General features: G+C 39.6%; 1 protein-coding gene across 1 annotated transcript; it reads left to right on the top strand.

Moving 5' to 3' along the window:
• Positions 1-227: 227 nt before the first annotated feature.
• Positions 228-44138, top strand: aacs (acetoacetyl-CoA synthetase). Its single transcript, XM_069706550.1, has 18 exons — positions 228-574; positions 1938-2041; positions 4953-5073; positions 6648-6761; positions 11456-11553; positions 12186-12300; positions 12847-12928; positions 13073-13226; positions 15769-15849; positions 19578-19702; positions 30102-30166; positions 32086-32208; positions 38654-38767; positions 39626-39751; positions 40408-40477; positions 40964-41022; positions 41438-41640; positions 41759-44138. The coding sequence occupies exons 1-18, from the start codon at positions 436-438 to the stop codon at positions 41894-41896; spliced, it is 2031 nt and encodes a 676-aa protein (XP_069562651.1). The 5' UTR covers positions 228-435; the 3' UTR covers positions 41897-44138.
• The last annotated feature ends 16810 nt before the right edge of the window (positions 44139-60948 follow it).

Genomic DNA, 60948 nt, shown 5'->3' with positions numbered 1-60948 from the left:
TAGTTACATATACTGAAGATTAACCTTACATCACTTTTATTATACATCATTAATACGACCCCTTTTGGGAGTCTTTGAAAGCAGACTTTGGTTCTTAGTTCGCGAGGTTTTGAGTATTTTCTATTCTGTGTAACATCATTGAACAATGTCCGGTCTTGAACCAAACTCACGTCTTACGTCATGACGCCGGGGCGTGGCCTGCCAGTTTCCCTAAGCAGCCCCACGCTTGCCTTTGACAGTGAGTCCTTTGCTAGCTGTCGGGCATTTGTAGTCTCCAGCCATTGAAACGAAGCAGCTGGCCGGTGATCTCGTTCAACACGAGCCCTCAGCTCCAGAACCGCTAGCTTTAGTTAAGGCGCTTGGGACTCGTCCTAACTGGTGTTTGGCAGCCGAACAACAACAACAACAACAAAAAAAAAAAGGGACGCAGCAAAGATGTCCAAAGACACGGAAGGAAAGAACGAGAAAATCATGGATATGGGGAGCAAGGTGCTGTGGTACCCGGACTCCAAGAGGAACACACAGATGGACAAGTTCAGGATACAGATCAACGGGGACTACGGACTTAATCTGGGTGAGTCGAGAGGAGGGAGACAGACAGACATGGAGACAGACATGGAGACAGACATGGAGAGGAGGTGTGTTGGAGAGACTTTACAAGCAGGCTTTTATTGAGCCCACGGAGCTGCACGGAAACGCAGAAATAGGCAGTGTCTCTCCTCCTGCTGTCTGTCACCATATCGCCTTGTGATATTTTATTGTCTTTAAATTACTCCAACCCGCTGCTTCCCAAGACGGCGTCTCAAACTAGCTGCCGTGTGTCCATTTGACGTCCTTTAGAGACGGCGCACAGACAGTGTATCAGCACAAACGCACCTCTGCATTCATAAACTGATAAGAATATTAATAAGGATGGCCCTCCAACCTCTTCACCGTCTTTTCCCGCGTTACTAATGAGCTGTTTTCTTTTTTTTTTTTTTTTTTTTTTTTAACACAGGGTGCCTGCAGGCCATGAAAGAGAGCAGCCTTCAATTATGTTTTTCAAACCTTGTCAGATCGGTCCAACAGGGAATGCTGAAAAACTTGGGCCATCCGGGGAGAGAGAGGGTTACGTAACCGGGGAGTGTAGACAATCATAGTGTAGTACATGTTTGAAGTGATGAAATCATTTTTGAAAGAATGATATTGTGTAGTTATGTTGCACATTTGTGGTCATTTTCAAAACTGCATTGCTTCAAATGCACTGAAAAAAAACCCAACAACAACAACGTGGTGTGGTACATTTTTGCAGTGCAGAATTCTTGGTTTGCTTTCAATGTGTCCAACAGGGAGGACAACTTCTCCTTTAAAACAAGGTCTCCAAATTTGGTGGTTGCAAGATCACTAGTAAGTTAGGAAAGAAGAGAATTAAATGTCACATTACCTCATAACATTATGTCTCAGACATGTTGGAAATCTTGCATCCTTGCTCCAAAAAACTGTAAAATTGAAAAAAAACAAAAAACAGAGAAGTGAATATCAGTCTGGACACATGCAAACTGATTAGAGATTGAGAGTAAGCATTACTTTACCAAGAAGGGTTGTAAACCAAAAGACTTTGGGAACATCTGCTTTAAAATACGCTCAGAAATCAGCATCAGGTCACTTCAGGTGGATGAATCTTGGTAAATATTTTACAATATTCATGTAAATACAGATCTTATGGAGAGAAAACGTATCCACTGAATGACAGGAACTGCTTTTTATTTAAGATTGTAATCATGAATTATTAAGTCAGGTGTGGAGATTATCAGTGACTTTAATTGCAAGGTTGCAGAACAGTGTTGTAGGATTCTTCTTTCATTTCTGGTTTCATTGATGGCTCTTAACAAGTCATCAAATTTGTCCTGCTAATTTCTGATTACTAGAAGTTCATATTTTTGTTTTCGGTCCTCCAGCCAACTACAGTGATCTGTACCAGTGGTCGGTGGACAGCTACTCGGAGTTCTGGGCGGAGGTGTGGCGCTTCTGTGGAGTCGTCAGCTCCAAACCATACAAAGAGGTAAGGGGTTCATCGCATTGTGAAATCTGACAATTAAAAGTAAAGTTTAAAAAAAAAAAAAAATAATTTAAGGTTCTGAAATGGCTTGCAATGTAGAGATCAATCAAGACCAAATACATGACCATATGGAAGTTTTCTTATTTTTATGGTGGTAATAATTCTCAGTCTGCTGCAATCTTTTTTTTTTTTTTTTTTTTTTTTTTTTTTTTAAGTAGAATATTAACTTCCTTTACTGTCGCACCTCAAAGACTTGTAGCACGGGAAAACAGCTCCACAGAAATGTGGCCATGGCATGAAATTATTGGGCCACATTCATTTAAGATTAAATCTATGTGTATTGTGGGATTCTTCAGGTTTTTTTTTTTTTTTTTCCTTTTTTCCAAAAAGGTTAGTATGTAAGAACATAACTTGGATGTGCACATGTTTTTATTTTTGCTTATTGTGGCCCCTTTGATGCCATGAGAGGTGGAATACAAAATAGCAAATGTGAGATATTCCACTTTAATGTATTTGGCTAATTTAGACTATTTTTGTTTATAAATGAGTTTCTTCTAACCAAAATCAAAATACCATAATTGATATTTGATGGTGGCACATGGCATACAACATTTAACGTTTTTAGTACTACAGATATCAATTGTATTGAGACCCACTCATCATTGACCTATGTGGAAAGAAGTGTTCTCGAGAGCTGGAAGTCATACGAAAGACAACCATCTCAGCCAGTTGTGTATCGACTGTGTTATTGTTGTGTCCCATTGTCCCGCTGCTGTGTCCTGACAGTAAAGACATGTTTTTGGTTTCAAAGCACCTCTAATTTCTCTGCAACATGTGCTAAAATATAGACAAAAAAACCATCAAAATAATATGAGTGAAGCCCAATGTTTCCCACCTGTTTAAGGTGCCAGCTTCCATGATTTGTTCAGACGTAAGTGAACTGTCGTCATTGGTCATTATTTTCAGTGTAAAGACAAGAATCTGATTGGATTTACACGTTATATGAGCAGATTCTTGAACCGCTGTAACTAATCCAAAAACATATTTTAGAATAATCTCCAATTCATGATGAATGTCAAAGAAAAGAGAAAAAGTGATGCTAAACTGTGTATAATTGAACATCTCTTTCCCCCAGTCAGAAATGTTGTTTTGTTGCCTGAGGGCAACGTTGTGCGACAATGCTACCAAATCCAAAATACATTTATAAATTTATAGATCATAAAATAATGCTCAGGGGGCACAACAAAATCACAACATCTTTACAAACTGACAACATATCATAAAACAAAAGAAGTAAAATCACTTTTTTCTCACTGGATTTCATACAGACATGTGTCTGTATCACAGAGCGGGTCATGTCATATAATATACTTCATTGAAATGAGACTCCATGTGAAATATGAAAAAAGGCAGTTCTCAGACATTACACTTTTTGCACATCACTTATGGTGCTCCTGTGCAGGAACTGTCTATAAAAACGTGCACAAAGTAAGTTTCCAAAGAATAACTACAGTTCAATAAAGGAGAGATTATTAAGAGTGAAGAAGAATGTATTTAAGTCATGATAGTTTCACTTTTATATTTTGGTGGTTGAACTAAAGGCCACCACCTGCAGCGATGTCCGAAATCGATGTAGGAGTTCAAAAAACATGACCCCGCAGCCGCGACGCTGCAGGGGTGGAGCAGAGTTCGCAGATTACATTCTTTTTGTTTATGCAGCAACAAATCACAACATAAAGCATCTCGGGGCACCTTAGACTGGACCATAACAATTTAACAATTCCCACATGAACAACAGCTGGAAGGCAAAAACTCCCTTTTAACAGCAAGAAACCTCAGACATGAAGAGGCTCAGAGCAGCAGGAGAAAGCTCACACAGAGACACCAAGATGAAACGTGAGGGAAGAGATCTTCCATATTGAATTCAATAAACTTGTATAAATAAATATAACGTTAACGTATGAGCCTGGTTTTGATATTTCAACCATAATTTGAGTGCAGTCTGTTGTATGAAATGAAAACCCTGTTTTTTCACTTCTGCTCACTTTTTTCTCTTTTCCGATCCTCAACTGTCATTGCTGTCGATCCCACTGTCCTCATTTTGTGATGGTTTTTGCCTAGCATGGCGATCTTGCTCTTTTTTTCATAGAACAATCTTGCATACATTTTTCTGACAAAATGTGGTAAAAGAAGTTAATTCAAATGAATATAGATAATCGAAAATATATTTCGTGCATGTATTCCGTACAAACACATGTATTTGATAACATCCAAACACATTGTCAGCAAACCCTCTGTTAAATAAGTACCATTATGGCACAACGTTGCTCTGGGCAACGAAAAGAAAAACTGGATTTCCGAACATGCTAAATGAATAAAACTTCACAAAACCTGACGAAAGGCTTCTTTACACCTTTATACAAACAAATATATTTTTTATTTGGAGCTCATGTCATTTTTTAAAATTAGATTACAAAAGCCCCGGATGTTACCTTCTTCTCACCGTGTGCTCCTGTGACCATGTGTCAGAAAAGGATGCCCCGCCTTCATTATTTAGTTACATAGTAACATGTTGTTACTGTGGGCTGAGCTATTATCTCCCCAGGTTTTTTTTTTTGCATTTTTGCAACAAATTATTTTTTTGTCTTTTTTTTTTTTTTCAAAAATGTTGTGGCAAGTACAGTAAAACGCATCCATCCGTTAGATACAAGAAAAGAGGAGACCATAGTGTTTGATGACACTGAAAAACAACGTTACTGTCAAGGTTATTCAATGAGAAAAAACAACAACAACACAAAGAAAAAGTAGAACAGCGAGATCTTTAAAACGTGCTTTTCTTTGCTTCCCTGTGTATTCTTGGTGTGTGTGTGTGTGTTCTTGGTGTGTGTGTGTGTGTTTTATGGGTGTGTACCAGGTGGTGAATGTCTCCAAACGGATCTCAGATGTTCCAGAGTGGTTTAAAGGGGCTCGTCTCAACTACGCCGAGAACCTGCTCAAACACGCAGACCAGGACAAAGTGGCTCTCTACGCTGCGAGTAAGTGAATAAATACACTGCCGGGTGTACGAGGCTGATTAAAGCCACAGTGTGTCAACTACATCTAGATGTCAGACCGGGTGGAGCTTTCACTGTTTTTGCTTGATCTCGCCAGCAGGACTCTCCTGGAGCAAACGGCACACATGCCGATTTAAAAAAAAAAAAAAAACACAACGCAGCTCTCATTTTGTTTTATTATCCCTCTTAAACACACCTGTGCACACTGTAATCCTGCAGGGTCAATTCAGTTTCAATTTTGTTTTAGTTTTTTTTGTTTGGCCAAACTTACTCTTTGTGCATTATAATATATTGTGCTTCTCCCCATGCTCAATTTTAACAAGCGTTGGTTCCCCTCTCATTTTCCTTTTGCGTTAGTCATTGGGAGTTGGGCTTTTCTTCCATGTGTCACACAGGTTGTCTTTTACTTGCCGTTTCATTTCAGCTTCATATTTAGTTCTTTGCAAATGATGTAAACGAAAGGGAAGAAGTGCAAGAACAGAGGTGATGTTGTGATTCAGAGTGCAGCGGTGTGTGCGGGGCTTCGTATTACGCTTTATTATTAGATTAACTGCTGCTCCTTCCTCTACCTCTTCGAACGGTCACACACTAATGGATAGGTCCTTCTTTATTGCTGCGTACGTGCACATATGAAGGAGTGGAGGATCTTGCACATGCACACAACCTCCCTCTGGAGCTATAATGTAATTATGAGATTCATTGGCCCGAGTGCTGTTGAGCCTCCAGCGAATGTCAGTAACCTATTACTTAGAGAGATAAGAGGACTTTACCTGTGTGGCTCTGTTCCACTGCATCATCTCTCTCAGTTTGTGTCTCCATCTTTTCTTATTTTAGATCGCTCTTTGCTGAGAATTTCAAAGACTTCTCTGGCATCTTTCATACCCATAAATCCATATTTTTTCCACACAGTTCACAAAGCGATACACAAAAGAGAAAACTTCAGTCAAATCTGGTGGAGTGGATTTTTGGAAAAACTTTTTGCACTGCACATTTATGTAAAGGACGGGGTACAAAACTTTAATACTTTTATGGGACCCACTGACTTGCTTTGATGCGGTCCACTGTCAAACAGTGTCATGTCATTCAGTACCAAATTTCAATAACTAAGCTACAACTAATCAACATGTTTTCGCTTTAAAGCGCCAAACTTGCCCATTTAGATTCAATTTCTCTGCAGCAACTGGAGACATCTCTGTGGGCTGCTAGCTAACTAGCGACTACTGATTGCATGTGAGGCGTTTAAGGAACATCAGCAAATTGTAGCATTTAGCATAACTTCCATGTGAGACGCTAATGTTACATCTGTTGATTGAAGCTACACAAAACAATCCGAGTTACGCTCTCCCCTTCTAAACTGCATGAAAACAAAAGACGTGTACCATTACTGTGTAATGTATTTTTCCTTTTCTTGAAATTAATTTGATAAAATTGGCATAAAAAAAATAAATAAATAAATAAAAAGATTTAATCTGGAAACGGTATCGGTATCAGAAGCTCTATTCTTCTCTTTTTCTCTGTATGTGTCTTAATTTTGCTCGGTTTTGTTCGTCCACCAGCGGAGGCGAATGAGGAGATTGTGAAGGTGACGTTCGGGGAGCTGAGGCGTGATGTGTCTCTGTTTGCTGCAGCCATGAGGAAGATGGGCGTCCAGACTGGAGACAGGGTCGTAGGTGAGTCTCAGATTTATTGCTCTCTGTCTGTCTCACTTAGAAAAACAAAGAGTATGGAATTGGAGTTAGCATTTTATATAACTAGCCAGGTATGTATGTTTGTTTGTTTGTTTATATGTTTGTTTGTTTGTATTTATTTATTTTTATATATATATATATATTTTAATATATTTATTTCTTTATAGACACATATATGGTGTGTGTACTCTGTACTCACTAGTAGAGGGCTGGTTGTCCAGGCACAAGTCACAGCTTTTTGAATGCCACCATTTAGTTTTTCAAAGTTCATATTTGTGCAGGGAGGTATAGCTGAGGGCGTTATTTTTTCGTCTTCGTCAGTGCCCCACTAAAAAGCACATTCATTTAGATTCACACATTCATACCAGAGAACTGAACCATACAAACTGTCTCTAGTAGAGTAGTGTCCTTTCAGCAACCTTAACAACTTTAATGCATGTTATATGCATTTCCCCACCAAGGCTTGTATGCTAGCTTTACCTGCACGGTATGCACCTAGTCTTTATTTATGTTTTGAAAGAGTTCGACACAGAACTTTCTGACAGCTGTAGTTGTCTTTGCGTGTTCGCACCGGGACATCTAATACCGGGATATCTCAGGACCTCTGAAAGCAGCTGTTATTCTTCTGCCCATGTTATTTAATGTGGCTGGCAGGCAGCTTTTAGGCACATTACCGCCACCTTCTGACGGGAGTAATGCATTAAACTAGGCGCCTGTAAAAACAGGGCTAATAAGGTTGAATGGAAGTCGCAAGTACTAATGTATTTTGGAGATTAAAACAACTATTCGAATATTCTAAATTTGTGCCCCATCGCTAGTAGTATCATGGCCTGTTTTCCAGCATCTGGACCAGAACGGCTCGCCATCATTAAAGGAACAATGGATCCAGAATTATACCAGAAAATTCTAAAGGAAAATTTCAGGACACCTATTAATGACCTGAATCTCAAGAGAAACTGAGTCTTGCATCAACACAGCGACCTGAAAAACACAGGTTGTTTGACCAAATAATGGTTCAAGACAAATTAAGTTACTGTTTTGGAATGGCCAAGTCAAAGTCCTGACCTTAATCCAGTGTTGTGGGAGGACCAGAGGTTAGTAGTTCATGTGAGGAAACTTACCACCATCCCAGAGTTAAAGTTTGTCTGTACAGAGGAATGGGCTAGAATTACCTCCATGTCAAGTAGTAAGTGACCAAGTATAATATTTTGGTCTCATCTAGTTCATTGGATTCTCTTTATCTACTTTGAGGACTTGTGTGAAAATCTGATGATGTTTTAGGTCATTTTTATGCAGAATATAGAAAATTCAAAAAGTTTCACAAACCTTAAAGCACCTCTGTACTACGAGTCTTATTTATCGCTGTCACAGTTTAATTCGCTGTTCTGTGTCACATTTCAAGCCACGACACTGCATCGAGTATTGAGCTGTTTATGCTCTCATTATTAGGGGCTTTGGTTCCACAGGTTTGGTCAATATGTAGCATCTGAGATGTCTGAACCTTTTGTTGTTTGAAACAACTTCTTTTTCTTTTCAAATAGACTGACCTTGGTAAGCCTTTTGGTTGCAAACTTTTTGTGTGAGGACAAAGAGGGCAGAGAACAACAAGCACAGTAGTTCAATGTTCACAGAAAATGCACCAAACTGGAAAGAATATAGAATATAATGGGCAGCTTCCTGATATAAGGATGTGGTAGTACATTTGAGTTTTTAGAAAAAGAAACCTGCATTCCCTGGCTCATTTCATGAGCTCATCGTTATTGACATACTCTGCAGGGAATGACCAGGATGTGTGTGTGTGTGTGTGCCTATTTATTTAAGGGAAAGATGGATATTGCGGTAGGGGAATCCATTAGCTAAACGACTTAAGCTCGGTGGGAATCTCATTAAAAGAGATGGGAAGGATGGAGGGAGGCAGACGGGCCCTCGAGAAACAGGAGGGATAAAGAGAGAGAGAGAGAGAGAGAGAGAGAGAGAGAGAGAGCTACTCCATACCTCCTCTCAAATACTATCCTCACATATCTTAAAGCAAATCTGTGTGTGCGTGTGTGTGCGTTAGAGATGTCTTTGTCTCCAAGTTGTTTCTAAAAATGTCTTGTCAGTGTCTTTTAATCAAGCACTTAGCTAATGAAGCCCGCCATGCTTTATAGCAGAGCATGAGCCAACTCTACACACACACACACACACACACACACACACACACACACACACACACACACACACACACACACACACACACACACACACGCAGTACACGCAGTACATGCAGTACACGCATATGTATTCTCCCATTCATGCACCTTTTAGTTTCATTGCTCTTCTCCTTGGCCCTATCACCCTCCACCCTGTTAAGAAGCCTGTGTCCATGGTAGCCTATGGAGAGTCAATAATATAAAATACAGCAGCCCTATAAAGTAAAATAATATGAGCAGGAACATATAAAACTGGTTGAAGTTACGGTTTATTACGCTGCTGGAATTTCAAAACAGAATTTAGCTCGTGAATCTCAGCAAAAGGAAAAGAAATGTAACAAAAGTGTTCTCTTATCAGGATACACTTTACTCTCACTGTAAATGGGCGTGTAATGACATACTAGTCACACACTGCTCTACAAATGCGACAATGCTAGAAATATAAAACTTGGGGTCAGAGCATGAAAGTAACTTTAGTTCATATCATTATTTTCACTGTTTGAATTCATGAAAGAAATGTTGTTTAAATGAGTAACACTGAATGTAGACGCAGTTTTTTTGTTTTGTTCACAACAAAACTCTATAAGAAACTATTAAACAGCTTTTGCTTGATGTTATTAATCTCCTAACTCTTTAAACTGCCTGCTAGTCCTAGTTTTACTGCACATTATCTTCACATTGGTCCACAGCCTTCCCTCGGGGTTCATTACCAAACGTTGGCCGGGAAGGATTCACTTCACTGAAGCTAATTTAAAACCAGCGCTCCACGTTTCTATAACATTATCCAATTACTGCTCAACTCTCAGAGACAGAACTTCAATTCTAAATGAATTGCATCATTGAGTCCTCAAAATAACTATCTGTTTCATAAATATGTACAATAAGAAAACAGTATCCAGTTAGAGCATCTATTATCACACCAAAGTTTCCATTAACACCCTAGAGGTCAGTGATTACCAACATGCATGTAGGCCTACAATTTTTTATAGTGGTCTGCATGAATCAGCAGCGACATCATCGTCAGACAATGATTCATAGCAGCAGCCACAGTGGCAGTCCCAACAGGTTGTCATCGTAAGATTACGATCCATGACGCAAACTGTCCCGGACCAGTCAGTGGAGGAAAACAACGAGGCAGGGTGGTGATCTGTCAACCCAAGGTGTCATCTAGCCAGGATGAGCTTCCTGGTTACGGCGGGAGTCAACATAGCAACCAAAAGAAATAGCCAGATTAGTTATGATTGATAGGAAGTGACAATACGGCTGCCGTTTGCCTTTGACCAGTCAGATTGCTCGGCTAGACCTACCGGCTGTGTTCTCATTTTATTAGGTTAGATTAGATGCTTGTTATCAACCAGACAGCCCTCCGTGTAAAAGCGGCAGCATAGCTCCCGTGTTGAGCCCGGCCGGTCGATATTTTGTTACTTCATGCCATATATTTCAGCCAGAATTAGCTTTTTTCTCTTTTCCAATGAAATAAAATATTTATTAATCAATAACTAAATAATTAATTAACGAATAACTTTCTTAATTTTTGGAACTTTATGTATTAGAGACATGATAGTGTAGCAATGAGATGTAAATTGTACTTCAAATGACTGAATTTTACACCACACCGGTAAATTGCAAGAATTTGTACGTCGTCCATCCCGATCCAATGTTCCCTATTTTCCAGGCCGTAGTTGTCAATATCTCTCTCTGAGTTTTGTGTCTTCATCTCTGATGGTCCATCCAGAGAAAAGACTTGTCGTGCCCTTGGACACCGTTTCCTTTATTGATCAAGGAATATATCACGGCAAAACAGCAGTCATGATCTCAGCTCTGCTCGTTAGGAATGAAATATTTTCACCGGCCTCGTCGACGGTCGTAACTCCTCTTCTCCTCTTTTACTGTCTCATATTTTCCCTTACATCTTTTTATCCTGATTATTATTCATCATCATCTTTCTCTCTCTGTGTGTGTGTGTGTGTGTGTGTGTGTGTGTGTGTGTGTGTGTGTGTGTGTGTGTGTTGTGTTCTCCTTTATCTCGAACATGTCCATTCATTGATGTGACTGCTCGATGTCACATCAGCTGGATGGTTGAAAAGCTAAAAAACACTCATTTCTGATCTTGCCCATTTATTACTTCCACTGTAATATAATTTATTTCATGACACAGGGAATAAATAGCATTTGTCTATGTTAGATTTAGCCTCAGTTTTCTTGTATCATATGAGGGGAAACAGCAAGACACAACACATTTATAGAAATTAGACAAGTTGATGATTGTTAAGCAGTGTTTGTAAATGTACTAGTACATATTACACTCATCTAAAATTATATGTGTATCAAAGGCCCTCATACTTGATAAGACTCAAACACTCGATTTTCAATATCCACATAGATAGTACATCTATAGTATACGGACATATTGATTTTAAACAATGAAATTTGTGAATTTTGTATTTAAACTTTGTGTTTTCCTTCCCTCTCCTCTCTGTGTAGGCTACCTGCCCAATGGTATCCATGCAGTGGAGGCCATGTTAGCAGCAGCCAGCATCGGCGCCATTTGGAGCTCCACGTCTGTCGACTTTGGAGTTAATGTAGGGACTCTGCTGTGTTTCCTCATCTGCTTGTGCTTGATTTGTAGTTTAACGTGTCCCATGTCTGCTGGTGCATAATGCATCTCAACACGTAAAGCCAGCAGTTTCCCAGGAGAGTATTCATCTCAAGGTTATTTTACAAGTCCAAATGAACTAAACTAAGCCTGTTTGATCAGCTGGTTTCGACACAGCAGATGTTTCTTGTTTTAGACACGAAAGCAGCTTTCAGCAGTAGTATTCCTTCTGCTGCATCTGGCCACAGTTGTTGTTATTTGTTTATTTTTTTTTTTTTTTTTTTTTTTTTATCAATTCTATATATGAAGTGACTTCATTCTACAGCAGCATTTTTCCCAGTGACACTTTTGTCATCTTGGTCGTTGCTTTTTGTTTCTGATGTTCTACTGCCCTCTGCTGGCAGATCAGAGAACTACAAATACTATCCTGATGTAACTTAAGGTTTTCATTCTGCTGTACCTTACTATCTACTCATCATTGTTTAAACAAAACAAAACAAAAAAAACTTCATTTATTCCTTCCATTAATTTTTGCCATATTTCTTTAAATCAAAGATGATTATTCCAGGTTTAACATGTTCACATTATTTGTTTTTTTATGTTCCTTTTTTGTCTCAGGGTGTCCTTGACAGGTTTTCTCAAATCCAGCCCAAACTGATCTTCTCTGTTGCTGCTGTCGTTTACAACGGCAAAACACATGACCACATTGAGAAGCTGACCAGTGTTGTGAAAGGTTAGCAACTACAGTTACTTGTGTACTGATTTCTCTCGCTCCATGCACGCTTGATTTAGTTTTTTCTCCAAGATAACCATCACTTTATTGATCAACGTTTGCCAACATACATAACATTTGATATGTTTAGTTGATTTTATAGAATTAAAACCTAAAAGGATTTTCTTTTCCTACTAACTACAATATAACATACATGAGGGAAAGATCAGAGGACTAGAATAAAGTGACTCTACTGGGTTTGCAAGTGTTCAGTATTAAACAGCATGAAGAAATAAAGCAGAACAGATGCAGGATGTGTGTGCAGAATGAAGTAAGATGTACGTGACTGTACCTCAGGAATATACACAGAATTACTGAAAATCATCACTCCCTACCAAAATATCTTCTAAGGGATTTGAATGAGAGACCAAAATGTGTTACATGATCATGAAAATAACACTAGCATATCTTTGGAGAGCCCTCTTTGATTCTTCTTGGCTCGCACATGAGGTTTTAGTGTGGAGAGAACATAAAAGCATCAGCCTATCTCTCTTGTGTCTCCTCTAGGGCTGCCTGACCTGAAGAAAGTCGTTGTGATTCCCTACGCTCGGGCCAAACACGGGACTGACCTCTCCAAGATCCCCAACAGGTGTGTGTCTCCAAATGCAATCACATGGACGTATTTAACAAATCAAAACGGATATTTTTCTACGACGGCAAGCAGGTCAGAGATGTATTCTCCCCTCTATATATTTCTCTCTCTCTCTTTTTTTTTTTTTTTTTATCTCTACAGTGTATTTATAGACGACTTCTTGGCATCCGGGCGAGGTGAAGGCGACCAGTTCCCTCAGCTGGAGTTTGAGCAGCTTCCTTTCAGCCATCCTCTGTTCATCATGTACTCTTCTGGAACCACAGGAGCTCCTAAATGTATGGTCCACTCTGCCGGGGTAAGAAGGACACAGGTTTCCATCATCCCTGAACTAAAATCTATAGATCACTCTCTCATTGTAGTTATTGGATGAGTTGGCACGAACACAATACTTTACACACACGCACGCACACACTCACACACACACACACACACACACACACACACACACACACACACACACACACACACACACACACACACACACACACACACACACACACACACTGCTGGTCATTTTATATAATCAAACTAAATCACTGACTAGCTTCTGGTGGGACATATAACATAATTGCTGTTTTTCTTTTTGTATCTGATGTGTTGTTGCTGCTCTACGAGGGTTCGACACAGCTGCCACATGTACAGAAATAAGCACATTGGTCACATCTGTTTGCAGAGCTCTCCTGGGCTGCACACTTTCATTTTCTGACTAGTGCACACCATTTACTTTGGTGCTTGAAAGTTTGTGAACCCTTTAGAATGATCTATATTTCTCAGTTTTGTCCAGAGCATTTTCACACAAAGCACAAATATTACACACCCAAAAAAGACGTTATATTTTTCCGATATAAGGAGGTCGACTTTTCTGGGCTTTTGCTTCACAAATAAAGGCATCCTCCAATCACATTATACATTTAAAGTATTGTGACATCCCTAGTTTCCACTCAACTGACTGTTGTGCATTACAATACATCATGTTAAAGCCACTCTGTGTCAGTTTCAAAGAAACTTTTTTACTGAAGAATAAGTTACATCCCCAGGGTGTAAAGATCTTTAGGAGCTGTCAACAATGTTAAAAGAAGGTGACGATCTGTAAAAAAGGCCAGAGTAATGTTTTGAAGAAGAAAGTAGTGAAATAATTTGTTTCATCACAAAGTCTGGAGCTTGTAACATCAAGTGGAGTTTGTCTAGTTGCCATGGCATTATGAATTGCCAAATTTCCATTTTGTGAACATTTGAAGCTTTTCTCATTCACGTTAGCTTCAGAGCTGAGGCTTGAAGCTCATTCGCTTAGAAACAGGAGCCAAGAACAAGTCTCTCCACAAAGTCTATTTTGTAGATCTTCTGGAGCTTTCCATCATATCACGTAATAGAGTATGTGATATGGCTGACAATATTATCCCAAATTCAAATGGCTGACGGAAGGAAAGCTCTCACTTACTCAGTATTACAGCGGTCAAAGAGATCCAGTCATGGTAGCAGTCATTTCTGTTTAAGGCCTTTTTTCGGGGAGGTTTTTTCTTATTTGAATGAAGGGTCAAAGGATGAGGAGTGTTGTACTCTGTTAATCCTCTCAAGGCAAATGTTTTTGATAATGGGCTATATAAATGACATTTAATTAACTTGACATGACTACACACATGTTACACGTTAAGAACAACACCTGTTTTATGATCAAAACCTGTTAGTCCTCTTTTATACCTTAACGCAGATTCTGTAATGCTTCTACTACTGAATGTCAGCTGTGTCTGTTCCATTTCCCACCACAAGATGGCAGCAGACCACCACCAGCACATCCCAGAAAGGTTATTTGCTCTCCATAGAGTGTATGAATGACATTTTCCTGCTATACACCACATCTAAGGGAGGCAGTGTCAGAAAAAAAATGTGTGATTTCAAAAGGACCACTGCACTTTGAAAGCAGAAAAATTCACCACTTAAAATGGGTAACCCACTCAAACAAATACTCTCATGTATTTTTACCAAACAGTCGTGGTCTTTCTCTCTAACACCTCCCCCCCCCTTACTCCCCTTTTCTGTTCCTGTCTTGGCTTTTGCTCTCCTGCCCTTTCTTTTACATTATTTTTTTTCCCTTAAACTTGCATGCATTTTGTTTGCATTTGGTTCTCTTTCTCAGACTAACTTCGGTTGCTTCGCTGTTTTACTTTCCCTCTCCTCGAACTGCTTTTTCTTTCTTACCCCTACTGTCTCTCGCTTTGTCCCCATCTCCCATCTCCCTCCTTTGTGTCCCCTCCTTCTCCCCACGCCGCCGATAATTGGACAGTAATGCGTTGGTGAAAACATTTCGTATTGTGACGCTCACAGTCCTCTCTGGCTCGGCCAATTAGCCCTGGTGCTGCTGTGCTCTCTGCTTTTGTTACGGCTCCGCTAACACGCTGTCAGCATCGAGATGGCACGCACCAAAGGACGGGTATGGCAGCTGAGTCCTGCCAAAGATTATACGCACACACACATACATGGAGCACCTGTTTATACGAAAAGGGAAGTACACACTGGCTCAGGAAGAAAACACGCAGTCACACAGACTCGTTCAGTTCATATTCTCCACCAGCAATAATTACCTACCCAGCTGTGATGGGTTGGAGACAGTGGGAGAATTTACACTTAACACAAATTGCCCTTTTTGTAAAAAGAAGTGCTGCATGTGGAAGCATCGGTCTGAAGCACTTGGAAGTGTAGCTATGGAAGAGCATAATATTTGAATACAGGTGTCTCTGAATTTCCGACTTCACTGACAGAGGTGATACGATAACTGACAGTCATTACATGTTAATGTCACAGTCAAAGAAAAATGGTCTTTGTGTCTCTTTTCTCTTTAGGGCACCCTCATCCAGCACCTGAAAGAACACATCCTCCATGGCAATATGAACACCAGTGATGTCATCATTTACTACACTACGGTAGGTCCACAACTTTTTATCCTAAAAATGACAAACGTTTTTAAGATATTTATTTTAGGAGCTTTCCACCGCGCTCATGCTGTTTCATCTCCCATCCAAAAGGCTGAGACCGCCAGTGAAGATGGTTTCATTTTGTATTTCAATTCAAATTCACAGTTATCAGGCAGCTGAGAAGTGATGAAAGTTCCCGTTTTGGAACATCTGACTTCCAAGTTGGGAGCGTTGACAAACAGGCAACGTGACCGATCGCAAACATTGCGCTTGGGTTCTCCAGTCAGAACACTAAAGAGAGTCAAATGACCTTGTCAGCATCCTTATAAACTAACACAGAGAGCAAATGGAGCTCAGGAAGTCAATATTTTATATTTTGTACATGTTTTTATGTACTGCCGAGTTTAAGAGGTAACACAGCTGGTACATAAGGTCGGTTCGGCTAACCCTCTGGCTATTTTAGAAGCAGGTAGCCAACATTTCTTTCAAACATTACCATGTCAAGTGATGTCGGTCCTACTTCTGGGAGCTCTCAAAAACCTGCCGACTGCCATATTCCCAGTTCGACGGGCATTCATGTTTTTTCCCACTCGAAGGCCGGAACTTTCCCAGTTACTCATGGACACACCATTATTTACGGCGTACGATCACCATTTCACATGGTCCCAATACAATTCACACAACACAAAGAGCAACTCTGTTAATTAAAACAGAAAGTGCAAGAAACAAAAATACATTAAAATATCACAACAACTGAAAATATTACAATTAACTGTGTTCAATAAAATCTCAATGTTCGATAATGTCAATATTAAAGGGAGCATTAAAACAACATATCGGAGGTGGAGATTGTGTGCAGAGCGACGGGAGGTTCAAAGTCATGTTGGCCTTCCCTGATCTTAACTTTTAAAACTGGGAGAGTGTCTGCCTGCCAGACCTCAACTGGGAGCTGGTTCCAGGGGAGGGGTCTGATAATTAAAGGTCAGGTGGCTGTGGAGGAAAGTCCATGGCAGTCAGCACTCCTTGTTACTCTTCGGTCATCAAGTAGTTCTTGCAAAGCTTTTAGGTGTGTTTTGGCGTCAGCTATGTCATAAATCGTAGGCGAGATAGTGCCTCTTGAGTTTCCGTCCCAAAATGTCAAAAGCCAAGTTGATTCACACGAGAAGAACATCGAGAGCAGAGTTAAACTCAGTCTCTGTGTGTGTGTGTGTGTGTGTGTGTGTGTGTGTGTGTGTGTGTGTGTGTGTGTGTGTGTGTGTGTGTGTGTGTGTGTGCCAAGCAGAAACTCTGGCTGCTTTGTGCACTGACTTCTATACACGCAGGTGCCACTCTTTACCTCTTCCTATGTTTTTTTTGTCTCGCTCTGAGCTGCCTGTACAGCTCTCGGTTGGAGAGTTTACGTGTGAGGAATTATAGAGTGCGAGTGGCAGTTTATACCTGCACATTTTTTTTTTTTTTTTTAATCACACTTGTGACATACGACATAAATCTAACACCGTATTTTCTCCAGAAAGATGGGAAGGTGAGGATGGAGCGCTGCTTCTCCTCGGTGAGGGTGGAGTCGACCCTGTGGAGGTGTCAAGACACACCCTCAGACTTAAATGTTGCCGTCACCATGTTTCACATCAGGTTCACTGTAGTATCACTCTCTCCTGATCCACTACATCCACTACTTGCGACTACTTCTGTTACCGTCACAAACCTCACACTGGTGGTTTTAGTGTTTCTCCTTGTTTCTCCTCCTGAGAAGCTCTTCAGAGACCGCTGCTCTTCCTCTGAGGCCACGACCAGACAGCCTTCTTTTGACACCATTTTGCTGCATCTGTGATAAAGTTGCTGTCCTGTCTCCTGTTGAACAAAGCTTCATTTATTGATCCTCTGATGGTGTGCTCACTTGTGGTCTGCCTGATTTCGCTTTGTATAAAACGGATTGAGTTTCCGTGAAGTGTTTTAGAGTGCCATGCTCTGCCCCCTAAGAAACCTTCAGTCTGGCCATGATGTGATGCTGAGAAAGCCCCTCTTTACTTAGATTAATAATCTGATTTCTGACATTGACACTTAGTTCTGATGCCATGTTTCCCACTATCATAATACCAATTAAGTTTTGTTCAAACCGCAGACAAATCAAATTACTTTCTCAAATCAGATCTATAGGACAGACTGTCGACACTGTTATCTGAGAGTGGGTTGGTTTTGGTGTGTGCAGACATCACCAACCTATTTGAATGGGTTGCTTGTGGTAATGATGTAGCGTAGCGTAGCTACGCTGGTGACACGCTTTCAATGCGCTAGCACGACAAGCCATCCAAACAATAGAGCTGGTACGTCTTGGTGCAGTAATTCCTCCATAGCTCCAAAATCTCCACTCTCTGATAGCGCTCTGCTAGCGGAAACGTCGATTCTGCTCACTCTGTCACTCTGAAAGGATGTTGTGTTTCTGTGTCGCGTTGCGTGTGATGCAAAAAATCCGATCTGAGCCACCAGAGCGTCCGGACTGAGACGCATCTGTAGAAATACGAATGGAATCACATTTCAAATACTCTCCAAATGTGGTTTGGATCGGGTTTGCAAAAATCAAATTCCATGTGTTTTTTTATTTTTATTTTTTCCAGATACTTTAAAAAAAAACACATTTGGGCTGGCAGTCTGAACAAGGCCTTCGTTGGCAATGTTTCTCTGGAAACTTGAGGCAAAGCCACATTTCTAACGGGTCAAGAAGGGCTGCAGGTTAATTTTAGTTGAACAAACCTCTGATGAGTCTTATCATCTGCTGACACTCAAGGTCATCAAGGAAATCTGATCATTGTACAAAAGATTTAAGATTGTCACTGCCATTACTTTGCTTATGTTTCATTGTCGACCTAAAATTGGTGAAGAATCTGAAATATTTCTTCATTTTACATGTTGGAACTTCTTGTTTTATTCCTTTTAAATGTTTCTAAATCCTCAAACGTTCTGATTATTTATCCATGTGAGCCCACATAACTGGTTCAAGTACATGTGGGCTCATGTTTCCTTAATTTAGAAGGTGATTCTGTTAAGCACTGGCAACATGAAGGGGAGTTTTCAGATTGTACATGGAGTATCTTCCATCCAAAAAGGTATTTTGGCATACATTTTCCCTATTTAGACCCAACCTGTCTAAATCAGCATGTGCCTGTGTATTTACAGCCAGGGAGATCAATTCATTTGTTGATATACCCATAACACGTTCTCATAGGTTAGGTGTGACATCTTTGAAAAGGCCATAAACCCCAAAGTATTGAATTTATAATCGTATAACATTTTTCAAAAAAGAGAAAAGCAGTAGATAGCCACATCGGACAAGGTCAAACTACAGAGTGTTTGACTTTTGTTTTTTGTTTTTGCTTAAACTTAACCAAACCTCTTGGTTGATCTTGTGTCAATTAAGTAATCAGTTTGCTTACTAAACGTGTCACCACTACTCGGTAATGTATTAGCATAGCAGACAGTTTTCATGCAGTAGAACCAAAACACATTATTAACAAGGGATGCTGCCAAAGCAGTAAATCAGCATGCAGTAAAATGAGAAACGTAATCATGTGAAGCTCAGTCTGCAGGAGTTGTCTGTCCTGCTTCATCCGTGTTGATGACAAAGGAGTGTTTGTATCAGATGAACTGACGTGTGTGTGTGTGTGTGTGTGTGTGTGTGTGTGTGTGTGTGTGTGTGTGTGTGTGTGTGTGTGTGTGTGTGTGTGTGTGTGTGTGTGTGTTAGACTGGCTGGATGATGTGGAACTGGCTGGTGTCTTCTCTGGCAGTGGGAGCCTCGGTGGTTTTATATGACGGTTCACCACTAATGCCGACGCCCAGTGTGCTGTGGAACCTGACGGACCAGCTGGGGTGAGTTAGACGCACACACACACACACACACACACACACACACACACACACACACACACACACACACACACACACACACACACACACACACACACACACACACACACACACACACACACACACACACACACACACACACACACACACAGAGAGAGAGAAGAGGCTGATAACAGGAAATGAAAATGACTGGGTTGCTTGCTTTCTGTTGGAATATGATTTTTATTTTAAATCTGCCCAAAAACGACCCTTTGAAAACATGCTCTTTTTGTGAAGGGTGTTTATCACCTTTTGTATTTACATTTGCTCTCAGGGTATAAACCTACAGTCAATCAGCTTTTATAGCAAAAGAAGCTTCAGCTGTAAGAATCATTAATAATAATCATCAGGTTTTGGCATCATGACATTTTGCCCTAATGGTCAAAAACATTTTCAAGTTAAAAGCCATCTTACAAAGCAGACATACCAAATTCTCGACAGATTTTTACCAATATAGCCTTAATAGAGTGCAGCCCAAGACATGCTGAATGTTCAATGAGGGGTGGAGCTCAACTATAGTAAGACTGCTTTGAGAACATATGAGGATTTTTCCTTTTTATGTATTGGGTTTTAGAAACAAGAATATTTTCAACATTGAGAAAAAAAAACAGATGGAGTCAGAAAGAGCACAAACAAAGAGGAGGAGGGAATTCCTGTGGGACTTTTGGTTTTAACCACAGAATTAATAATGTATTCATCTAACTGACAACCTGTGTACACACACACACACACACACACACACACACTTACTTATGAATAAAGATTTCTGCTGGTTATAATGTGCATTTAGAACAGAAACCCACAAATGATTATTCAATAAACATTTATTTATTACATACTAGGTTAATATGTATTAAAACTGGAGGTAAGGGACAAAGCAGTTAAATAGGATGGATTGTTTTTCAGAATAAAAATATAAAGGAAAGAGAATAAAGTGGCTGAAGGAGATAACTTTTTATGCCACAGAATGAAAAGGGTCTTTGGTGTGTATTTGAAAAAATGGACGGGAAAAAATACAAATAGGCTTTTTCAAACTTGCCAGAATTTGTCATGTCAAGCAACAGTTGTATGATCGGTCATGTACTGGGATTTAGAGTAAACATAATTGTAGTTTCACATACCTTTTAAAATGGGTCTCAAAGTTCAAACATATGAAAGAGACTCCAAACTTCTTTATTGATCGCTACAAATGAGCTGCCTCGCTGTCATTTTGAAAGTGCACTGAAGTGTTGCACTCAGCTGAACAGGCTGCTTTAAGTCAGCAGGGTCAGCCGTCCCTTAAGCCCGGTGTTATGGAGATTGATGGCGCTGGTGTAAATTTAGATGAGCCTGAAAACTCAAGTCAAACGACAAGACAGCCAGAGCAACTGGAAGCTGAAGTTGGGCGTCTCATCCAGAGTTGTTTTTTTTTTATACTTTTCGATAGGTCAATGGACTTCCTCTCCGTCATTTAACAAATATTTTGACAGACATTGAAAGTAACCCAGGGGACATGATAAACCCTGCTCCACCCTTTCATTACCATGAAGGGCTTTTTAACAATCTAAGTGCACGGTCTAAGGCGCACCGCGCAAGTCCATTTAGGGCATGCCCAAAACCACTTTTGAGAGTTCAATAGCAGATAATTCGAGTAGAAACTAACGGGCAAAGTTGAAAGGGGTGATATTTTGTCTATTCATTAATTTTAGGTGTTTTTTGGGAAGAACATGAAATAAACCAAGTGTCATCTCTCTTACCCCAAGAAACTCAGTACCTTGGCAGTGTAACACTGGATTAGCCAAGTAGGAGGAAAGAAGGCAGAGGAAATAGATCTGCTTGTGTTCAGCTTGGGTAAATTAATGTACACAATAATAATTGTTCACATTGTAATGGTTTTATTTTTAGTCTTTTCCATGATGTTCGCTATTGCGTGTGTAAACAGCTGCGTGTATGCGCGTTGTGCACCCACCTGTGGCAGTGCCTATTATTACTATCCTAATAATGCATCCTTAAAATAACAGTAAATTACTGTGTCATTGGCTTATGACCACGGTTTTGTCGGTCGAATGCTTTCAGCTGCCTCAAGATAGAAATGCAGAAACAATGTGCCTGACAACACCTAATTTTAAGACTCACACGCCGTTGGGGGCTCAGATGGGCGCAAGTACATTTGCGATGACTGCTGGACAGGAATGTTTCAACTGCCTCCATCTGAAACTTGTAAAGACACTTTATTTAAGCGTGTGAGTGTGTGTTTGCAGACATGAATTTAAATGGTTCAAACTTGATAGAAAAGATGGTGAGCATGTATTTTTACCTTTTTGTGTATTCTTTATTGTCAACTACATTTTAAATTCCTCAAAAGGTATACACGTTTTGTGTCCTCTGTCCCAGTCCACTCCCAGCACTTCCAATTAAACTTTCAGTTTTGGACACGACATAATGGGCTCTCTGAGACTGGAGTGGATAATTGCCTTCAAAGTATGATATGCCAGTAGTATGAAATGCCAGTTTGACTCGTGGTGTCTTTTTTTATCTGTTTTAAATTAAGCTTATACGCAGTATTCAAGATGGCCTCTGAAGTCAGTCATTCATTTTAAAAATGAACTAATATCATGTGTACATGGTCTGCCAATTCTTTAATAATCTGTAGCTGCAAACCTTTAAGGACACTGATATCTTAGCAATAATATACAATAAGGTGTCAGAATGAAATAATTAACAATAGAATAACGTAAAGGCAAAGTTTTTCAACGTAACCTATAGGAGATGCCCAGTAACAGTTACAGTCCGTTCTTACACCCAAAAATATTTATATATGTATATCGGTGTGTCTTACTCATCAGTCTTTCATTATAAAACAACAAATATTTTGTTTCACTTTTAAGTTAACCCATTTATTTTACAGATTGTAGTCATTCAAAAATCATCTTTGGAACAAAATAAATCTGTGCTTTCTGCAAACTAATGTGATATAACACAAATATAATTTAATAAATGGATGCAGGAGTTCTCCCACCTCTTACAAACTGCAATTGTACAACGACACCAGACAGTTGACTTTGTCACATGGAGTTCCTGGCTGATTGTGCTTTACTTTGTACACTCCTTCAGGCTGTATTTAAATTATGAAGAAGAATGTACTGCAGTCAGCAAAAGTGTGACCATTTTAGGGCGGTTATACCATAGACACATCTTCGCAGATGGCATATTGCCTTCAGCTAGATAACGGGGAGAACATTTTGACATGCATGTAGAGTTGCAAAAGTGCCAAAAAAAAGTCCAGAAACTCTGAACAGGATCTGCATGAAGCTAATGAAATATTTTTTTTTTACTCTTAATAGTCAATTGAATTATAAAATATACCAGGATCTTCAAATGATAATTGGCTATTTGGTAAAAATCGCTGGAAGAGTATGAATTGCATTAGTTTCCTTGTATGGCTGGTCAACGGTATTGTTTGGTGTATTGTTGCTGATGTTATAAAAGTCCTTGTGTTTCAACCACACTGGCTGTTTCACTTCAAAATGAAATAAGTAATGGAAAAATTATGTGAGCGACATTGAAATACTGTTAATAAAAATATCCACATCGAGGAGTTTAGTGAAGGGCTACCTCATATGACAGAATGATGGATCGAACCTTTTAAAGTGTGAGAGGATTTCTGGACCAATTAAATGCTGATGTTGCCACTAGTATCCTGTTCCCAGAGCTATGTGGAGGAAAAAAGCCTCTGGGAGGACTGACAGGAATTTTTTTACAATCTGGTCCTCTGAATTGAGGTTGGACATTTTAATTGGGACTAAATCTGTCAGAGACATAGTTTCCTTGAATTTTACTCGTTAGTTGTGTCCTGATAATAATTTGCAACTGTTGAATTGCACTGCCAAGTCCTGCTGAACTCTTGAATTTTACAGTTTCAAATCTCTTTCTAGAGATTTTGTTGATAGAGGAAATGTCAATAATGGCAAAAGACTGGCACTTTTGCACAACAGACTTTCTGTTTTCTGTCATGGATTATTGCAGATTTACTGTTTTGTGAAAAGGAAAAGCAAAAGGTGAGAGTCTCAGAAGACTGCTGTTTATTTGTATTCAACTCAACATATAAAGCATGAAAGAGACTCTAGATAATGTGAGCTTCTGTTCCAGTTCTTCATGTACAAGCAAAATTACAAGGTCAAATTAACTATCATGATATACTGTATGTTGGGGCTCTTCAAACTTAATTGCAAGAGCCTCGGATAAGAAGATCACTGGTGGCTCAACAGTCACACAGAATATTTAGTTGACTAATGGCTACTAACCTCTTAATGTCACTATATTACTACATGGAATTGCCTAATCACACGCATCCCTTTCATGGTTTCAATTTCAGACCGCAAAATAATCGGAGGAAAGTAGTAAAACAGTTTGGACTCATTTACAATACAATCAAAACATGCAGTCCTGTACTTTCCGTGTTCCTTCCTCCGATCCATCAAGAAAACTGGACAAAACAAGCCATTATTTGACTTGTAGTGCCTCCTTCTCATTGTATTGTTTTATCACAGCAATGTGTTCATGCCACAATGTGCTCATCTGTTTTTTACAAGTTGCAGCCAGCATTGCAAATACATACATCTCAAACCTTTCGCTCTGGAACTGTTGATTTTCACATTTATTTTTAAGTTGTTATGGCCTGAGAGAGGCATTTTGAAGCTTGTTTTGAAGTAGGTATCATATTCTTCAGTTGTGGTGGTAGCTAAGCGTCACTGTTGCTGTCTTTACCCACTGTTATATCATCTCAGATCAGTCTAGAATGATGAGGTATTCACAATGTCGGTACTCAAAATCTTCTATAAGCCTGGAGTTCACGAGTTGTGATGTGTTTTCTGACGTTTATGGAAATGGTAGAGGCCATGGAAAGGATTTTTTTCTTTGAATGTTAAGCTAATATATTGTAATTTTGGTTTTGTACAGTTTCATTCTTTCATTCAGAGTCCTCATAACTGAGATAATAGCCGACATATGAGAAAAATGTTGATCTTTCCAACAGCACTTCCTGCCTTAGCATTTCCTGCAATACGTTATCCCCCTGTTAGCTTGCTTAATTGTTAGCCTCTGTGGACTGTAATCTTGATACGATGTACTCTGTCACCTCTAAATGCTCTGACAACTTTCCCTGAGCATGTCATGTCAGAAAAGTTGATTTGGTGAAACTACCCACCAGGACCACACTGGAAACAGAATCAGCTGTATTCCTGGGTGGAGCAAAGAAAAGGTTAGAACATCACTATGTGTGACATGTTTAGTGTCTGAATGGGACTTTAGAGGCTCCTGTTTTCTCCGAGGATCTCCTTGTCGCTTCCATCTTTTGTCCATTATGTTTTCAGCTGATATGTCTGAGAATATTCCTCCTGTACTCTTGTACCAGCTACTGTGTAATGCTGGACAAAATTATTTTTTTAATTGTTTTTATTATTTGGAAATAGCTACAGTACAGATACAGTTCAACAGATTGCATTTTGCCAGATCAGTTACAGTTTTGAACACGTGGGCTTAACAATTTAAAATATCTTTGCTGCTTCTAACTGTAACTGGAGACTCAAGTCTTCATCAAAGATTATTTGTTCACAGACTTCACAACACCCACAAAGGACACACAAAAGAACATTACAACATTAATTTTGAGACATTTTGACCTGTCTTTTTTTTAACTGTCTGCCACCAAGGTATGTTGGGTTTCACAATTGGAATAGTGATGGAAAAGCCACATTAAGCACGTCTGTCATTTACGTAACACCTGAGAGGAGATAACTGCATTTCAGGGAGGGCGGCTTTGTAAGAGAAAGTCACGTTTGATTTTATAAACCATAGTGCAAACATATACTGTAGCTGGAATGACATGAAAGCTGCCTGTTCTGCGCATTTCTTCTTGTGTACATGGCAATTACACTAACATAGCCTAATCAATTTGTATTGAATTTGAAAAATGAGCAGTGCAGCATGTCAAACCTTTAGTAAATTTACAGATCTGTAATTGCACCATTATACAGCGGTTTCACATTGTTCCTTGTAGCCTCTGACACCTGACAGATGCCGTGGTTCATATTTATGTTCTGACAGCTCACACCGGTGTGGAGAACAAGTGTGAAAAGATGCTCTGACAAGTGGGGCTTCAAGTGCTACATCACGACACGCATAGAGACACATTAACGGAATAATTGCTCGGAGGTGCTCCTGTGTCTGATTGCTTTGGAGTATCTCTTATTGACTAAGTCGCCTCCAGTAACATGTCTCCCTTGAAACAGATTCGGGTACATTTACACATGCTGCGACACACTCGCACAAACAGAGACTCACAGCTTCCCCTTCATCCTCCATCCTAAACGGCCAATTAGCATCCACACCTGGCCACCTGCCTCCAATCAGAACAGAGTGACTGTTTCCATGGCAGCCAGAAACGAACAAATCCAGATGCAGATGGGGGGCCCTGAGATGATGGATAGAATGGAGAGTGACTGTGTGTTGTATGCAGGGTGACAAACGTGGACTTTGTGTTTGCCTTTATGTGTCATCTGCAAAATCAGGTGGCTGTAACGAGCAGGTATAAGAAGTCCAAAATATGCTGTACACATACCAAATCCACACCCTTATTATATAAATGAAGGTGTGTGCACATAGAACACTATCAATTCTCCTTTCATTGTTTTTTTTTTTTTTTTTATGTCTTGGTAGTAACAGCTGTGGCTGAAGGCATTATGTTTTCCAGTTGTCTGTTTGTTCGTACCGTGTACGTATGTCTCCAGAATGTCTCCAGGGAATGTCTTCAAACTTGGCACAAACGTTAACTTGGTTGCAAGGATGAACTGATTGGATTTTGGTGGTTACAGAGAAAAAGGTCAAAGGCCACCGTGACCTCACAAAACGAGTTTGAGACCATAGCTCAGGAATTCATATGCTACTTTAACAAACGATGAAGCCATGGCTGAAGATCAAAGCTATCAGAATCAGTTTTATTGGCCAAATTCCTTCAAAGTTTGAACAGACATGTAACTTGATTGGTTGGCGGAGGCATACAACCGCAAGGCTGTGTTCATGTTTTACTTGTAGGGAATAAAGAAAATGGATTTTATTTTCAAAACTTAAAGCTAACATTAGAGGTAATTTTTAGATTAGAAATAACAACTTTAAAGACTTAAAAATGGAGACTGTGGAGAAATAATTGTTGACATGAGGCTGACAACTGAAAGGAATAGAAGAGTCTATAATTAGACTTGTGCAGATAGGAATTACGTTTAGGGATGTAACATTGAGCAGGAGATGTCATAGACTAAATGTTTGACTAATGGAGTAAATGACTTCGTAGTATGGATAACGAACCAAATTGACAGGTTGGTTATTTCATAAACAGAAGTATTCATTTATTTTTTTCTCTGCGTTAGAAAATAAGCAGTACTTTTCAGCATTTGTTATTTACCACCAAACCAAAAACACCAATATTGTAAGAATGCAAATAGCTATGCAGTGTAAGTCATTGAAAATGTGCTTGTACACTATTACAAGTGTGATGCATGCAGAGGCACTATGGACAAGAGGTGTATACTGTATATGCAGCCTGTGCATGTATCATTCCAAGATATTACTTTTTGGGATCTTTCACCTGCTATAACCCCCACCCCCTTCATTCACCCTGTCAGCAGCATCTATTACCACGAATCGATATCAACCCCAGAGCAAATCACATCCTCCCTCACAATAATTCCTTGTTATTGACCAATCAAGCATCAGACAGTTGTTTTGTGTCCCAGAGACACTCTTTTTTTCTTGATTGACAGAAATGGTTACCATAGTGATAGAAGGCATTTTGATTGTTTTGATGTCAACAAAAATAACTTGACGAAACAGGAAAGCAGACTGAAACAAAACACGCCCTTTCCCAGAAACAAGGCTTAAAAGGCCCTTTGTTTTTTTTTCAATTAAAACTGCAGGGGAACACAAAAGTGACGTTTTGTCACTTCTTACCATCCACATGTTGTCCAACTGTTGTCAGCTGTCAGGGAGACTTTCATTCACACAGGAGAAACCCTCCAACATAATTTCATTCCAGGATTGTTGTGTGAAAACATTCTGTCGATACATTCTCATCTGAACTATTTCCTTGCGGAACATCTAAAAATAAGACATCGTGGCTTCGAATGTGAGACTGACCATTATTGTGTTTGACTCTTTTTGTGCTTGTTCAGTTGAAAGTCAATTCACACTCAGTTTTTTTTTTTTTTTTATCTTTCTATGAAGGCTTGACAGAGTACACAAGCTGTGTTTCAGCATCACCTTGCTTTACATTTGCACAGTGATGAACCCTCCTCCCCAGGGAGCCTCTGACTACAATCAGGCTACCGAGCAGCTCCACTGGAGCAGATGGGATTAAGGGCAAAGGCTGCTCAGTAACTGTTGCCCTTTTTTATGTTTTTACATTCAGCACAGATACGATGAAATTATGCCGTGTCACGCGTAGTGTTCAGGCTCAGCCACCAAGTTTTGTGTACTTCATCAGATTGGCATCAGCTCCTTTATTTATACTTCACCAAAACAGATGTAATCATCAGTTCCTTGATGACTAGCTGAATAGTAAGATACAATCATGGCAATACAGATGTACAAGGCATCATTTTGCGCATACCTTCATACCAACATTACTTTGGTGTTTGAGTTCTTTTCATCACCAAACCTGTTCCAAATGTGTTCTGTTTTATCAGCCTTACTAAGATCTAACGAGATTGTGTGTTTGGTGGAATTGCTTTTTGAGAACTCCCTCAAGGAGCAGAGCCTTTGCTACCAAATGTATTGCCATCTAGATGGAGTATCTTATTTGTCATTTGTACCCACACTTCACATCCATATCTACTAGTTTAGTTTTTTTTTTTTTCTGTTACCAAGTAGTAGATACCTTTTGATTTTAAACAAGACATTTTCAACAGATAAAGCATTACACAAAATCTAAAATTAAAATTTAGTTGTGAATGGTTTAAACACAAAACTCCATCAACATAAAAAAGTCACACAACCATTCTTCAATATTCATAAAGATACCCTGCAGGCATTTAGGAAGGCATATAAGAATCGTCTGCTTGGAACAGTCATATGCTCAATTATCTTCACAGAATCTATGAAGAATGTAACTATATTTGTTGTCAGGAATTTAGCTGCAGGACACAAGATCTCTCTTATGTCACTTTACAGCAGCTTTTTTTAAGTAACTGAATTGTGATCCAAAAGTCAAAGTAGTCCCCTTATGCAGCGATACAGCGCTCGTAGCCCTCCTGCCACAATTGGAACACTTCCTGAAAGTCTTGTTCTCACCGCGTCATGCAACAACTGCAATCTGCGCCGGATCTCCTCCACAATGTCAAAATGACGACCCTTGCGCATGAACTGCAATTTGGGAAACAGAATGAAGTTGCAGAAAACCAAAGTATGGACAGGTGGGGGTGGTGGGGAGCAATGTTTGGGTTGCTGGGGCCAAGAAACTCGCATGTTTTCAGTGCACTATTAGTGGTCGCTTTGTAATGTTGGAGAACCCATTTGCCATCAGTCAAGGTCGTTTCTGTAAGATGCTTCAGTACGTCACAGTATGAGTGGGTGTTGACAGTCTCACCGTGGGGGGTGAATTCACTGTCCATAACCACCAACATGTTCTTGGTTGCAGTCCTGACTTGAAGCACCTTCTTTGATCTTCGATAGTGACTTTCTGCCCCTCCTGTTGCTCATTGCTTCATTGCTGCCTTTTTGATCACACCTTGTATGTGCATTGGAGGCTCAGAGAAACTTTGCACTTTCAGCAATGATTGTAAAAACTGATTTCTTGTGTCAAACACACGTATATCACTCTGACGTTCAAATAATGAAGAATAACATCCCTGATAAAGACACAATAGTCTAAATCTTTCTGGGAATAAAGCAGGTTCTGTTAGAGGAGAGTTCAGTTTCATTTCAACAGATACAATCTTGCTGAGGATTTTGATGTCCCAATGTTCATCAGTTTTTGCAACCATCTTTCTAACCAATACTCTCCTGAAAATGGGCGTCCAGATTGCCATGAAATTTGGCAACAATATCCATACCACCCCCACCCATAATGTCTGCTAATTTGGTTCTGTTGTTTAGAGTTCCTGCTGTCACAAAGCAGAATATAGTACATGTATGTAGGAGGGCTTTTGCAATCACTGTCAGTGTTGGCAACACTGACGCAAATTAAGTTTTTCCCAAAATAATCATCTTCTACTATTTATTTTTTTATTTTTTGGTGCAATTGTTGGGAAGAGAATGCTTCACTGATCTTTATTTCAGCATGCTTAAAAAATTAATATACGCTTTTTTGTTCTTGTCTGTCGATCTTCTCCAGCATCACTATCTTTGGTACCGGAGCCAAGTGGCTGTCTGTGCTGCAGGAGAGGAACCTGAAACCCTGTGAGTTGTAAGCACAGACACAAAACACACGAGCATGCACACACACATCTAGAGACACACATGGACGCACACAAATAACAAGCAGGCACTCGGAGAAAAATGCTTTCACCCACATACACACATAAACACGCACATTGTGAGAATGAAATCTGGAACGACGATAGCAGATGGACACAATAATGATAATACTGGTGATGGTGTTTGACGTTAAATGTCCTTTATTCCATTTACTGGCTGAATCAACAGTTTGACCGGCATTCTGGTGTTTGACACTGAATCCAAAGGATAAAAGTGCTGTTATGCTCATTCGTATGAGTCACTGATAGATCCAGGTAATTGCTTTTAGTGACACTGCTCTCTGGAGAGAGAGACCCAGACCTCAACACATAATCAGAGTCATGCCAGTGCTTATTAGCCTTCCTGCAAAACCTTCACACACACACGCCGTTCTCATTTTGCTATTTGTGTGCTGGAAAAATACAAGCTAAAATGAATAGTGTTTTGCTCTTTTGTATGGGTATATACTGTATTGTATAGAACAAAGCATGACTTGTTAGGCTCCAGTTCATATTTTCAAGTTAAGTCAATCCAATGCTGATTTTGACGATATTGTAACTTCTCTATCTGGTTCAGACGAATGTCAGTGCTTTTAGTGGGAAAATGACAGAAATACCATTAAATGGTAAATTAGTTAAGCCACCGTTTGGTTTACGTGAATATCTATCAAAGCTTCTGCACTTTTGTTTCTCATCCCTTCTCTTTTGATCACGGCCTCCTCTTATCTACACTAGCAAAATTCTCCTCGTTGTCATTTAAATGACTATTTACAACTAATGCAAAGCTGTTTCTTCCTCTCCTGTCCCTTCCCTCTTCTGATTCACTAAACAGAAAGGCATGAAAAACTTAAAAAAAAAAAAAAAAAAAAAAAAAAAAAAAAAAGAAGAAACATTGCTCTCTGTCCGTCTCTCTGCCCCACTCAGGTTAGTCAGCCAGCCACTTGATCCAGTTGGCTGTGTGTGTGTGTGTGTGTGTGTGTGTGTGTGTGTGTGTGTGTGTGTGTGTGTGTGTGTGTGTGTGTGTGTGTGTGTGTGTGTGTGTGTGTGTGTGTGTGTGTGTGTGTGTGTGTGTGTGTGTGTGTGTATAAGCATGCCTCCAATGGGCTGGAGAGCATAGGGGGAGCTTCTTCACTGGCTGCCCCAGCGGAGAGGCCCTTTTCCCCAGGCTGACATTTTGACTGGACACCTGGAGGCATGGTGGGGGGTTAGCTAGAGTTCCCACTGTGTGTGTATGTGTGTGTTTATAGGGTGAGGGTCGGTTGCTGGAAGCTTATGAGTTCACAGAGTGTTATTGGCTTGTGTTTTGTGTGTGACAGAGGGCATGCACACAGATCTTGCGGATGATGGCTGATGGTGTGTGTGCGCGTGCATCGGTAGCACATGTGAGCTTGTGTGCTCTGTCACATCAGGGTGGCAAACTCCAATAAGACGACATGTTGGGGCGCAGGGAGCCACAGCTGTTCACAGGTGCTCACTCATTTCATATGTGTGTGGATTCTTAATTTGGTTGGAATGATTTCTGAATGCAACCGAGTTTGATTTGAATGTTTTTCATCCATTAGCCACTACGATGACTGAATTTCAGCTCTTATACCAAAACAGTAGATAGTTCTGTTGTTTCACAATATATGCGAAACCTTTCACTAAATCTGTGTTCTGTTACAATACAAGCAGCATTGTATTCCTGTAAATACAGTAAAATGCAATCTAATATGACTTAATATTTTTCCTCATAGATCACAAAATATCTCCTCAAAAAACACAAAGAGAATCTGATTGTACCACTGCACAGCCTATGTGAAGGGGATGTTTTGTAATCATCTTTAGCCTATTTGTTTTTTCTTACATCTCTTTCTCCCCTAGCGGAAACACACAACCTTCAGTCTCTTCACACCATCCTGTCCACTGGATCTCCTCTCAAACCTCAGAGCTACGAATACGTCTACCGCTGCATCAAGAGCAACTTGCTGCTGGGCTCCATATCAGGTGACTTACTAACACAAACTATGCGCAGGCTTATTTTGTCCTTTTTTCCAATACTTATAATCCTTTTTAGGTTTCGAATTGAGGCAGTTTTTCCAATCATTATATCCACAACTTTAACTCTGGCAATTATAGACAATATATGATTCTCAAAAAAATGGCAACAAAGCTTGTCCTTCAAATAAACTGACGAGTTTTGGTGAACATTTTAAATTATCTAAACTGCAGAGGTTATCAATGGAATTTATATCATACAACAACATTTTATTTTGAATTATGTCAAATATTTCTAATTTTAAATAATTGAAGGGCTGTGGCCAAATAACTACTGGTTCTGAACTTAGTTTGATAATTGGCTTAAAATGCATCCAAAAGAAATCTGAATTCAGGCATTTTTGTATGTGGTTATAGACACATACAATACATTTAAAATAGGTGAGACGTTTTTTTTTTAATATATTAACTGTAACTGTAACCTAAAATTTCAGGTACATTTTATGTTCTTTTGTTAATAAAAAAAAAAAAAAAAAAAAAAAAAGCTGAGGCTTCTATTAGGCTATTAGACTTTATTGTAACTCTTAATTCTGAATGTCTCCTACTATTAGTAGGACCAGTAAATATACTATAAATTACAATGGTTTTAAGTATCCATTTTTTTATGTAAAATGCTGAAACATACTATTCATATATGCTGGATGAGATTTCCTGCTCTTCTGATTTTGATTTGGCAAAACCTATAGCCTATAGTCCATCCTTTACCAAACTTGGTATACACAGTGTCCTGAGCTCTTTGATAATAGCTATTTTACCAGCAACATAATGATTAACATAATGATACACAAGGCATCATAATGGAGCTCCTGCCTAGAGGTATAACCATCAGGAAATGACAAAGACTCAGTAAACCAGCTGTTTTGGACATTTACCTGTAAGTGTTATGGACCCATTTTCTATAAACCTGAGATGACATTCACATACAAAAGAAAACCCGGCCGTGTGGTAATTTGACCCACCTCATGACTGCAACATCACCTGCTATCGTTACATTATTGTTACTCTGCAACTGAAAAGAAAGTGACTGCAAGTATGAATGTCTACTGGTTTGCTGTATTTACAAACATGCCCTTGAACAAAAAAAAAGGTTTTGGGCGTTGCATCATGGGGGTTTTAGATGGTGAAACCTTCAAAAGCATAGAAGTATCAAGTGCACAATGAAACTTAATTTCAATATTACTTGTAATATTGCTTTTTGTTTTTGCATGTAACTTTCCAATAATATTATCACTAAAATTTAGTTTTTAGTTGTCTCTTATATGTACTTCTTACTATGAAATAATAATTTATTTAGTTAAATAATAAAATAGTTAATTAATTGATTAAAACATGACCGTATGTCGTGTATCATGTTGTATGTCAGCACGGCCCGCTTCTTAGGTGGAACAAAACACCAAGTGGAAAATTTATATCAATGTGCCTTAAAAAGGTCGACACAAAAACGATTGTTCTTTGTACAGCTTCAGAGAGATGTAAAATTCTACTGAATGGTTTTTGGTTCTCGAAGCCACAAAATATTATCTTGGCCATACTGCAAATGAAACACTAGAAAAGGGTGTGATTGATTTAAAAATAGGAAAGAGATGGTTCTGGTGAATAACATCTCTGCTAAACCTTTTTTCTTTTTCAAAGAACACTCTCAGGTTCCTGATCGGTGAACAGTGTTCACTCCAGACAAAAAAAATACTGATTTGAAAAACCTGTAATTTACTTAAAAATATTAAAACATGATTTCATGGCTAAAATGAAGCTTTTGAAAGGTGTATACAGTATATACAGTTTAAATTTTAAAACCGGTTAGAAAACCTTCTCAAGAAACACTTCTGTGAGCAAAGCATGAAAGCATCTTCCACACAAAAGGACTGATGCACACAAAGAAAATTCAAACAAAATACATTGTATAGGACTGTACATTTGCTTACCACCCACAACAACAACAACACACACACACACACACACACACACACACACACACACACACACACACACACACACACACACACACACACACACACACACACACACACACACACACACACACACACACACACACACACACACACACACAGAGGCCCTCTCAGCCCATTGTGATGTTGACAGGCCAGTAGAATGCTATCTGTCTCTCTCTGTGAGTCCTGAAACGTTTAACATTTAGCACAGCCTGGGTGACTGACATATTACACACACACAAACACACACACACACACACACACGCAAACGCAAACTGACTCGCAGCTTGCGGCGTCATGCTTGCGCACACATACACACGATCACTGTGAATGACAGCCCTAACGGGTGTAGCATATCGCCACAGACGCACATACACACAAATGGAAAGACACACGCGCTCACAATGACATGCAAGACGAAAGGCCGGACACAAGCGTCATCTGAGGTGTCAATCACAAGGCAGAACTTTGAAGAGAAAACGAGAGGTAATGTACCAGCAGATTGTCTCTGGTATTTTTTGTTATAAAACCTTCCATGTCTCTGCTTCTATCTGCACACTCTCTTTACTTCTGTCTTTTTTTTTTTTTTATCCTAACAATCCTGATCATTGGGACATAAATAACTGATCATGGCTATGTCTTATCTCTCATTTAATTTAATAAACATGTAATAGTTCACAAGCCTGAAAACTGATAGTCATCTCTTAGAAATATAACTTTAATCCACACTTTTACCAAAGATGAGAACTGTGTTGTGGAATTTTGGGTCCAGATTGGCATACAAAATAGACAAAACCTTCATTTGTGTGAGTTTTTAACGGTGTAAACTGCATAGATTTTATGCTTAAAATCCTGACAAATGACATGAAAACACATACTGTAAATATAGATTTGGAACACCAAGTAAAATTACTAATGTTTCTGCTAAATAATGATCTCCCAGATTTCAGTGACTACCTCAGTGAGTACAGTGTCATCATATGTTAGTAGAATGGTGGAATCTGAAAAATAGGAAAATAAGACTCAGTTTATTATAAATTTGGAATCATCCTTTTGTAATTAAAGGACTGGTTCTGTGTTAATGTGCGTGTGAGCCATAACAGTCGGTCCTGCAGCAGTCGGCTTCCTCCACGTCGCCAAGGGCAACAGCAGGCTACAACCCTGTTGGCTGCCAACCGACCTAACCTTGACCCCCAAGGTCAACACTCTGTGTGTGTGTGTGTGTGTGTGTGTGTGTGTGTGTGTGTGTGTGTGTGTGTGTGTGTGTGTGTGTGTGTGTGTGTGTGTGTGTGTGTGTGTGTGTGTGTGTGTGTGTGTGTGTGTGTGTGTGTGTGTGTCGCTCCCAGGATTTAGCCAAGCATATGTGACTGACTGGCAGTCACAGCGGCACATATGTGATGGGCCCCTTTGCTGATTTCACCCTGTGTGACAGTGTGTGTCTTTGTGTAAGCGTGTCCACAAACATGTGCTCGAGTTGCCTTCTGTATGTTTTTAACTCTTTCCTGAGATAGTGTGTATTTCGTGTGCGTTTTCCTGTCAGCATGAATGTCAGACCCCTGTTGCTCTTCAATGGGAAATTTTAACACTTTCACTGCTGGATAGCCTCAATCCTAATATACCTCCGCCTGACTCCCCATATGTCACTTCTCTAACCCCCTTTGTCTCCTCTCCTCTCCTCTTTCTTCATCTTTTCTCTTTATTTTCCATCGCGCGTCTTGGTTGAGTTTTCAGCGATTCTGTGTTCAAGTATGGAATTTTGTGTTTGAGAAGTCATCTTGCGACTGTCAGTTTCTTTGTACAATTCATTTTTAAATATGTAAACGCGAGCTGAAGTTAGTGGCGTAGGTTTCCTTGGTTTTGTCTCAGTTGGTGGCTTCGTCTGACCCCAAACTGTGCCGGATGTTCAAAGCTCTCACACCTCCTCAAATGAAAGCAGCCTCGCACACAAATATATACACACACAAACCGGGGAGTTAAAAAAAAATAAAAAAAATCCTTTTTTCTCCAGTTCAGAATAGTCAGTGATGTTCGGAGCATCAGATCAGTGTGACAAGTTACCCTCTTGTGTATACACACAACACACACACATGCACACTAAATAGTAGATAATGGAAGGCATCCCAAGAAAGACACAGTGACTTTTGGCTTAAAATATATGTTTGTGTTTATATACCCACCAATTAAGGTGCGTGTAATAATACAATAATTGCCTATCTTCCCACTATGGGGCTATGTGTTTAATCAGAAGACAAAGTTTCCACTTCCTCCGGGGAGGCAATTAAAGCTCGATAAAACAACTGGCAGGAAGATCAACAGAGAGAACGAGTGACAGGAACAGAAAGACATACAAGAGACGAGGAAGGTGCAGTAGAAGGACAGAGAGAAGTTGAGAGGAAGTGAACAGGATGGATGGATGGAGTCTGTGATACAGACAGAAAAATAACAGGGAGGTAGAGAAGGAACAAGGGGAAGGGAGATGAAGGGAACGTGTCAGAAATAGTAGATGATTGGAAGGTACAGAGAGACAAAAGGGTGTGTGTGTGCGTGTGTGTGCGTGTGTGTGCGTGTGCGCGTGTGCGTGTGTGTCTTTCTGTCTGTCTGTCTGTCTGTCTGTCTGTCTTTGTCTTCATGACAGTTTTCAGATTGTGTTGCAAAGGAGTAGAACTCCTATGTAGGCCAGTGGAGGTGGAGCAGGGCGTGAACACTGCCGGTTTGTCTTGTCAAAAGATTGATAGTAATGTCTCTCGGTCAGTGACCGGTGATGTTTTGCTGAGTTAGGACTCGCGTGCACTCCTGTCGGTTGTACATTTCAAGTACTGTAACTTGAACGAAACAAAGTAAGACATGTACAAACATGGCCTAAAGTGCACCTGCTCTTCTTAAAATGAGATTGAAATGAAAATATATTTTATCTCCTGTACTTGCATGTATTTGTTTTGCCATAGAATAAAACAAAGAAGCTGTGAAAAGAGCTGAATTCCTGCTAATTAAGCAAACATCTTATAAAATGACCTGGAGAAAATTATTGATACCCAGAGTGGTGATAAATAGGTGAAAATGGATTTTTCAAGCACACCATGTGCTTCAATTAGTATCACAATTATCTTAAACCGTATAATCAGTCATTCTGGCTGTTTAAAATGGTGAAAACTGCTCACTGTGCTGTTTGCATTGTGTGCATCACAGTGAGCTGAGACGAATGAAAGAAAATAATTGTAATCTCATGGTGACCCTTAAAAAAAAACATGAGGTTCCCATGTTATTGTCCATGTTATTATTTTAAAATGCATGTCGACAAGCCAAAACGCTTCTAAGTGACACAAAATTATACATTTTTGGTTGGTCATGTCGTCAATATGTTCTCAGAAGAAAATTAAATAACACTTTTAAAGAAGAGAACTCTATTTCCACTGTGAAACATGAGGGATGCTGGTTTATTTGTTGGGGATGGGGTGCCATCAATCTGTTCAGGGAAAAATAAAATCAGAACATTATCAAGGCAATTTGGCACGAAACACACTGCCCAGTGTTTGAGAGCTCAGTCTCAATCACAAGTCATGGCTCCTCCAACAGCATTATGACCTAAAACACACATTTATAAACTTCCCGGAACTGACTGCCCTGAATTGGCTTCCTCTAAACCCTGATCTCAATCCTGTTGAACATCCATTGAAAGAGAAATCACAGTTTGGGAAAGTCAAATATCAAACCCGAGGGAACCATTGGAGTGTGCTCGCATACAGTGGGCCAGAAGGGAAATGTAGAAGTCTCATTAAGAGCTACAAAAAGTGATTGAGATTGTGTTGCAACAAAATGGAAACTCAATAATATGTCCAGTAGTTGAGTATTTTGTCCATGACATTGTCATTTGTTTAAAGTATGTTACATTGAAAAGGTGTCTGCTCTGTTGTAATGATATATTCTGTTCATGTCTGTACGTTTTCAAATTCAAACTGAGTTCGATGGAATTAAACATGTAAATTCAGCTGTATTAATCTCAACTTGCATTGGAACTTGAATTTAAAGATAACCTAATTGAGATTTTGGCCAGTAGTGGGTGAATAAATTCCCAGCAAGGAGATACACACAAAATGCTGACATGTTCTCACATATGTTTGGGTCTCAGGTGTTAATGTACTTATTCTTAGCATCATTACTCCTTTCAGCCCTATTTTGGCCTACAATATGTAGCTCTATTGCACCAAGGCAACAAAGAGCTAATGAGCTAAAAGGTTCTGTTGATACTGATGGTTCGTCACAGCAAGCAGCCTTTTGCATTACATGTCTTTATATCATTCACGGGTAACGTGAAAACTATTTTCTAGTTTTGAGGAGGGACATGGTTTAATAAGAGTGTTTTTCACTTTGTACCTTTTAAGTGAGGTGTTTGCATTTCAGACTGATAACCAACTAAACCTGTCTGTTTCTCTGAACTCTTCTCCCAGGCGGCACTGACATCGTGTCATGTTTCATGGGTCAGAACCCAACAGTTCCTGTTTATCGGGGCGAAATCCAAACGAGAAATCTCGGCATGGCCGTGGAAGCTTGGGGCTTTGACGGTAAGCGTGCGTGTGCGTGTTCAGATTGGTTGAATTGCTTAGAAATTGAATACGATGTCTTTTTCATCCTGTTTTTGTTATTAAGACCTTTATGGAGCAATCTACCCTGATACAGCGTCAGTCCTTGGATGGAAATTGAAAATATTAATGAGGAAAATGAATGGCAGGCACATTTATACATTGCTAAGATGTCCTTGACCAAATGTCCCATCTGTTTCTGAACAAGACTGTGGTTTGTACGTGTTGCTGGTTGTATGTAAGGAGAGCTAATGTGTTTGAATCGAAGGTAACCAGGGAGGAAATGTTGCAGGAGTAATTGGTGAACCTTCCCTCGATAAATACAGACACAAACTTCAGGGAAACATTCACAATCCCACTAAAAAAGTAGAGTTTTCTTTCTTTTTTTTTTTTTTTTTTTTTTTTTTTTTTTTTTTTTTTTTTTTATCTCGCTGGGAGTCTTCAAAGTCCTCTATGTTTTTCTCATTGATTTTGGTCCCTCAGTCCCCGGCTCACTGCTGCAGGCTGCACTGGCACGCCTGCAGCAACTCAAAGGAGACTGGATTGAGGGATAATCTAAAGGCAGTTTTTTAGGAAGAGTTTGGGATTATTTTAGTCAGTCTTTAAGCCTATAACACCATCCTGAGGGAGGAAGTTGTTATGGGGCTGTGTGCAACCACACACTAATCAAGTTCTCTGAGAGCGGGACACATTGTTAGTTTTTATCTCAGAAGCACTGATACTAGATCTCTCTCTGTGTGTGTGTGTGTGTGTGTGTGTGTGTGTGTGTGTGTGTGTGTGTGTGTGTGTGTGTGTGTGTGTGTGTGTGTGTGTGTGTGTGTGTGTGTGTGTTAATAACAGGTAAGCCTGTATGGGGAGAGAGTGGGGAGCTTGTCTGCTTGAAGCCAATCCCCTGCCAGCCAACACACTTCTGGAATGACGAGAACGGGAGCAAATATCATAAAGCATACTTTTCTACATATGCTGGTAAGAACACAAACATTGTATTTAAATACAAACGTATATGTACACAGCATTTATTGTGGGCAAAAACAAACAATGGGTTTCAGCTAAAAGCGATCATTAGTGTGGTAAAAGCCTGCCTAAATGACTTCAGAGAGAATATATATTTGAGCAACAGAATCCACCTGAGAATGAACGGTCCTCATTTAGGGTGGTGTTGTCACCAGTCTCTATAAGTAGTCATTTCTGCAGGCTTTGACTGTGCTGATAATTACTTTTAGCTGAAACACGTGTTGTTGGTTTTTTTTTGCCCGTGATGAATTTAAAAGTATTGATCTGAGTGCTGGTATTCTGTTTGTTCTGATGATTTCCATAACCGTGCAACCGTTAGTGCTTAAAATTTTCTGTTGTTCCCACGATATAATACAGTACCATACAGTAGCCCTGTATTAGATTTTGCCTACCTTAAACCATGTACAATCTATTTTTCTATGCCAGCAAACTGCTTTTAACATTTTTTTGTTAACTCACCGCTTGTTGTTTTTCTTTTTTTAATTGCATGTAATTTTGTTCTGCTGTTTTACGTTTGTTTCTAATGTGTCGTTTTCATTTACCTACATTTATTTGCCAAATTAAAAAAAAAAAAAAAAAAAAGAATAAAGTGAACTCTTTGCCTGTAGGGGTGTGGGCTCATGGAGACTACTGTAAAATCAACCCAAAGACAGGGGGCATCGTCATGCTGGGCAGAAGGTCAGTTATTAACTTCCTCCCCAGAATGTTGAATAAAAAGTGTTTTAGCACTGGAGTTATAATTGATTTATTTATTGACAATATGATGCAAATGAGCAGGTTTAAAGCTCATTTACAGATGACTTTTTTTCTGTTTGAAGAGAATGAAAAATTTACTTTTTAACCTGATATTTGGTTAAAAAATATTAACTCCACATTTTATTGCTCAGAAAGGTTTGTAGCCGGTGTGGACTCTTGAGCTGCTTTATGACACAGTATATGATTGTTTTATGTCAAAAACTATTCACAGGCTTCAGTTCTTTCATATGAAACTGAACAGGTGCAGAAACATATAGACAGCCATATAGTTTATGTATAAAGAAAGAAAGACTCATCAGTTTCTGTAAAAAAAAACGTTTTTTCCTTTCCATCACGGTGGGTTTTATGATGTGTTTTCTCGTGAAAGACACTTGGGTTTTGAATCTTGAATTTGTGCTTGTTCTGCAGTGATGGCACGCTGAACCCCAACGGAGTCCGATTTGGCAGCTCGGAGATCTACAACATCGGTGAGTGTTGAACATTACACGAGGAGTTAGGTGTAGGTGGAAGGCAGGATAAAAGGAAAGGGAAAAGTCATTTTTCTGTGAGCTTAAATTGAGTCACCTTCCTCTCCGTGTTGGCGAAAAATATCTTTTGCCATCCCATCATCCTTTTTAAAAAAAAAAATTTTTTTTTTTTTTTTTTTTTTAGGTGGTTCAGTATGTGTTCAGTTAACAGAATTCAGCAAAGGCAGAATTTCTCCTTCCTACTCTCAAGAGGAATGCAGTGCCTTTGTGCTTAGTTTTTTTACACTTTTTCCTCTTTTAATCATTACTCTCTTTTCACCTCTTCCTCGCTCTGCACCTCTCATCTGCCCTCCTCGGTTTTGTTTTTGTGTGTTTGTCCTCTAACCTGCCCTCTCCTGTCCTCTCCTCTCTGCAGTGGAGGCGTTTGAGGAAGTGTCAGACAGCCTTTGTGTTCCTCAGTACAACGCCGACGGAGAGGAGCGAGTTATTTTATTCTTGAAGATGGCACCCGGCAGTCCTTTCTGTCCAGACTTAGTGGCGAAGATTAAAGGAGCCATTAGAAAAGCTCTGTCTGCCCGACACGTCCCGGCCATGCTGCTGGAGACCAGAGACATTCCTGTGAGAGAAATCTGAATATCAGACGTGAATAAGCCTGCCACATTATTCTGTTACAACTGTGGAAGTCTGTTCTGGCTTGAATGACAGCCCTCTTTTTCTTTTTTTCTTCCCTCTGCAGTACACCATCAGCGGTAAGAAGGTGGAGGTGGCCGTGAAACAGGTGATTGCTGGTCGGGAAGTGGCGCAAAGAGGAGCCTTCTCCAACCCTGATTCACTGGACCTCTACAAAAACCTTCCTGAACTGCAGAACTACTAGAGACGGGGCTTCACAGAGCTGGGGACAGGACCTGCACACGAACTTAGCTCAGTTTTTAAAATTAACTTCATTCAAATTTACAGGCACAGGGAGGTATGCTAAGTGTGTCACCGGGGCTAGTTTACAAAGGCCTCTTGAACTTTACACAGGGCATAAAAACATAAAATAATACATACGTCAAAATAACAACAAATAACATGTTTATATAATAATAAACTGATGATATTAGACAGACAAGAGACTTGAGGTTTACTGTTCAGTAGGCTTAGCTTTTAATTCAGCCATCAAGCAGCTGCTTCCAGTCGACCATGTCGCTGACCTGAATGAGGCTTTGGATGAAATACGATGTGCACAGCAGCGCTTGTGAATACGCTCGGGCTCTGAAGCCACCAAACAATGGAGAAGTGAGATGTAGCATTCAGTGTTTTGCTTTGGCTTCACAGTTGTGATTGTTATCAGCTGGTGAAGAAGCAGATCTCTTTGTGTGTGTAACCTGCCTCTCACCCCGCTGCTGCGTCTGAGTGTGTGTCATCCATGGAGGTGTGCAGATAAACACACGCAAACACCTCGGAGCGGCACCTCAGCTCCTGCTCATCTCACCATATCATTTTTAGTGGTATGCATTGCTTTATTAATGTGTATATATTTATATAACTATATGAATATATATTTTTTTGGGACTGTGAAGTTGCGTTAACATTATAATTCTACATGTAATGATACTTGCTAACCAAAGTGAGTCAAGGATTCGAGAGGGTTTTAACACGTCAGTAAATGAAATCTAGTTGAAGTAAACTTAGTGAACTGTTGTTCAACCTAAACTGTTGTTGATCTTCTATGTGTTACATGTTACAATCTGAACTGTCTTTCAAACCCTTATTTCCATGTTGTCGCACCAGAGACATTGAGGTGAGGTGACACTGATGTTGATATGTCAACCTGATATTACGCCGAACCGTGTATTACGCATCAGCCTAATACCAAGTCAGTGTCACGTTTTCCCCGCCTGACTGCTGTTTTGAAAAAAACTTGCGTAACTTACTTATCTTACTTAAAAGAAATCAATGTTGACTTTCTCTTTCTCAAACAGCAGATGTATGGGTGAAAGTCCAGTGTTTGTTCTATCCAACTACCCCCAACCTCCTCTTCCCCTCCTTCTTGGACCCTGTTCATGCATACGTGTACTTTTCACCCCTACATTCTTTGACGTGACACTGGGCTGGATAGGCTCTCCAGAGGGGAAGGTGTCATCAGTCAAATTGGCCCTCATCTATCAAGCTGATTATCAGGATTAGGTGTGATGTGGAAGTGAGTTCATTTGCATTTCACCACAAAAGCCTGTATTTATTAGCTCTAAATCTGTGTTCCTGTTTTGTTTTTTTAATAACTAAGAAAAACGTATCTTCAGTCTGGCCTGTTTTGAACAGTATAATGATTTTTTTTTTTTTTTTTTTTTACTTTCCTCATGTATGTGGCAAAGCCTAAAGGTTAATTCATGATTTTAAAGATAAACTGCAGTGGTTTATTGACTTTAATTTAATTTACAATTTTCCATGAGAAACAAACGCCGAAGCAGAGTATGGATTGTGGAGAAATCAGCTCTAAATGTCAGAAGAGAATTAGATCTTTGGCTAAAAACTGATACACAGGGAGCATTTGCTTACCGGACTTTTTATGTGGGTTTTTTTTAGGATTCTTCTTGTTTGTCAATTTCATTCGGTCTTGGTCATTTGTAAATAAGAAGCATTAATGTCAACAAATCAACTGGAAAACCTTTGCAGTTTATCTTTAATGTCATGTTCAGTGCTTAGATTGAACAATGTCTTCTCTTATGAGGTACCCTGTGGAGCTTTTGACCAAGCAGCACCGTAGAGCAACAATCCGATCCTAATTCTTTTAGGTGTGAAACACTGAATGTAAACAGAAAACTCCACACGGTTCCACTACATCCTCAAAGCTGCACAGGTTCTCTCATGGAGGCAGGGATGATAATTAGACAACTTTGCACTTTAATACTGTATATGTGACTGTTTATGAAGAAATTTGGTGACTCATGGCAGATCTGTTGGTCCATTCTTTAGTATGCATGCTTTTTTTCTTTTCTTTTCATCAGACGTTCATTATAAGAGGCCGAGAGTTTGCGAACATACTTCTGGTGTTAATTGTATTTGGTCCTTCCGTGTCTGTGTAAACCTACTTTGGTGTCGCAAGAAAGTATAATGAAGCAGATGTGAAAAATGTCTTTGGATCAGTAGATTATTTGCTCTTTTACACAACAGCATGATGGTGGTCACTGTCGAGGTCGACTTTAGAGGTCACTTGGATGTGAACTCTTCTCCTTTGCACACCTAGGTTCAGTTTTTCAGGGGATATTTGCATAAGAAAAGCTGTGTAGCATCTCCTGGTTGACAACTGTCAGCTAAATAAACCAAGTCCAATAAAGTGAGGCCAGTATGAGAACAAATACACTCCTTCGTGTTCCAGAACTTCAGCCTTTAATACCGTATTGTTTTCCCAAGATAAACTGGAGACCCTTTAATTAAGAACGGGAGCTAAAGTCAACATTGTTTTTACAAGTTTGAAAAATGTACAAAAGAATCGCCAGAAACTCACAAGTAGTTATCAAAAGTTTCATGAAACTATCTGCAGCCAATGACACACTATTACTGAATCTGCAAATCAGCTAGCAGCTTGTGATGTGATGACCACCTCAGCTTATGAACTTCTGCTTTAGGGTGAAGAATAGAGAACTGACAGCCTGGTGGAATAACGGGGGAAAAAAAGTGTGTGTGTGTTTGAGTAATTGTCTGCATGTGTGTGTGTGTGTGTGTGTGTGTTTTGGTGAGCGTGCAGAAGCCAGTCATTTTGACAGACGGCTCCTTTAGAAATAAACTTGGCAGTTTTTAAAGCTCCCTGTAACCTTTCTAAGTGTGAACGCTCAGAGCTGCCAGTCAGCCAAACTTCAAAACAGAGCAGAGAGGAAAATATATAAATAGAAGAAGTGAGACTTGGTTAGAGTCCAGTTCTTTAATGTAAAAAGTCAAACTAATCCAGTGTTCAAGTATTTGATTTATTCCTACCTCCAGTCATTCAAACTCGAGCATGTTTTGTCGCCATCCTGTCAGTTTGTAGAAGAGATTGGAGGATGAAGGGAGAGAAGGGGGATGCAGAAATTAGCAGTGTGGGATGAGCATAGGAATGCTGACAAATGAAAAGCTGAAGTGTTTACCAAATTCACAAATAATAACCATCAGATGAACATCAGTGTTAAGTGCTGTGAAGTTCCCCAGAGAGGCTGTCTGTTGTTCGATGATTCATCCCAGCAGTCTCATTATAGACCCCATCGCAAACCAGAAACTGACTGCTCACAGCTTGATTGTACTCTTTGGACTTAACAGAGGTTGACGGTGAATTGATTCTGGATGCAGTCAGTTTAAGATGTAAACGGCAACTTCACACACTAATGATAAATTGTTTATTCTGACCTGTGGTGCTTCTGTGTTTTCCATACACTGTAAACGTAGGATGTTTTGCTCGATTTATGTGCTGGACTGTTTCTTTCCGGGGGACCAGCTGAGGCGGCCTGGTTGTCTCATAAATCTCCCATAAAACGCTGAATAGTTGCTGCAACCTCAGGGCGTCGCATACTGTCGTTTTTCACAGCCGGCTGGTGTTTCAGAGATTAGAACAAGGTGCCCAGGTTTATGACAAGCTACAACCGTGTAACGTTGCCCACTGGTTTGTGAGCTGCTGTTCTGAAACCTCAAGTTAGGCATTTCAGATGTCGCCATCTTGTTTTTTTGGAGCCCGAAGTGACCATATTTAGATGAGCTGGGTGGGGAGGACTGACTGAGAACCTGATGATGCTCAGCCCACCCACTTATGGCGTTAACTGAACCGCACCCGAGGCATGTCAGTCAAACAAAGCATGCCTCCTACATACCTCTTTGAGGAATAATATATAATTATTTATGGAATTATTTTCAGAAGGAAAACCAGAACACTGATCAGGAGGTCTGAATTTAGCGAATGACATAAAGAAATTCATTGGCATTCTTGGTATTTCATTAGAGAAGTTGACACTTTTTGAATGGGAGTTTATAGGAGCCAGAGGTGTGTTGGAGCCAGCACCTTGTGGTTCTGTGTGGTATTTCACTTTAAAGCATTTCTGCATAGACTTCACTTTCCAGACCCGGAGACGACGTCCATTTTTATAAAGACTTAGTTGTTTAGGCACCAAAAACCAACTGGTTGGGTTTTGGAAAGATAATGGTTTTGGATCAAAATAAATAATTCTACCTTACATACGTCACGTAGAGAAAGTTAAATACGTTGAGTTACATAAGACACTTACTTAAACTTACAACACAGGAGTTTCACTCCAGGCTCCCTGCTGTTACTGCTGTGTTTGTTCCATTCAACAACCCTCACCTCCGTATACAGACATTGTCATTGTTTTTACTCTGTCTGTTTTTGATCCAGTGCTCTGAAACCAACTGGAATGAGATCGAACTGAAAAAGTCATTTTCACAAATTAAACAAGACATACTATGTAAATTTGTAATATTTGCCATCCCGCCATTACTGCGCCTCACTTAGAGCTCTGTACGTGTATATACTCATTCATCTTCTATTATCATCTTCATTTATTTCTCTTGGATATTCCCATTTCTCACATGTGTGAAATGTGTTATGGTATCCGATCTTCCATGTTCCCAATTATCCTCAGGTTTCGGTATGTTCTTGAAGCCCACCCTTGCCTTCGCACTCCTGTAGGAGACTTGTTAAATCTAAACTGGTACCCAAAGGGACTTTCTCCTGAATGTCTGATCACATCAATACAGATTCCACATGCTGCCACATACTTCTGTGCCAACGTCCCGCTGACAGGCACGTAACAAGAGACATATTTCAACCTAACATGAGAATGGAGCACTTCACCCAGTTTTCTGTCACACTTAGATTTAAGGTCTGTTTTAGTTTGGTCAAAGGAAACGGAATGACTACAGGGAGTTAAAGAGAAAGGGAGAGATTTGTTTATTTTGAAGTGCTTCCCCTGTAATCAATCCCCTGAAATCTGTTGAGCAAAGATTCTGGAGATCAGAATCACAATTTGTCACCAAGGAAATCTGTATTTGCGTAATGGTGAATAATAATCCAAAATCTAAAAAGTAAGGTAAAAACTAGTAACTATACAAAGTGAGGAAAATACAGCTAACACAGGCAGGTGGTATTCAGATAAACTTGTATTATAATGATTGAGTGAACTAGTGCAAATGTACACAGTGTAATAATACTGAGAATACTCATGATTATGTTAATGTAATGTTATGAGCTTATAGATTTCACCTTATTGTGATGTGTAGTGTATGTGAGTGGGATATAGTCTTAAGTCAGTGAGGTCCCGGCTCTTGTTGTTGAGGCCAGCTGCAGTCAAAAAGAAACTGTTCTTGTGGCGGGAGGTTTGGTCAACAGGGGAGTGATTGAAAACGTTTATGCCCAGGGTGGGATGGGGTTGGCCATGATCTTTCCTGGATAGGGCTTTCTTCCATCAGATATTGGTGCCGAAGCCTAAACAAACCTCTGCCCACCTAAAATGACATTAAAATCAATAAAACCTTAAAACTTAATTTTTCTTTTAATGTATGCAAGCAATGGACAGTGTAGGTCAGTCTGCTGGTCAGTCCACCTGAGATGCCGGTCAGTCCATCACTGGTCCACACTGAAATATCTGAACAATGGATTACCATGAAATGTTGAACAAACATTCATGGTCCCCAGAAGTTGAAGGTTAGAGAGTCTGGTGATCCCTGGATGTCTGCTCTAGTGGTCAACATCATTGGATGGCCATGTTGCAATGAAGTGTCATTTCCCCCTCACATTGAAATTGCGATCGTACGAGTTTTCATCTCTCCCCAGGTCCAAATTTGTGATTGTCATGTACTTTGGTTTATGAATTACAAAAGTAATAATGTCCTTTGTCTTTAGTGCTGCTTAACAAATCTTAGAAAAACTTCTCTGCTTTTGGAGGATTTGAGAACAGGTGCTTATGATGTGAGTGCTGGTGTTTCTCTCTACAATGATTTGTGGGTGGTACAGATGGCAGCAGAGAGTGTAGCACAGTAGCCAGGCAAGGGGCGGAGTCTATAAAAAAAAAGGGCGTGAGTCTCACCTGGACCTTTGTTCCTGCACTGAGACACACCTGAGAGTAGCTGAAGCCAATGAAAATGTATTCCTTGTTAGATTTGCTTTGTTTCGTGAGAACTAAAACTTGAACCAAATCTTCGGCACATCAGACAAGAAACGAAACTCCAGTCAGCTGCATGTCTCCAGCTGGGGGAGCGACCTTTGCTCAGGCAAGCAAGGTATTTCATTTATTTCTGCTTTGTGTATGTTATGTATGATCTTTCAATCTTCTGTGCATCAATTTTCTTGTGTTTCTTTTAGATTTAAACAAATATACTGATCGAGGAGCCAGCCACAGTTTCTCCCAGGACTACTAGATTTTAGAGGGCCTTTATCAAATCAACTGTTTGGCCCATCTTCTGTTTTATTTCCTTCCAGTGGTACTTTGTTCTGTGCTAACAGGGACACTAAGTGGTTGAGTAGCCATCTTGCCTGTGTGCTTTATAGTGTGGTTTGAGATACCTTAGTTTGCTGTGAGCAGGTCAATTTGTGTTTATTCATTATTTCCTTCTCAATTTTTTTACTACTTTTACGACTTACTTTATTGATTTTATTTATATGATAATAGTCTACTCCTCCCCTTCTCTAATATGTCTTGCGTTTAGGCCTCCTTTTGTACCTCATTAATACCACCCAGTGGAATAGAGATACAAATGTTTTATTTTTCCTGTTGTCACTGAAATATTTCTGTATTTCTATATTTCTATTATAGCTGGCTCCACCTCCGGTTTATTCTGGCTCTTGTGTATTGAGTTTCCCCTCGGGTAACATATGTCCTCATTGTATAGGACTAATCATCTTTTGTACATGCAATTAATACAAAACAACAACCAGAGGAAGTAATTATATTCAGAGAAAGAGAACAGAGAGAAATGCATACTGTTTATAGCCATTCAGTAGATACTGAGATCAAAACAAAGTGGCTTTAACAACCAATCTGTTTACTTTCCAAAGTGATCCCCACAGGAACACACAGACAGTGGCTTTTATTTCTTATTCAGTCAACAATTTGTTCAGGATAAGTCCCTCTCCTCTCCCCTCTTGTATCTCTAGAAGTAATTCTTTCATATCCCCCTTAAGCAAATTAATTTCAATTTGTTTTATGTGGTCATTGAATGGAGCTCGACACAAGAAGCAGCTAAAAGGAAAAAGAATCTCCTCTGAGACCCGTGCCCGTGTAGAGTGACCCAAATTGAGTCGAGAAGATTTGCAAATTGCTCCCATACATTTTCAGATTCCTTCATCGTCGCTGAGGGAAACAATGTTTTTGTGTCCTCTGGAGTGGCAATTGCGACTGTATGAAACATACAATTTGTGCTATAATAGAATGTAAATATATAGTTGACAGATATTATGAAGTACACTTTATGCAGAGAAACAAACTTGAGAGCAGCCCGGGTTTCCAAACACGTAACCTGCTTCTCCAGCTGTCAATGTATCTGTCTCGGTCCTGTTTACTCATGATGTTGACTTTTCAAATAAGATGAGCAAAATAAAGTCAAATATATTCAATTATATATTAATGATATGTTAAAATGCTCTGTAAATATAGGATTATTTTAAATGCAAGCCAACACATTTTCTAAAAAGAAAAAAATTATAGATTTTTTTTTTCTTCTAATTTTGTTGTCAGAATTGATTAATTGCACATTTACAATTTAGGGATAATGAGTTGTCATTTCTTTGTCGCTAAGGTCAGCCTATGTTTGGCTTTAATAAGGTGTCTGACCGTAAACTGTTCAACAGCCAACCTGACAAAACTTATTTTGTGTTAAAGAGCTCGCAGACATGAGTGCCTACTGTATGACAGAGTGTGTAGTGAAAAGTAATTGAATGAAAGAGGCCTAAATCAAGCAACACGGAAAGGGCCATCGTATTCATTCGGTACTGTTTAACCCTCTTTTCATGTCACTGCTGTCACCGCCGCATCCATTTGTTAAGAATGTCAATGTGGTAAAAGCTCAGGAAAAGGTTAAAAAGACAGCAGGGGAGGAGGATGCAGACGAAAAGCATGGCAGACAGAAAATGACGAATATTGATGGAGTGATACCTGCTATGTCTGGTGGTCGTGATGGATCAGTGTGATGTACGGAGCATTCATGAGACATACAATGAATCAATAAATTTTAACCTCTGTACATGACAGCAGAGGGGATGGGAAACAGTTGGTGGCAAAAGGCTCGACTGATATGCATTTGGCTGGGATGTTTCACTTGAAGCTGCGACTTGTCTTTGTGATTTTAGTCAAAAGTAATATTATATAATTAAGTTGTTGCAAAGATGTACAGCTGAACCAGTGTACCATCCTTTTAAACACTCATTTGAAGTAAAACGTGGTATGGAAATGTTTCCCCTCCGTTGAAGAACCAAGTTTGGAGATAAGATCAACGAGATAAATTTCAGATTGTTTTTGTGACATGTTCTCTATGTTTAAGCTTCCAAATATCAAAAACATAAAAGTATTTCAATGTTATTTTACAGATAATCACATAATAGCATCCATGAATCCTCAGAACTGATAACTTTAAGGGTAATTGATTTTGTTTTCTGCAGAGAGAAAACAATATCAGGTCACAGTTCCAACAGCAGAGAGAGAATACAGATCTCTGAGTGTGTTAAGGAGCTACGTTGCTTTAAAGATGTGGGGGGGGGGGGGGGGGAAAGGTTGACATTGTTGACTCAATTTCAAGAATAGAAAAAAGGGTAATGCCTTTTATGTATTATGCATAACTGTATTCTGAAGTCTGTTGTCTATATGAGCTCTGCAACATTGGAAATCTGTGGTACAATACTTTCATGTGACAACAAGAAGATAATGTGCAACTTCCCACATCACTGCTGCACCGCACTGCCAAGAAATGACTGCAATATAATCATGATATTATTAAAAAGAAACATAAAAGAATAAATGATATGAAAATATCATTTTTTTCCCCCCAATACTACTTTGTGTCATGATTCTGCCCTTTGGTTTGTTGAGTTTCCTGTTTTATTTATTTTCTCACCCACAGGTGTCTTGAGTGATTTGCTGCCTCGCCCTGATTAGTGTCCTTTCCCCTTCGTTGTCCTCCTCTCCGTATTGTATTTCGTCTTTGTATTTTTAGGGCGTTTTCGCACCCGAAATTTCAGACCAAGGTCCGAACTAAAGTTAAGGGTTTTGTTACACTGTACACATTGATGTGTTTAGTTTTGGTTTCACATTGCAATTTTGTGAGGGCGCTAAGAACTTTGCGCATCGTCATCACTTACTTGGGCAGTATCGCCCCATACTTGATTTTGATTGGTTTGCAGACAGGCGTGCGTTTACCGTCGGCGTGTTGTCAATTCTGTCAGCCCTCCTTTCCTTTTCAAAGGGGAAAAATTAAGGAACAGTTACATTTAGTTGCCACTATAATATTATTATAATTATTAGGACATTACTATCAGCACTTATTTTCCTCTGAGGAAATAATCTATAAATTTCAGCCATGCATCTCTAGTTCCCATTTGAGTTCTTTGGGCTCCAGACCCTGCTGGCTTGCTGTGTTTTGGGATTGCTCTTTTGGATATCTAGCTCTTGCCCTTTGTGATTTCAGTTTTTGTTGACATAAACCTTCTGCTCCCACTGTTGTGTATTTACTGTAGGTCCTTTCCCTTCCTTTGAACATTCATAACATTTTTGGTAAAGAAAACGAATTAAAGACAACCAAGCATATAAAATGCTTTCTAATTCCAGACATAAGTTCTGCAGTTTTGACTTCTGTAATTTGTCTGCCAGCCATGACGTCTGTGTGATTCCAGCCTGCTCTTCTCTTTTTATCATTGCCTATAACATCTACACCCACCTGTGCACCTGCTATCATTTCCTTCATGACCTCCTGGGTTTACATCCTGTCTCCTACTGTCCGTACCTAGCTGGTTGCCTTTTCCCTCCTGCTTCCCTGCGTGCCTTCTTTTTTAGTTTACTTGTTGTGACTGTCTGCCTCTGAGTCCTCAACTTGTTTTTCTGAACCATGAATAGTTTTTTTTTTTATCTTACTTTTTTTGGTTCTTCTTCACAGAAACTACAGAAACAGAGAAATTGTGAAATTGAATCTTAACTTGTGGTGAACAGTATATTTTCTGACTATTACAGAAATTTCTGCAGCTACTTCAGGTTACCTGAACAGTAACTTTTTCTCACTGTCACCTGACAAGTGCCTGACAGAGAGAAGTATTCGATTTATGTGGAAAACATCAAGGTATCCCCATAAGGGCTCTCAAGCGAGCGAACACTGTCTCAGGAATCTGACTATCTGATGTTGCACGACAGTTTTCAAGAGTTTCTCTTCAGCTATCTTAACATGTGATGAGTGGAGGAAGTCTGCATCGCTTTGTTATTTTAGGTGCATGTGGAGCCGTGTTATCATGCGGGGGTCTTTGCAGTTTTCTTACTTTTAGTACCACCCACATCCACTATTACTGTTGTGTTTAGGGTATAAATTACCAGTACTTAATGCTTTGATATAAATGAGAAGGTTCCCTGAATGAAAACTTCCCTGAGCACAATTTTTTTGTCTATATATATATATATATATATATACAATTTAAAATATATATATAATATATATATATATATATATTATATAGTATAAAAAAAAGTTCAGTCAGTATCTCATGCATTTTCTAAAGGTGTTTATGATGATGTTGTTTCCTTTGTAGCTGTCATGTAGAATTCATACTCAAATAAATGCTAAATGATGGGATTTAAATTGGGTTCTTCTTTTTTATTTGTTGAAGGACTATTTTGGCTGTCACAATTCTGCATCTTTTTAAATCAGAAGAAATGCACCCGTCGCTGCTAAAAACAAATGAGCACATGGAAACAGAGTCGTCTGATAAATTCTCCATGTCTCTGTCTACTTTCATCAAACTGCTGCAGAGAGAAACGGGAAGGGAGCTAAAGACGTGGAAGGGAAAGAGAGCAAATCAGGAGAAATGGGGGGAAAAGCAGTGTGTGAGAGAGAAAGAGCCTTAGTTGGAGACAAGTTAAGCAAGATGGCGCAGCTGAGAAACAAAAAGGCAAACCAAACAGGAGGAGAAGGTAGAGGAAAGAAAGAGAAATGCAAGATAAAGAGATGAATCATATTGGAAGTCACAAACATAAGCCAGACGGGCTGAACGCCATGAACATTTTGATATTTCTCCAATTCCGCCTGTCAATCAATGTGTTTTTTTGATGGGGGGGGGTTCAGCTTTAGGTGGGTTCCTGATTTGTCAAGACAACCAGTACTCACTCTCTCAGTGTCACAGTTTGATTTGCGTTATTTGCAGTGTGTTTTTGTACCAAGTCGTCTCTCCAGCTCCTGGAGACATCATTGACTTTCTAGTGCGTCATTTGAACTGCCTGAAAAAACCTGGCTCTCATATATAAGTGACAGCAGAATCTGAAGCTGAGTGTTAAGTGAGAAACTGATTAGTTCAAATGTGTTGAAGAAGGGAGTCATACAGTTTTTTTTTCCTGGCATATTGGAATTAGTTTAATGAAAAATGATGAGTGGGATGCATTATAGCAGTTTTGCTAATCAAAGAATGACACCTACAGTCTCTTCAGATCAGATTGTGTGTGTGTGTGTGTGTGTGTGTGTGTTTGTGTGGGCTGTGAGCGGGTGGGTGGAGGGGAAGGGGGGGGGGGTTCACTGATTGTACAATAATGCAAGATACCTTCTTCTTGGTTACTCAAAGCAGCACAGCCCAGTATCACAGTCTGTCTGTTAGGCCTGGTGTCGCCTTGGCATGAGAAAAAGCCAACTGAGATGGTTCACGAGATGGTGGTCATGTGACAAAAGTACAAAGGCTTTGGAGTTCTTACAAGGAGACCGGAGCAGTGGCTATAAGTAGCAGGGGTTTGAGTCTGGGAAACTGCAACCTGAATTTCTTTAAACTCTAAAATGTTGTTTTTTCTGTAACCCGACCCACGGGTTTTCCTTACGTGGTTTTGTTTTCCTAAAGTTCATGGTTTTTGACACATTATGCAACGTGCATTCATCCTTGCAGCATATTCTCACATTTTTGCGATGGAATTCCTAACAAATCATTAAGTTCAGGGTTCTAATGTTGAATATTTAGCAACAAAATTGGGGCGCTGCAGTGGTTAGCATTGTCGCCTCACAGTAAAGGGCCTTTCTGTGCAGAGTTTGCATGTCCTCCCTGTGCCTGTGTGAGTTCTCTCCGGGTACTCCGGCTTCCTCCCACCATCCAAAGACATGCGTCTCAGGTTACTTGGTGGTTCTACAAATGTCCCTCAGGTGTGAATGAGAGCGTGAATGGTCTTTGTTTCCGTCTGTCTCTATGTGGCTCTGTGATGGACTGGTGATCTGTCCAGGGTGTACCCTGCCTTCGCCCAATGTGAGCTGGGATAGGCTCCAGCCCCCCCCCCCCCCCCCTCCGTGACCCTGTTCAAGATAAAGTGGGTATAGATCTTGGATGGATGGAAAACAAAATTGTTTTACATGGACATAATCTTCTCCCAACAACTCAAAAATCATTTGGATAAATTTTGCCCTGGATCATTGAAGAAAGCTGTGAAAAGAAAATCTGTAGGTTCCGTCTCTAAATTAACTCAACATCCAAAACAAGAGCAGACAGGTGGGAGGCAGACATTCACAGGAGTACACAGGAAATGGGTGGATGTACTGTCTAGCCTATGAATTCTAATTCATCATCCTTAAAATGTACATTTGACTAATTTATTTTATGTTTGAGCTGCTTCTCAAGTTTGATTTGTAATTATTTTCATTGATCCATGTGCTAAAGTAAATCTGACAAAGCTGCCACATGTAGACTACAATACAATAAATATCTACAGTGTCATAATGTGGTCAACTGTGTCTCACCAGCTGTTTTGAGTTGATACGCCTGGAATTTCAGCACCAAAATATGGCACCTTTGCGTCGTGTCAAGATTGGATCAGTGGCTTCTGAGATTTCACATTTGATTGACAGACAGATACAGCAGGATGCATTCAAGGGAGACAGATGGAAACATGATGGATGGATGAATGGCATGGGAGAGGTAAGGAAGGAGAGAAGGCAGCTTGAGAGAAAGAAACTTTGAAAGTATGGCTCTCTAAGCTGCCAGTTACTTCACATTGGAAGAAGTTAAACCACAGCAAAGCTAGAATTCCCTGAAGAGAAATATAGTTCTGTCAGCCAAAGTTACCCAGAAAAAGTAGTTTATGGTCCTTTTTGATATAAACACTGAAATCTGCATTGTTATATAATGCAAAACATTACCAAAAAAAAAAAGTTTGTCACTGGAAAAATTCAACTCAGTCAAAAAAGATTAACCCAAACAACAACTACAAATATTAATGCCTGCGTACTCCAAGAAATAAAGGCTACTTGTATGCACATTTCTAGTTGATTTGCAGGCTGCGACACTGAATGACCTCACCACATTTTCAGGTGACTGGATGTGCTGCTGTTTTGAAGAAGAACCATTTGTTTGCCTCATGTTAAACACAGCATTTTTTTTTACACACAGGATATTGACCTCTGCACATGTGAGCAGTGAACACACACACAAACTTGGAGCAGTTGGGGATGCCGATGTAAGGGATCACCAAAGGGATCAAACTGGCGACCCATCGGTCCAAAGCCTTGCTGCTAAATGTCCGGGTCATTGCTGCGCCTCCTTGACTTCACTTTTGGTAGAAAAATACTTTATTTATTGTTCTTTTAGCCTCACTAAATCGGAGTACATTAACTGAGTCACAGACGGATGAGACAAAATATCACAAATGTGATTGTAAAGTGTCAATACCGTTATGTAAAAGATTTCCTCGTACAACAACCAAGAGCTGTTTAAAATCACAAAAATAACAAAGACCAAATGTGAGTGAGAAAAGAGAGAGCGCCTGCAGCAATCATCTGAAACCACAAAGAAACTAAAGTTTTCAAATTTGAGCTTTTGTATCATTGTTTTCCTAAAAGTCCATTATGTATTTGAAAATAATGTAATGTAATGTAGCCGAACAATATTGGAGTGTAATCTGTGATGCTCTGATTTACCCAATGATATATAAAAAAAAAAAAATTAAACGCAAACCAAAAAGCAAGAACATTTCTAACCAGGAATAATGGAAAAAAAGAAATCAAGACAGTCAAGATGACCTTCACTTTCTATAAGTACTCAGTATTAAATAAGTCTATCAATGTGTTAGGTATAAAGCGGATGGAGACAATAATGTTGATTTTTCCCACGGTTTAGTCCATCAGCCCAAACCTGCATTGATCTCTGTCCTTGATTGTGTAATTACATTCACAGATATAATTAGAGACGGAGAATAAACGCAGAGAAAGAAATTCATACCACTTTCTATTCGAGGTATCACTTTCCATTAGTGTTTATCAGGGTCAGTGGATTACACAGGGATAAAGTGTGTGTCCTTAACATCTGTGTGTATACACACTTTCACACGCATACATACACATAGAAAAAAAGCCATTATCAGGACGGCTGGATTACACAGGGATAAGGCTTGACTCTTGATATTGACCCACTGACTAAACACACACACACACACTTTACATTTGCTCACCCTGTGTGCACACAAACAGAGACCCACATATAGAAGCGAGTGTGTGTTTCACACACACACAATGGGCAGTTTATTCATTCAGTATGAAGACAGATGCAAGGTTTCTTGTATTCTATTTTTGTATGGTCTCATCTATCTGTCCTTTGTTGTCTTTTACTGTCCTGCTGTGATTTGTTCGGTACTAGTGAAACTTAGATTCAGTGCAGGCCTGTTTCAACAGATGTTTCACTGAAATATCAACTTGTTACTGTTTGTAATAAAGTAATACTGCTTTTTCAGATGAATGGGGTTACAAAATTGTTTGATTTTTTTTTGGGAAACATATTTATTCACGTCACTTGCTTTTAGATTGGAAGATCTGAAGCATTGTTATGTCTGTATGTTAAATATGAAGCTGCAGCCAGTCAGCCCATCGTAGCACAATGACTGGAAATGGGCAAACAGCTTGTCTGCCTCCGTTTGAAGGTAATAAAACCCCATCAACAAGCTCTAAAGCTCACAATTAACCTGCTATTTATTGTTTGTTTAATTTGTACAAAAACCAAAGTGTTGCAAAAACAAAACTATCCACTCTTAGTTGGGAATGTGTAACAAATGTTGACCCATTACTGTGTTAAAGTCTGACGTTTTATTGTCCCATCTGTCCACCCTGACCTCCTCCTCCTGAGAGCTCACTAATGTCTTTGTGCTAAACTAAACTAAACTAAACTAAACTAAACTAAACTAAACTAAACTAAACTAAACTAAACTAAACTAAGCTAACAGACATGAGAGTGGTGGCAATAATTTCATCTAACACGTGTGAAGAAAGCGAACAAGTGTACTTCCCAAAATTAACCAGTGCTAGCTTCAGCCAAAGTAGTATGATACAGGCATAGTGTCCAGACACAGGCTACTGTACATATACATTCAGATTTTTTAACTCAGACAGCTAAAGGCAGAGCAACAGCTGTGGCAATTCCTCCCAGGTTCAGAACCACAGTGTGGTGGCAAAATGATTGATTTCATAAAATCAAGCCATGTTCATGTTTGTGCATTTGTATCTATGCTTCTACTTGCCTGTGAGTACATGTGCAATATGGGGGGTTGCATCCTTATTTGGTCACATACTGAGCTGAGCAGGATGTGCATATTTGCATGAAATTGAAGGGGAGAGAACAGCATCAATGAGCCACATGATTTTTCACAGGCCTGCTCCTGCTTGAACCAGCATGTAAAATGCAGATACGGCAAAAAGCACGTTACCCACTGAGGCATAGAATTATTCTTAGCCTGCAATTGTGTGTGTGTGAGAGAGATTTTTTTTCTTTTATCTACGTGCAGTGAATTGACTTGTTTTTTGACCTTTTTCTTACAGGGTATCACTTGACTTATTTGTAGATAGTTGACATTGAATGAAGTTGTCACATTCGGCACGGTGAGAGCAGGAAGAGAGACCCAATTGCAGACACGACCGGGCAGGTTAATTTAACAGCAAATTTGAGCTTGCAAGCAGGCAGAAGAGACAGGCAGGCAGAAAACAGGAACAAACACACAAAGAGAGCAGAACAAAAAGCTGCTGCTAGATTGGATCAGTGGGAGGGAGGCTCTGCGTTTGGTTGCTACGTGTGTGAGGGTTAAGATTAGGGCTCAGGAAACAACCAATCACAGCAACGTAGAGTTTAACCCAGAGTTTAGAGCGTGCTCCCCTCCGACTGATCCAATCTAGCACCAACCTAACCAAAACTATACAATTATGTAAATCTGACAAAGAACCAAGGTGAGATTACAATACAGGTGAGGTGGGTGTGAGTCAGGTGACCGGGAACAGGAAGAAAGTCTGAGGATCTGGTGGTTGGATGTGTGACATGATGCAGGGGTGAAAGACTAAACAGGGATCCGACAGCAACTGTTTTTTTTTAATAGTAAATTAATATATACTTCATGGCAGAACATTAGATTTTTCAGGAAATTTAGTTGACTTTGAATAATTTACCAATTATTCTCTCATAAATATGCTGTTTTCCACAGAGATTTTGGTGTATGAGAGACTTTTTTTTCTGCCTTCCCTATGAACTCGCTAACACACACACACACACACACACACACACACACACACACACACACACACACACACACACACACACACACACACACACACACACACACACACACATTCACCTTCACTAGACATACAATTATTTTCCTGTTGCGACCAGATGCTTATTGTAAATCAGGCTGAGAAATAATCATTGGAAGTCCAAATACGGCAGCGATATTAATCTACTTTATATAACACGTTGTGGTCTCACTGTGGGAAGATCCTCACCTCAGCACTCCAAATGGGATTGTGGATCGATTTTATCTCCATCTAAGATATTAAAGAGGGCTAAGGAGCCCTCACCTGGGAGAGTTTTCCTGTCTTAATCAGTCTCTCTGGGGAGCAAGGATATCTTCACAGACATCTAATATCTTGGCTGATGCTAATAACTGCACTGCAGACAGAAACTTATTAAAGCCTAAGCAAATAGTTGACTAATGGCTACTCTGGTGTTACGAGATGGCCCCATTGTCACCACTAAATTTTATTCTCTTTTACGAGGGTTCACTTTGTCAGATGAACCTCACTGATGAGAAGTCTGCAGACCGGTTTGAGTGAATCCTGAACTGAATGAAAGGAATTAAGTATGAGAGGTGTATAAACTCTCCCTTAAACCAAGAAGACAGAATTCAGCACAATAACATCACACACAGGCTGAATAAGACAGACATCTGGCCTGTGCTCCTCCTCAGTGAGAGCCTTTGGATGCCATAAAACAACATGGTAACAACTGATTGAAATTTTGTTTTGACTTTTGTTGCAAATTTTGTGTTGTTTTCAAATATCCAACCAGTAGATGACAGTGTTGTAATCTATTTTCAGCCATTTGACCCTTTTACTCGATGTCTGGGTCTCAAATCACATACTTACGTACTTACACTCACTATTTTGAGTGCATGAATGCGTTCAAACTGTCAAGTATGGCAACACGCTGTCCACTGTAAGTATGCGGATGGTGTTCCCCACACCGGTCCACAACTTGAGTATGAAACGCTGGACACTTTTCACCCTCAACTGTCGCCATTATAGCTACAAAGCAGAAGAGAAGGGACAGTCGACCAATTTTCAAACTCGGGCAGCTGAATAAGCTGCAGCCGTTGCAGAACGCAGCACTACACAAATAAAACATCTGCGAAAAAGTGTTTATTTTCCACGAAGTACTGCTATTCTGCTGTTGAATTGAAGACATCGGGTGTGCGTTAAAACAGACAGCATGAAAACACGTTCATTGTTACGTAAATTAACCAAATTCACCAAAGGGTTATACATTCAAATGTTACGGTCATTTCCTTTAAATGCAGAAAAGCAATGTGCGAGTTGAGACAACAATGCTTTGTCGAAATCCACATACTACACAAGTAAGTGTACTAATATGTTGGAGTACTAACAGAAGTATATGATTTGAGACACAGCACATCTTAACCATGCAAACTAAGACAGGAAGTAGCATAAGGGTGCACCGCTATGACAATTTTCAAGAAATTTGATCGTATCACCACATTCTTGGCAACACACGGCCCAACTCCATGAGTTCAACTTCAATTTTAAATTGGTTGCATGCTCCACAAGACATTTTCACACTTGTTCCAGAGTCCAGTCCAAGGTTCAGTATTATAGCTTTGTTTTTACAATAAATGATATGTCCATACGTCATGGAAACACTGCTACTAAGAGTGAGATATCTCTGTTATTGTTTTACTTTGAATCAGTGACACGTACAAAGCAATGGAAACTAATCCGACATGACTCTAGTTGAAATCATAATGCAGAGTCCCCTTTCAAAATAATACAGGCATTTTAGATGGATAGAAGCATGTTTTTACATGAGATCTACAAAGGCTGGATTTGTGCTATGTGTAATTATGGATGGTGTGAATGTGAAGTTCAATTTTATCCACCTTTTGTGGAGAGGCTGGTGGACTCCAAAGAACAAGAGCAGACACACACCAAAGGCTCTGATCTTCCCTGGTGTAAAGACCACGATCATGGTATATACTCCAAACTTTAGCACGTTTGTCAATTCTGATATTTACTGTATACAGATTCATAGACTTCTCAGTAGTTTATATTCTTGAACTAACCAATTTAAACAAGTCCAGTGGACTCTACCTGCCTCACTCACACAGTCTACCTCACACGTCTCGTGCGCTTTTCCTCAATGACCTGCTGTGAATTTATTCCTCTCTCTGGATTATGCTGAAGGCCAACTGCTGCATTCGGCCATCC

The sequence above is a fragment of the Brachyistius frenatus genome, unplaced genomic scaffold (assembly GCF_029030835.1).
Source record: "Brachyistius frenatus isolate BFR_SWC_R1_liver_20210118 unplaced genomic scaffold, ASM2903083v1 Contig_63, whole genome shotgun sequence".
In the NCBI taxonomy this organism is placed as follows: Eukaryota; Metazoa; Chordata; class Actinopteri; family Embiotocidae; genus Brachyistius; species Brachyistius frenatus.
Note: the sequence above shows the minus strand (reverse complement) of the source record. Positions and strands in the feature narration are given on the sequence as shown.

Bases quoted from the DNA above. Each gene is read 5' to 3' on its own strand.
- aacs (XM_069706550.1), top strand. From the start codon at position 436: ATGTCCAAAGACACGGAAGGAAAGAACGAGAAAATCATGGATATGGGG. The intron at 12,301-12,846 runs GTTAGCAACTAC...TGTCTCCTCTAG, and splicing joins GCTGACCAGTGTTGTGAAAG to GGCTGCCTGACCTGAAGAAA. The intron at 15,850-19,577 runs GTAGGTCCACAA...TGTGTGTGTTAG, and splicing joins TCATCATTTACTACACTACG to ACTGGCTGGATGATGTGGAA.